Source organism: Mirounga leonina, unplaced genomic scaffold, assembly GCF_011800145.1.
Source record: "Mirounga leonina isolate KUSES-001 unplaced genomic scaffold, KU_Mleo_1.0 Mir_204, whole genome shotgun sequence".
NCBI classification, from domain to species: domain Eukaryota; kingdom Metazoa; phylum Chordata; class Mammalia; order Carnivora; family Phocidae; genus Mirounga; species Mirounga leonina.
In genome coordinates this window covers 13380195-13452283 of record NW_023270513.1, presented here as the reverse complement: position 1 = coordinate 13452283, position 72089 = coordinate 13380195, and positions in this window count along the sequence as shown.

Genomic DNA, 72089 nt, shown 5'->3' with positions numbered 1-72089 from the left:
TCTATTACCCAAATTAAGATGGTAACTGGGGGGGCGCCTGGGTGGCTCAGTCGTTAGGCGTCTGCCTTTGGCTCAGGTCATGGTCCTGGGGTCCTGGGATCGGGCCCCAAATGGGGCTCCCTTCTCGGCGGGAAGCCTGCTTCTCCCTTTCCCACTCCCCCTGCTTGTGTTCCTGCTCTCGCGATCTCTCTCTCTGTCAAATAAATAAATAAAATCTTAAAAAAAAAAAAAAGATGGTAACTGGGATGGTGACATTCTTCTCATTGATAGGTGGGTTTGGATCATATACGATAAGTATGATGTTTCTCCCTGGTTGGGTACACAGTATGTGGGGTGGAATCAGATCATTCAGCAGTGTTTCCTAAATTAGTGTCTGCCCACATTAAAAGTTGTGTCTTCTGATTTGCTGTAAGTTTTAAATGCAAAGTATCCACACCTTTCTCTTTCCTGTAAAATAGTTTACACTTTTTGGAGTAAAAAAAGCATCTTTTACTTCAATAACTACTACTTTGGGTGGGTCATCTTTCTCTTCTTCATCTCTACCTTTGTATTTGCTACTGCTGCCTTCAGCTTGTATCTCCAATGTTTTTGTGGGAAATGATGAAGAAATTGGTTTATTTTGGGTAATATCTTTGCTAAATAAACTGGAGTTTCCAGAAGAAAATGAAAATCCAGATAAGGGCCATGGTTTAATGAACCCAAGATAAAAATATTGAAATGGCCTTTCTTACCCATTCCAGTGTAGCTATTCTCAGATTTGTGCTTTCCTGAAGTACAGCAACTTCTAATTTGGGTTCTGGAATTCTCACATAGGTTTCTTTTTTTCTTTTTCTTTTTTTTGGCCTGTATTTTGTTGCTTTATTGATGTTTCTGTGGGAGAATTACATCTCAGACTTTCTGTTCTACCATCTTGCTGATATTATTATGCTCTTTTTGACATTTTGCTATCAATGATATGGTAGCCTCATACATAAATTTTGAAACATATCTTTTTTAAAATTTATTTATTTATTTTTATTCCTTGAAAGAGCTTGTGTAAGACTGAAGTTAATTCTTTTTTTAATTTAATTTAATTTTATTATATTATGTTAGTCACCATATAGACTGTTCCATGATTCATTGTTTTTAATGTTTTTCATATAGCACCCAGTACTCCATGCAATACGTGCCCTCCTTAATACCCATCACTGGTCTAACTCATCCCCTCACCCCCCTCCCCTCTAAAACCCTCAGTTTGTTTCTCAGAGTCCATAGTGTCTCATGGTTTGTCTCCCCCTCCAATTCCCTCCCTTCATTTTTCCCTTCCTTCTCTTAATGTCCTCCATGCTATTCCTTATGTTCCACAAATAAGTGAAATGATAATTGACTTTTGCTGCTTGACTTCTTTCACTTAGCATAATCTCCTCCAGTCCCAACTATGTTGATGTAAAAGTTGGGTATTCATCCTTTCTGATGGCTGAGTAATATTCCATTGTATATATGGACCACATCTTCTTTATCCATTCATCTGTTGAAGGGCATCTTGGCTCTTTCCGCAGTTTGGCTATTGAGGACGTTGCTGCTATGAACATTGGTGTGCATATGGCCTAAAGCTACTTCTTTCAATGGTGAAGTTATCTGGGTATGAATTTCCTTAGTGAGAATGTTAGCATGTGAATTAAATGTCTTTATTCATTATAAAACTAATCAGTCTTCCTTTTTTTTTGGTGTTTTGATAACCTGCATTTTTCTAGAAATATGTTCATCTCAACTAAATTTTCTACTTGGAGTGTCATGCTTTTAATCACAATAATCTCTTATCTTTATAATTACTGAAGGATTTTTGGTTTTGTCCCTTTTTAATTTTTGATCCTGGTTACTTGTGTTTACTTTTTTTTTCTTGATCATTTGTAAGAGGGGTGTGTATTATAAATCTTTTTGAGAACTAACTGTTAGCTTTTCCAATCTTTATGGTAAGATTGTTTCTTTATTAATCTCTTAATTTATCCTATTTTCTCTTCTACTTTATTTGGGTTTATTTTGATATCCATTTAATTTCTTAAGATGAATTATAAGCTAATTTCTATATTTTTTCTAATATAAGATTTTAAGACTACTCATTTTCTGACCCCCACAGGTTCTGATACTTAGTATTCTCATTATTATTTAGTTAAAATATTTTCTTTTTTTTCCCATTATTTCTTTTTTGTCTAATAAATTATTTAAAAGTGTATTCTTAATTTTAAAAGTTATGGAGATGTTTCTGGTTATCTTTTTTTTTCTCCTTTGACCATATTTACATTGTGACACATTCTGCATTATTCCAGTTATTTGGTATATGTTGATATCTCCTTTTAGGGCACATATATGGTCTTTTTTAAAAAGAAATAATCTATGTGTTCTTGAAAAGAATGTGTGTTCTGCACTTTTGGGTACATTGATGTAAACATATCTGCATGAAGTCTAGTTTTTTAGTAATAATATTTATATTATATATAATATATATTATGTATAATATATTATATATAATTATTATATATAACAATCTATATTTATAATGATTTTTTTCTCTCCATGTTCTATCAATTGCACATACAGGTGTGTTAAAACCTTTAATATGATTGTGGATTTGTCTAATTATCCTATATGTTTAGTCAGTTTTGCTTATGGTATTAGGCATGTATTCATTTAGTACATTCATTTACTTTATCCTGATGAAATAAACATTCATCATTACATACTGACCTTTTTGTTTTGTTTTGACAATTAATTGTTTTTTTTTCTATCCTTTTAAGTTTTTGTCTACCATTATAAGGAGCATGTCTTCAAAGGATATTTTTATTTTTACTTTTTTTTCTGTTTTTTGACTGTGCTCTGGAAGGGAGGGTAAGTCTTAGCAGTTAATTGACTTTCACATAAATACTTTTTTAAAAAAATATGTTGGTTTGCTAATTTGGGCACTTTAGTATCATACATTATATTTTTGTTTTCTTAACAACTGGCACAGAACTAATATTCAACGTATGTTTGTGTAATGAATGAATCAGTTAACAAAAACAGCATAGCATGCAACTTTCAAATAATGAAAATTCTACTACTATTACAATAATCATATTTTATTTTGTGCTTGGTCTAATATAGGTACAGATAATTTTCCTTAAAAGATTGATGTAGAAAAAAGGGTGATTCCATAGTGAAAACAAGCATCCACCAGAATCTTCTCATGACTGTAATTATATTTTTTGGATGTAAATCAAGTTCTACTTCAAGTTTCTAGATTAATGATAGTATTTTTATTTAAGAAAACCCTTGTTTCAACTCTTTTATATATTTTGATATTAATTTAAATTTAAGAGATTATTTTCTCATTCATAGCAGCTATCTTTCCAAGGAGGATTTTGATAGTTGCAATATTATAGTAATTGTATTCAGCAGTGATTCATATATGAGATGGGATAATCTTTTCAGAATGTACAGTGGGTGCTGTATAGAATAGTTAGTGGTAACATTTTGGACAATAAATAAGGAGTGGGGGTAAAGGACAAAAAAATAAAGCAGTACTTATTGATAAATAATTGAAAACAATGTATTCATTAAGCATCTGTGTTTTGTGAGATGTATTTGTAAACCACGTAATTTTTATTATAGTTTATAGTTAACAATACATATACAAATATATGCTTTTCACTCAAAAACTACTTTTACATTTTCCTATATGTGCAACTGAGAAAAAGAAGTAGTTTTTGTATGTAAAGATCAAGTAAGGGTAAAACCCAGTCATAGGTCCAAGTAGGGTAGGCCTAGGTAAGGATTTCATGGGGGTAGAAGATAATTGATACAGAAGGGAGAGGAATACTGAAATGAAGGAATAGCCAGATAGTTAACAGCTGGAGCAACAGGGGTTCCATCATCAAAGATACAAGGATGAACAACCCAAACCATGCTCCCAGGTGATTCATCTTCTAATAAGAAGATAAGCAGAAACCGTGTTCAGATATTAACAATCAGAATAACATTGGCACTGATGGATCATATTAAATGCAAGCCTTACCTAGAGCAGAGTTCCAGAGTTCAAGTATTAATCCTTTAATTGCTTGGTCATTGGAGGTTTGAAGGGGGTGTCCTAGGTGAAGAACTGAGATGACAAGAGGCAAAAGGGATTTGGTTTGAGACACTGGATCTTAACCACATTTTATACAGTATTGCAATATTATAACAATTAATAGGGTTATATTGGAACTTACCCAGTCCTAGATACAGGAAACACAGAGTGACAACATATGATAGAGTTTGTATATCACAAAGTGAGCTCAAAGAGATGAGACTATCAAGCTCTGCCTGAGGTTAGACTTAAAAGAGAAAGTAATACTTCAACTGGCTCTGGAAATATGAAAGGGTTTGACAGGAAAGTAGTGGTATAAAAGCATTCCAGAAACATGGACTGGCTTGTTTGAATATGGTATGAAATAGTGTGAAATGTTTATAAAGCCTCTAATTGCTCATCTCAACTTAAGTGTAACTTGCAAGGAGGTTAAGTGGCAAGTGATGATATTAGAGAAGTAGGTAGAAGAATTGATTTGCCCAAAGCCATACATCTAGTAAGTGGAAAAGTAATTATTTAAAACTTAGTGCTCTCTGCCTCCAAAGGTTATGTTTTTTTCCACTACACTTGTGTTTTATGATGCCTCTTTCCTTGAGACATAACATTTGTTGAAATAAGATCTTTACCAGAATGAATAATGTATATAAAATATAAAATTTAATGTGTTTTGGTTAAAGTAGGGGCTACAGTTGGCAGCCTCTTAGGTACATTTTTTATGAAATCCATTGTTCTACAATTACTCCTTTTCCCTCTCATGCCCTTTCCACTCTGCATATTGCATGGGTTAAGTTTTATAGGAACTCAGAGGAGAAATTGACTAATTCATTTGGGGGAAGTCATAGGAAGATTCATAAGAGAGGTGACATTCAACCTCGGCCTTGAATGACAAACAGACATTTACCAGATATAGAAGAGAGGAGTAAGACTGCAGAAGGGATGGGGGATGGAAATGATTGAAGAAAAGTAGTTTTGACCTACTTTTAGCTAAGGCACTTGGACATTAACCTGTGAGCAATAGGGTGTCATTAAAAAAATTTCAGCAGGAGCATGCCACAAGCAAACTGGCATTTTACAAAGATGATTCTGACATCAGAATGGAATGGGGCATCAGAAAAGCCAGGAGAAGAAGGTCATTTAGGAGGTTGTTATTTCAACAAGAAATGAGGTAGTTCTGAATTTATACCCTGGTAGCAAAATGGCTCTCCACTCTGAATTAAGGTAAGATAATGGAAGTGATTTATTATTATCTGATTATTCAGTATTTAGGTCTGGATACCCTAATTCTCAGCAAAATAGATTAACTGAAGGAGTTTATCACAAGGAAAAGTTAAACCTTGATTTGACATTTTGTCTGATAATTTGGTGGTCCATTCTTGGTTGCATTTGCAAGTATAATTCATAAATTTTAAAAAGCTCCCAGTTGCTCTGTGATTTTTTTCCTTTGCTTTGGAATGAGTTTCTTAAAAACAGCAATTCAGCAAAACCATACAGAGGTTCTATGACCCACACTTTTTCTGTATTTCTCAAAAGTGTTCCACAGCTTGACTAGATACAATGTGGATGGTTTCTTGTGTGCAAAAGCACTCTTTAGGCTTACTTGTTTCCTCTAATGTAGGGGATGTATCTGAGGATCAGTGAAAAAAAATCCATTTGAATATATGATTTAATAAAAATTTTCATAAATAAAATAACATAATTTATATATTATATATTATTTTCTTTGAAATCCATGTTAACTACTGTTATTTTAGGCTATTTTACATGCTATATTGGCAGAACCCTCTACTTGGCTAAACATATATGCTTATAACTATTTTTGAAGTCTTTTAAGTTTTTATTCATGTCAAAAAGGCTTGATGCAGAGAGAAGGCATCGAACATGAAAGCTTCTTTGCTTTGCTGATGAATGTGGTTTAAAATATTCAACAATAGAGACATTTGTACCAGACATAAAGCCAAGGGTTGTTCTTATTTTCCAAATTGAGTTGTGAAGAAAACAGAAGAAATTTAAATATTTGCCAATAAGGCTGATTTGGTGAAAATCAGTACCCTTATACGTTCATATGTCCAAGTCAGTCTTAGGTAACTGAAACATATGGCAGTGCTGCATACGAAAACAAAAGGAATTTCTAGCAAGGCCCCTTTACAATTTAAGATTGTTCTCTCTACACCCTGTGGTGTAAGTTTTGACTTCCCTACAGCATCTGACTTCACAATTAATGGTGCTCTTTCTTCCCTGCCCACTTCCCTTCACCTCATTATGATCTACTCAAGTTTGGACCAACACAATTTAGCTATCACCTCTTATTTCTTACCTTCTCTCATTTTTTGTTCTTTAATACAATGATTGCAAACCTCTCAAAAAATTCATTACTCTTCCTCACATAAACTTTGCAAGGAAAACATGAATGTCTTGTAATAAGCAGAAATATTAAAGTTGTAAATCTACAGATGCTAGGGAAAAGGGAGACTTAATTAACCTATCCAAAGTTCCAATGCACAGCAACAACTCAAAAGGAAGGGTCATGCTGTGGGAGTTTTTATATCACTATGTAAGGGTGGGCAGCCATTTACCAGCATCTCCATAGCTAAAGGCTTAAAAGAGCTGTCTCTATCATTTGAGAAGAATGATACATATGCTTAAATTGGAATTTAATTTATACATTTCTGTTTACACATTTCTAATACGTTTTCCATATACTGGAGAATAATCAGGTATCCACTAAATTTCAAATTCCTTTTAATTTTTTTAATTTCAAATTTCAAGCTTAATACAACTTCTTGGAGAAAAACACTACTATATATTAATGTCTATCTTTGAATTGTGCAGTAAACTTAAAATATTTCGATAGATTTGTTTTCAGCAAACCTTTGAGCTAGTGGAGTTCATATTCATATGTTGATCTTTATTGTATAGGGAAAAATCAAAACAGTTTATGTGCTTGCTCATTAATTCTTCTATTTTTTTAATACCAAATCAAATTGGACTACCGTTCCTCTTAATATATCGTTCTGTAACAGATGAAAAATGCATAATATAAATTTTGTTATATACAATAACTTCATGTCTTTCAACACACACAATGATGAATATTTTCAGTTTAGACCAGAAAGTCAATATATTGTTTTTTTATGTCGTTTTTCCAAGACTACCTCCTTGTTTGAATTGACTTTCTGCATATTAGCTGATGATCTTATGAGAGCAAAAATAAACTTTTGAATATTTTTTCTGCCATTGGAATAAAGGTTCATATATGCCTAAATGTGTCCTATAGGCCAATTTCCCTGGAGAGCCATTATCATGCAGCTCACATTGTCACTCACCTACACTGTTGAACTTGCTATCAAATAACCTGCAGAACAGTACAAGTTATTATGTGTCATAGGACAGATTTCTGATAAACTAAGATTGAAACAAAGTAATGAATTCTTGACATTTATCCTGTCTCTAATAACATGACTACTAATTCTATCAGATTTAATTTTAAATAAGGAAGTTACATTTCCTCTCTTTATATTATATAGAATCCCTCATATATTCCCTTGTTGAATATGGTTTATGACTATATGCTTTTTCTTATAAAAAATAAAAGATGACATTTTTCTTTAAGCCATCAAACTAGTTACCAGAGGTCATCATGACTCTCCTTTCAGATTAAACTTTGGAATCACCTTTCAGTCTGTGCAAATTAAAATAACTATATTTTTTTCAGTGAAATCATGTAGTACTATATTTGAACTGGAAATATCAGCATAAACTCATGAGATGAGTTATATTTAAAAATTAAAAAAATAAAATAACTATCTTTTAACAACTTTCGGAGACAATAATTCTCTGTAAAATATGAGAGACGTTTTACATTATTGCATAATGATGATGTTGCACATTATGAAAATGTACTCTGCAATAGTGAAACTCAACAAATTGTAAGCAAATATAGTATTTTTAAAATTTTTTGTCTGTTGAGCCCTTTGTGAACTTTATTAGAGTGGAATACATCTGTATGTTCATGTTGGTGGGGGGTTAGGGGGAGTGCAGAAAGGGAATATAGAGGGATTTGTGGCTTATAGAAATAGCTTATGTAATACACTGCTCAGAGGAATTAATCCTTTAGGTTTGGTCACTGAGCCCTTTTGACTGCTGCCATAATGAAGCTCCAGGATGTGAAGCCACAAACAGGGAAGGAAGTGAGGATGCAGGGAAAGAAATAAGTTCTTATCATAGTTTAGTTACTCAGCACTTGGAATGGTATACCACTCTTTAAAGTCACTTAAAATCCAAGAGAACTGTACCACAGTGTGTATTTGAATATACATTGAATTATATATATATATAATATGTTTGAGAATAGCTTATATCATTAGGATAGAAAAAAAAGTAATGTTTGATGAAGGAAAACACTGGTATTTACAAGAATGTTAATAATTCAGTCTATTTGAATTCACTGATTTAACTAGTTGTTTTGATATTTTAATGTTAAAAATGATAAGGTTATAATTCCATTTAGATTTCTAATTATTATTTTTTTTTTGTTTTTAAGCTCCATTGAGGTACAACTGTTATATACACAGTACACATTTTTTATTTATACATTTTGATAATTTAGCACATATGCATACTCCCATGATATCATCACCATATTCAAAGTACTAAATATACTCATCACCTCCAAAATTTTTATTTTGTTCTTTTTTTGTGATAAGAACAGAGTCTGATTTTTTGTCATCACTTTTAAGAGAACATGGCAATAGCAAAATCAGTATGCTATAAAGTTTACAAAGTGTTTTCATTCATTCATCAAATATTTATACATTGACTACTTTGTGTAGTGTACTCCATTCTTTGTCAGAAATAAGACAGTATGTATACAAGATAGTAAGCATTCCCAACTCTCAAGGAGTTTAGTCTGAAAGGAATTATAGACATTAAAAACAATAACATAAATTATTAATTTAAATTTAAAAATAATACCATAAAAAAGAAATACAAGGTGCTTCTTACAAGACTGTGTAGTCTGAAAGCCTTATATTGCTTGGAGGATCATTAGGAAAGGCATCCTGTATCTCCTTTGAAATTCACAAACTCTGTGATGTAGTAAAAGCCAGTATTATCATTTTCTCTATTTTGAACATGTACTAACTGAGGTCTAAGGAAATGGAAAAATAGAGATTCAAATCTAGATCTTTTAAGAGTTTTACTGTGCCATGCTCCCTTCTTGGCAGCAACAATTTGACAATTGAATATTATGACACATTTCCTCTAAAATTACTCTTGAAAGATTTGTACACTACCAGAAGCTGTTTTTTGTTTGCCTTCTCCAAATCATCTCTCTTCACCTTAAAATCTCATGTTATAAGTAAGCTATCTTCCTTTATTTTATTAAATTATTAACAGTGAAACATATTGAGTGAGTGAATGAATGTTTGGAACTTTAAATTCTCATATCAGGTTTTATGAGAGAAATTAAGTTCAGAATCAGAAAATAATTAAAATACTTGCATAAATGGAGTATATCTTTTCTTCCTGTCCTTAACCTTTCTTATACACTCTATTAAATACACCCTATTAAAATACACTCTATTAAATACACTCTATTAAAAGCAGTACATGAAATAAAACAGAACAAATAAATGGTATGATTTTTGTATGTTTTCAAAAAGAGGAAGAAAAACAAAGCAAAATAAAACATATAAACAAACCCAAAGAAGTAGGATTTGTTTTTCTCTGCAGAGTTTAGAGTAATAGAAGACAGAGGTAGGATGAAGAAAAGTAGAAAGGTTTTTTCCTTTTCTTTTTTTTATTCACTGCAAACTCTGCTGAAAAGTCAAAAGAGAAACCTACTCAATGAAACAATAGTTCCTTCCACACCAAAGTGTTCATGTTGAGGGAAAATCAGCAGCAGGCCTGGAGGTAAAATAAAAGACTATGCTGATAAGAGATAAAGTTGAAAAGAAAATGTTATTCTTTTTAATAGCTAACTTTATAAAGTTGATTAAGATGAGTTTTTCAACATGGGCAAGGAGTGAAACCATAGAGAAGACTACTACTGTGTCTTACATATGTTACAACTGGAAGAGTCTGTGGATTCAAACAATTTAGTAAAGAATTACTCAATTAAGTTATTTGACAGAGTTTACTATTCTGTTGATTGGATTAGCTAGTTAAGGAAACAATTTGTGGTTGCTCCCTGTAATCAAGACCTTGTGTCTAAGGGAAGTAATAACTTTTTTTGTTCCATGCATATCAAACTACACCTTGAGTACTGAGCTCAGTTCCGGTGCCACCATTATGTGCTTAGTAATATTTAAATTTCAGTCCTCATTTAATTTTGTGTTATTTTTTTAAAAATCATATTTTTATCTGATCTTTAGTTCTGCTTTATTTTTTAATTAATTAATTAATTAATTTTTAGTTCTGTTTTATTTTATATGACATTGGGAGGTGCAGAGAAATGAAACCATATCTCCTTTTTTTGTTTGCTTGTTTTTTTTTAAAGATTTATTTATTTGAGAGAGAGAGAATGAGAGAGAGCAAGCACATGAGAGGGGGGAGGGTCAGAGGGAGAAGCAGACTCCCTGCCGAGCAGGGAGCCCGATGCGAGACTCGATCCAGGGACTCCAGGATCATGACCTGAGCCGAAGGCAGTCGCTCAACCAACTGAGCCACCCAGGCGCCCTCTTTTTTTTTTGAAACCCACATCTTCTTGATATGTGGGGCCTCTAAAGATCTAATCCAGCTATTAGTGCCACACTTGAAGAGGGTAATTGATAAACTGAATTCTATTCTGAGAGGTATAAACATTCATTCAATCAGTCATGTCAGTCATAGAAAAGACTTGAAGTGGTAAGATTGACCAAGGTGATGAAAATGAAGCGAGGCCACATCACATGAAGAGCAGCTAAAGAAAATGGAGGATATTTAGCTTGTTAAAAGATTATTTTGTGTAATGAAGGCTTGGAGGTGGAGGTGGAGAACAGAGGTCTTCAAATGTCTAAAGAAATACTCTATAGAAGAAGGATTCAACTTGATTAAGACTCCAAGAAGCAGAATTAAATCAATTGATGGGAGTAAAAAGGAGACAAACTTTGTCTAAATACAAAGCAAAACTTTCTAACAGTCACAACTGACCAAAAATGGAATAGATTGTCTCAGGACATAACAGATTCTCTGTCATGTGAGATGTTCAAATATCTGGGCAAGTGCATGTAGGGCTATTAGACAGAATAATCAAGTGTTGGCATAACGAGAAAAACAAATAAAATGTATAAAATGTGAATTTTTATGCAGCTAAATTTATTCACCTTTTTCGTTTTAAAATGTCTTTTCCTTTTTGAAATGATGATGTTAGAAAAAAATTTAAATATTCTTACTTAGCAAAACAAGTTGGTAACTTATAGACATTTACAAAATAAAAGGAAATTTACTGATTTGGGGAATTTAAATTTTTGGAAGTACTGAACTAGATGACCCTTAAGATTCTTTCCTATGTTGAGTGTCTATGATTAAAATTTTGAAAGGGTGACAAAAAAGGTGGAAGTGTCTTTATAATCATTAAGAAATTTTCATGAATAAATTTATCAGATTATTTTTTTCTACCTCAGGGTAGGCCTGATTTGCCCAAAGGCCCTGTACCTCTAGCAAGGGAAGGAGGATTTACAAAGAGACACAAAGGATGTAGGTCATATCTGTTAAACACATCTTGCTTCACAGTTTTGCTATTGCTAGCTGTATTCTGTGTTCTTCTCCACTGTCTATGTCTCTTTGAACTTCTCTGTGAAGTATTTTTCTGCTTAATGTCTCTACTATTTTAAATAATTATTCAATTGGAAGGCATATTAGAAAATGGATCCAAGTAACTAGTGAATGAATAATTTCATGCATAAAAAGGAGTAATTTAGGGAGTTATACTTGTAGTATTAGAGTCTTACAAAGGTTATTTCACTCAGTTTTACTTAAAACTTTATGTTCTTGTTTGACAGTGCATTGTGTTGAATGCATTCTGGTGCTGATGAGATCATAATAATTTTCCAGAAAAGAGCCGTATCTGTGGTCTGCATGTAAAAATGGTTGAAAATTTCATACCTGGACAAAGATACTTTACTTCTCTTGTTAGTTTTCACATACGGCAATAAGAGGTTTTAAATATCTGAAATATATGCACTATTATATGCAGATTTGACTGAAGATACAAAAGTAAGAATTTTTACTGTTTCTGATATTTGTCTTGAGTAAATGTTACCTAAGATTTCAATAAAACTTTATTTTCTTTTCTTTTTTTTTTTTCTTAAGATTTTATTTATTTATTTTGAGACAGAGAGAATGAGAGAGACAGAGAGCACATGAGACGGGGGAGGGTCAGAGGGAGGAGCAGGGAGCCCAATGCGGGACTCGATCCCGGGACGCCAGGATCATGACCTGAGCCAAAGGCAGTCGCCTAACCAACTGAGCCACCCAGGCGCCCAATAAAACTTTATTTTCTTAATCAAAATTTATTTAACTTAGAATCTGAGATTATATGGTATGTTTGTGATAGAAGCTCTGTATTTTTTTATTTTTTAAAATCCAGTTAATTAACCTAGAGTGTAATGTTATTTTCAGGTGTACAATTTAGTTATTCAGCACTTATATACAACACCTGGTGCTCATCACATGTGCACTCCTTAATCCACATCACCTATTTAACTCCATTTTTGGAAGTTTAGGGTTTTTTTTCCTTAAAAGATGAAAGAAAATATTTCAACATTCATGTCTATTAAAATATTATTATAAAGACAGTTTGAGGAAAATTATGTAATATACGTTAAATGCTTCAAATGTTAAAATTCTCATCTCTCATTTAACAAAACCTACGTTCAAGACTATCTTTATTAAATAATGACTAAATATATATTTTTATATATTTATATATATAAATATAGATATTAAGTAAATTCAGTTTGATTTGACACATTTTATTTAATTCAATTATTTGGCCAGCATCACTAAAAGTTCTATGTGTTGAGTTTGCCATAAATAAATGAAAGGAAAATTGGTAACCCAAGCTGGAGAGTCTAGATGCATAAAAACTTCATGACTAAATTTACTACCTTGAGATGCTTTCCAAAAGCATCTTTCCAAAATCCTTTTCAACTATTTTGAAGTTGTCCATTTACATTGTATTCTTTACAAAATGGTTAACAAAAGCATTTAAAAGTTAAAGTGGAAATTTTATTTTACTTACTAAAGATAACCCAACAATCATATTTGTCAAAATGTGACACACTGAAGTTTTTTTTTTTTTTCAGATTATGTTCCAGCAGCTGGTATCACCACAAAGTAGTGGAAAAGCTGATTGAGTATTTAGAACCAGAGTGAAATCTACCCAGTGACATTGCTGCTTTCCTAAACATGTAATTCTTTTTTTAATTAATGCAGTTAAAACCTCATGAGATGTCTTTCTTAAATAATTATACTTTCAGTTCTCGCCTGCAAGTATCAGATGCACAAGTAGAAACTGTATGTATTGTAGTGTGGTGAATTCAATATTCTGTCAATTCTCCAATAAGTATTGAGCACACAGTCCATACTATGCTCTGGTCTATAAACTGGGGAATCAAAGATGATTAGGAAACGGTCCTTCCCTCAAGGAGTTCATAGTTTAGTGATGAGATAACAGACATATTGAGAAAAGAAGTACTTACATTTAATCTTTTATTTATTCATCAACTCTCCTTTAGAATTCTCAGAATTGTAATTGATGAGAATCAACTGTGTAAGCCAACTAGAGAGCAATTTTTCTTTTTCAGCCTTCCACAAATTTATTGTATTTGGTGTTTCTCAGTAACTGATTGTCAAAGCTAGGGAAACGAGCAGATTATTTTATTTTTTCAGAAAGGGAGAGAGAGAAATGCAGGGAAAGGGGCAGAGGGAGAGGGAGAGAGATAATCTTAAGCAGACTCCCCACTGAGTTCAGAGCCCCACATGGGGCTCAATCTCATGACCCTGAGATGAAGACCTGAGCTGAAATCAAGAGTTGGAGGTGTAACTGACTGAGCCACCCAGGCGCCCCAAGAGCAGTTTATTTTAATAGCCTTCTTACTTCTTGTACCATGGCTTGCAAATAACTATCTTTTCAAATTTAATTCTGAATGTGAACTATGGGCACCTTAGGGCTGCTGAAAGAAGTTTTCACCATGCATTCATGCAACATTAGGGCTGGGAGCATGTCTGTTTTGCTTGATTGTATCAGTAGTGCTCAGCATAATGCCTAGGTCATAATAGGCTTTAAAGGAAAAACATTTAAGCTTGTTTATATAATTAATTTACAATTGTTTGGAAAAAATGGGGAGCTATTTAAATGCAAGTATCTTCCTGGAGTTCTTTGTTCATACCACCTGTCTCTGCAATGCATAAGAGAAGGACAGAGGTCAGCAATTAGGCATCTCACTCCGGAAATATTACTGACACCCGATTTAGAGAATTAAAATAATCAAAATGAGCAGATTACTACTTCAGGTGTGTATGTTTATATATATATATATAATTTCTAATACTTTTGCTTTCAGAATATTTCTATGGACCTTGAAATCCATCTGAAAAAGGATTTATACATAGTAATTGGGAATAATTACAATGAGAAATCAGAAAAAATATTAACAGCAAGCCTAAAAATATTAATTTCCAAGAGAATTTATCAGGGATCTCATTCTCCTTGCTTAGAGCCCTATGATAAAAATATTTCACGTATAATTTCACAGTGCAACTGTAAATCCCCGTGATAGATCATTTAGAATCAATCCTCCCCCTTCCTTTCCTTTTTGTCCTCCCTTTCTTATTTTATTCTTTCCTTCAAAAGACACTCCTCCTATCACTTTTAGCTCCCAAATACTTATCTCATTGTTGCTTTATCTTTTAATCTTTACAGGACTAGGGGACACTAGTTTCTTAAATCAAATGATTTTTTTCTAATAAAGTGCTCATTTAGCCCTTCTCATGTGACTTTTGGTAACATTAGACAACTAAGCTCAGGGTTTTCTTGTTCAGAGCTAACTTGTAGCTTTACTTAAGATATAGAAATACTGTTGTGTTAATTACTCATATTTCTTCTACTACTCAAAATTCTGATTGCTCCATCAAACTGCTTTATCTTTAGAGACCTTCAGGCCCTCCTTGTTTTCTTTGTTATTTGATTCAATTTTTATTTAAATTCTATTTAGTTAACATATAGGGTAATATTGGTTCCAGGAGTAGAGTTCAGTGATTCATCACTTACATATAATACCAAGTGCTCATCACAAGTGCCCTCCTTAATACCCATCACCCATTTAATCCATCACCCCCCTCCATCAAGCCTTGTTCTCTATAGCTAAGAGTCTCTCATGGTTTGCTTCCTTCTCTTATTTTTTTTCCATCATGTATATTCATCTCTTTTGTTTCTTAAATTCCACATATAAGTGAAATAAAATATCCCTTTTTTCGCTTAGCATAATACACTCTAGCTCTATCCATGATGTTGTAAATGGCAAGATTTCATTATTAATTACTAAGTAATATTCCATTACACACACACACACACACACACACACCATTCTTTATCCAGTTGATGGACGTTTGAACTCTCCATAATTTGGCCATTGCTGATAATGCTGCTATAAACATCGGGGTGTATGTGACCTTCAAATCAGTATTTTTGTATCCTTTGGGTAAATACCTAGTAGTGCAATTGCTGGGTTGTAAGGTAGTTCTATTTTAAGTTTTTGAGGAACTTCCATACTGTTTTCCAGAGTGGCTGTAGCAGTTTGCATTCCCGCTAACAGTGCAAGAGGGTTTCCCTTTCTCTGCATCCGTATCAACATCTGTTGTTTCCTGTGTTGTTAATTTTAGCCATTCTGACATATGTGAGTTGGTATCTCATTATGGTTTTGATTTGTATTTCCCTGATGATGAGTGATGTTGAGCATCTTTTCATGTGTCTGTTAGCCATCTGGAAGTCTTCTTTGGAAAAATGTCTGTTCATGTCTTCTTCCCATTTCTTAACTGGATTATTTGTTTTTTGGGTGTTGAGTTTGATAAGTTCTTTATAGATTTTGGATACTAACCATTTATTAGAAATGTCATTTGCAAATATTTTCTCCCATTCCAAATGTTGTTTTTTTTTAGTTTTGTTGATTGTTTCCTTCACTGTGCAAAAGCTTTTAATCTTGATGAAGTCCCAATAGTTCAGTTGTGTTTTTGTTTCCCTTGGCTCCAGAAATTTGTCTAGTAAGAAGTTGCTATGGCCGATGTAAAGAAGTGGGCCGCCTGTGTTCTCATTCAGGATTTTGATGGTGTCCGGTCTCATATTTAGGTGTTTCTAATATTTTGAATTTATTTTTGTGTATAGTATAATAAATTTGTCCAGATTTATTCTTCTGAATGTTGCTGTCCAGTTTTCCCAAACCTATTTGTTGAAGAGACTATCTTTTTTCCGTTGGATATTCTTTCCTGCTTCGTCAAAGATTAGTTGACCATAGAGTTGTGGGTCCATTTCTGGGTTTTCTATTCTGTTCCTTTGATCTATGTGTCTGTTTTTGTGCCAGTACCATACTGTCTTGATCACTGAAGCTTTTTGATATCGCTTGAAGTCTGGAATTATGATGCTTACAGCTTTGTTCTTCTTTTTCAAAATTGCTTTGGCTCTTTGGCCCCTTTTGTGGTTCCATACAAATGTTAGGATTCTTTGTTCTAACTCTGTGAAAAATGCTGGTGGAATTTGATAGGGATTGCATTAAGTGTGTAGACTGCTTTGGGTAGAATAGAATTTAACAATATTTGTTCTTCCAATCCATGAGCATGGAAAGTTTTTCCAAATCCTTTTGTCATTCTCAATTTCTTTCATAAGTGTTCTATAGTTTTCAGAGTACAGATCTTTTACCTCTTTGCTTAAATTTATTCCTAGGTATGTTATGGTTTTTGATGCATTTGGAAATGGGATCAATTCCTTGTTTTCTCTTTCTGCTGCTTCATTACTGGTGTATAGAAATGCAACAGACTTCTGTATATTGATATTTTCTCCTGCAACTTTGCTGAATTCATGTATCACTTTTAGCAAATTTTTTGGTGGAGTGTTTTGGAATTTGTACATAGACTATGATTTCATCTGTGAATAATGCAAGTTTTACTTCTTCCTTGGATACCTTTTATTTCTTTTTGTTGTCTGATTGCTGAGGCTAGGACTTCCAGGACTATGTTAAACAGAAATGGTGAGAGTGGATATACCTGTCTTGTTCCTGACCATAGAGGAAAATCTCTCAGTTTTTCCCCATTGAGGATGATATGAGATGTGTGTATTTCCTATATGGCCTTTATGATGTTGAGTATGTTCCCTCTATCCCTACTTTGTTGAGGGTTTTTATCAAGAATGAATGCTGTAAGTTGTCTAATGCTTTTTCTGCATCTGTTGGGAGGATCATATGGTTCTTATGCTTTCTTTTATTAATGTGGTGAATCATGTTGATTGATTTGGAAATATTCAGCAACCCCTTTAGTCCAGGAATAATTCCCACTTGATCATGGTGAATAATTCTTTGACTGTCCTGTTTGATTCAATTTGCTAGTACCTTAGAATTTTTGCATCCCTGTTCATCAGGGGTATTGGCCTGTAATTCTCCTTTTCAGTGGGGTCTTTGTCTGGTTTGGGAATCAAGGTAATGCTGGCCTAGAATGAATTTGGAAGTTTTCCTTCCATTTCCATTTTTTGGAACAGTATGAGAAGAATAAGTATTAATTCTTTTTAAATGTTTGGGAGAATTCCCCTGTGAAGCCATCTGGCTCTGGACTTTGGTTTGTTGGGAGATATTTGATTTCTGATTTAATTTCTTTGCTGGCTATGGGTCTGTTCAAACTTTCTATTTCTCCCTGTTTCAGTTTTGGTAGTTTATATGTTTGTTGGAATTTATCCATATCTTCCAGATTGCCTAATTTGTTGGCATATAATTTTTCATAATATTCTCTTATAATTGTTTGTATTTCTGTGTTGTTGGTTGTGATGTCTACTCTTTCACTTGTGATTATATCATTTGGGTCCTCTTTTCTTTTTGATTAAGTCTGGCTAGGGTTTTATCAATTTTATTAATTCTTTCAAAGAACCAGCTCCTAGTTTCATTGATGTATTCTATTGATTTTTTGTTTCTATACCATTTATTTCTGCTCTAATCTTTATTATTTCCCTCCTTCTACTGGTTGAGGCTTTATTTGTTTTCCTTTTCTAGCTCCTATAGGTGTAATTTTAGGCTGTGTATTTAAGACTTTTCTTGCTTCCTAATGTAGGCCAGTATTGCTATACTCTTATGATTGCTTTTGCTGCATCCTAAAGGTTTTGGACTGTTGAGTTTTCATTATCATTTATTTCTATATATTTTTTATTTCTTTTTTTTTCTTTATTTTCCTGGTTGACCCATTCATTCCTTAGTAGGATGTTCTTTAACCTCAATGTATTTATGTCCTTTCCAAATTTTTTCTTGTGGTTGGCTTCAACTTTCATAGCACTCTGGTTGGAAAATATGAATCATATGATCTCAATATTTTTGTACTTGTTGAGGGTTGATTTGTGACCCAGTATATGATCTATGCTAGAGAATGTTCCATGTGCACTCAAAAAGAATGTGTATTCTGCTGCTTTAGGATGAAATATTCTGAATATATCTGTTAAGTCCATCCAGTCCAGTGTGTCATTCAAACCCATTGTTTCCTTGTTGATTTTCTGCTTAGATAATCTATCCATTGCTGTCAGTGAAATGTTAACATCCTCTACTATTATTGCATCATTATCAATGAGTTTCTTTACGTTTATATATATATTTATTTATATATTCCCAATTTGGGAGCATAAATATTTACAATTGTTAAATCTTCTTGTTTGATAGACCCCTTTATTATGGTCTAGTGCTTCTTCTCTCTTGTTACAGTCTTTGTTTTAAATCTAGTTTGTCTGATATAAGTATGGCTACTCCAGTTTTCTTTTGATGTCCATTAGCATGATAAATGTTTCTCTGTCCCCTCACTTTCAGTCTGTTGGTGTCTTTAGGTCCATAGTGAGTCTCTTGTAGGCAGCATATAAATGGGTCTTGTTTTTTTATGTATTCTGATACCTTATATCTTTTGATGGGAGCATTTAGTCCATTTATACTCAGAGTGATTGTTGATAGATATGAATTTAATTCCGTTGTATTACCTGTGAAGTCGTTGTTTATGGGGATATTCTATGCGCCTTTCTAGCTTTTGTTGCTTTTGGCCATTCTTTCCCACTCAAAGAGACTCGTTTAATATTTCTTGCATGGCTGGTTTAGTGGTCCCAAACTCCTTTAGTTTTTATTTGTCTGCAAAACTCCTTACCCCTCCTTCTATTCTGAATGATAGCCTTGCTCGATAAAGTAATCTCGGCTGCATATTTTTCCCATTCAGCATGTTGAATATATCATGTTGCTCTCTTCTGGTCTGCCAAGTTTCTGTGTAGAGAACTGCTGCTGACCTTATTTGTCTTCCCTTGTAGTTTAGGGAGTTCTTTTCCCTTGCTGCTTTCAGGATTTTTTCCTTATCTCTGTATTTTGCAGATTTTACTAACATATGTCTTAGTGTTGGCCTGCTTCTGTTGATTTTGATAGGAGTTCTCTGTGCCTCCTGGGTTTGGATGTCTGTCTCCTTCCCCAGATTAGGGGAATTTTCAGCTATAATTTCTGCAATTTAAGTTTCTGCCCCCTTTTCTCTTTCTTTTTCTAGGACTCCTATGGTACCAATGTTATTATGCTTTTTTGGATTTGCTGAGTTCCCTAAGTCTACATTCATGATCCAATATTTTTCTTTGCTTCTTCTTTTCAGATTCATTATTTTCCATAATTTTATCTTCTATATCACTTATTCATTCCTGTACTTCTTCTTTCCTTATACTCATTACATCCAGTCAGTTTTGCATCTCAGTTATGACACTTTTTATTTTGGGCTGACTGGTTTTTAGGTCTTTTATCTCTGTGGTAAGAGTCTCCCTGGTGTCTTCTCTGCTTTTCTCAAGCCCAGCTAGTATCCTTATGATTGTTGCTTTAAATTCTGGATCAGGCATGATACTTATATCTGTTTTGATTAGATTCCTGACCATGATCTTTTCTTTTATTTTTTTTAGGGGTGGGGGAGGAGCTGAATCATACTGTCTTGGCACTTTTTTCTCTGCCTCTGTCTTCTGTGTGTTAGGAAAGTCTGTTATGTCTCCTGCTCTTGCTCTTAATAGCTTTATTAATAAGAGGACATATAGTGTCCTAGGCCTGATACTTTAGGAAGTAGTTCTGGTGTATGCTATGTACACTCTTCTGTTGTGTTTTTACTGCTTTTTCCTTCAGGTCAGTCCTCTGCAGTTTCTCCTTGACTGCTTGGGGAAATTTTGGGTCCTGCTCTGTGTGTGGCAAGCTTTAACTAGGTGTGTTTTGGTCTCCTTGTTCATTGAGGCTAGATCCCATTTTACTAGAGTTGAAGGCTTGAGGAACTCTGTGGTCAGTAGACTCAGTGCATGCATGAGGTTTGTGCTGATCTTGGCAGAGGGACCTGTTGCTGCTCTGGCTCTCAGGTCCACCTGCCCTAGTAAAAAAGCACCTGTAGATTGCTGGGGCCAGGGGGTGGGATCACAGGGTTTGTTGTAGGCTGTTGAAGCCTCCACCATGGGTGCTGTGCTGTTCACTGAAGTCTGTCTTTGCTGATGCACAGGGGGAAAAATGTATCAGCCTGCTCTCTTGTCCCTAGAAAGGGGAGTTCACTCTTGCCGCTGTTCAGGAAGCCCTCACAAAAGAGCAAACAATCTCCCTTCACGTGACCCAGGCATCACTTATATCCTGTCTCCACTTTGTCCGTGTCCAAGAGGTCTGCCCACGTGGCAGTGCAGTGCTCCTGTGTTTTATCTCAGATGTGCTGGCTGGGTTTCAAAACTCCAAATTTTAGGGACTCAGCATGGCACAGACCCTTGCTAATCCTCTGTGGGAGGGTCTCATTGAGCTGTGCCTAGTGCTGGTTTGTCCCAGAAGGGCAGTCACAAACTCACAGGGTCTTAGAGTTTAGGGTTAAGTGTAGCAAAAAGCAGCTGTCCAGGTTAGCTGTCCTCATCAGGTGTCTCTGCTACTATGCTAATGAACTGGGCTGTTCAATAGTGTCTTTTTTCCCCAGAGAGGCAATGCCACATCTCCCAAATGCACTCCAAGAAGGGGAACTGTCTTTCCCAATGTGACCCAAGGGACCCTCAGACCACGCTGTCTGCTCCTAGTCCTCTGCACTCCTTCTCCATAGGAGCACGACTATGCCCACCATGCTCCACCCTGGTGATGGTGCAGACTTCTAAAACTTCAGACCTTGAGCTCTGCTGCTTGTTAAACTTGCAATTATTAGCCCCTCTCTTTTCCCAGTCAATGGTTTTGGGGAAAGTATTCTTCTTGTGCAATTCCCTGCATGCTGTTCTTTCTCTCTCACTCTCTCCCGCACCCCTTCTTTTCATCTCTCTAATCAGTGTTCCCTCCCGTCTGCAGCATCTGTGGTTCTTTTCTCCCCAGATCATGTCTCCACACCTCCTACCTCACATTATGTGGCCTGTTTTCTCCCTCTAGTTGTGTAGTTTTTTTCTCTCAGTTCTAAGATCTATTTCTTGGGTTTTCAGAATGATTTGATATATATCTAGCTGTGTTTGAGGTACAGGGCAAACAAAAGGTCCCCCTACTTAACTGCTCTCCCCTTTTTGTTCTTTAATTTTTTTTTCAAGCTTGTCAAATGTATAAATGATCTTTGTTAAGTTTGGTTTATGCTTAAGTCTTTAAGAAAACTAGTTTAACAAATGTCAGAACCACATGTGAATACTTTGGGAGTTGAGCATTTATATGAAAGATAATATATTTCAATTACAGAGTAGATGAATGGCTAATTCATGTAATGCATTCTAATCACTAATGGTTTTTCTATATAGACATTTTTCTATGTAGACATCCATAAAGTGATTTTTTTTAAAGATTTTATTTATTTATTTGAGAGAGAGAGAATGAGAGACAGAGAGCACGAGAGGGAAGAGGGTCAGAGGGAGAAGCAGACCCCCTGCCGAGCAGGGAGCCTGATGCGGGACTCGATCCCGGGACTCCAGGATCATGACCTGAGCCGAAGGCAGTCGCTTAACCAACTGAGCCACCCAGGCGCCCCATAAAGTGATTTTTTTTGTGTCTTACTTGGTTTTAAACTTTTAATGGAAATCATGTAATCTACTTTCTACTTGCAAGTTTTATCTTGATGATTTTTTTCTCATTTCATTTACTCATTTTAATTTGCTTTAAAATAGACCCTGAAATTTTATCTCACTTTAGATAAAGTCCAAGACAGTTCTTCAGTAGTCTAGATACAGTCGTTTGGGACTTTAGGTTTTCTATTTACTAATATATACCATTACTATTATCTGAGTTAATTAACTAACTAGTCATTTTGCTGATGCAATGTGAGCACCCCAGAGCAAATTGAATGCATAATGTCTCACTTATAAGCACTGCAGTTTAAATAATTTTAACACGGATATGCTTTGTCCATTTTCAATTAAATTTCTTTTATTAACTGATTTATTCCACCAGAAAGAATTCAGAAGTGGAATGTTCATTTTTGTTTTTAATGCAGTCATTTTTATTTTATTCATGGGTATGCCTTTTATTTATTCATTAGTACCTTTTGTTTCTGTAGTCATCAAAATAAAAAAAAAGTAATCAAGAATAAAGCAGTCCTTTTTAACTGCACACAAGGGACAGAGAACAGCGTCAAAGAACAAAGTATTGGGAATACCTCTTGGCTAAGCAAGGTGTGTCATTCCCAGAGAGATCTGAGAATTTGTAAGCAGACAAGGTATGTATCCCTTTGCCATTATCAGTTACCCTCCTAAAAGCAGCAGTTCTCAATAATGGAAAACAGCTTCTGCTTTTTATCATAGTCACCAAATATTTTAGCTTATCTACCATTTTGTTCACAGATTAATTTTACTCCAAGGGAAGTTAAGGGACTGAGTTGGATAGATGAAATTCACCAGTCTATACTTTGTCAAAGAAGCAAACATATGAAGCTGATACCCAGGTAGGTAATGACAAGCAGATTATGAATATGTCATTTAGGGTGACCATTTCCCATCCAATACCCTTACAAGGACAATATGTAACCTGTGACTATTTTAGGAAAATCAGGACTATAGTTACCTGGAAATTGAAGAATGTATAAACCAACATACAACTGTAAGGTAGATTTCCAAACAGAAGATTCAATAATAAGTAAAAAGGAAAATAATATATCAACATCAAGGAAAGATGATGGTCAGTCTGTAAAAAATCACAATTACAAATGCCCAATTCAAAAGACACACTGGCTTTATAAATATACATTTCATGCTCCTTGAAAAACAGTAGACAGGCCAAGCCAAAAAAAGTTGACTGCCACAAAGTTATGACATTTTATTTGTATCTATTTCAGATTTAAAATTATTGATAATTTTATATTCCACACAACGTGGATAGAAAGACCAAGAATAGTGAAATTATTTGTCCATGCCCAATGTTCTTTCTTGTTGTATGGCCCACAATCCAGCAGAGGGAGCACATGTTAGTAAATGATGACATACTAAGTGGACTAGACCTTTAGGAATATCCATAATAATGTGAGTAAACCTGTAACTTAAATGTTGGCTTATACTTCATGAAGAAATTACAATGGAGATCAGTTGCTTTTTTTAAACAACTTCTGTCTCCTCTATCTTCTTGCAGTAAAATCCTTCCTATTTGTTCATATTGTTTCACCGAATGGAGAGTTTCTGATATCTCTATTAGAAGTCTCTTGAAAGGCTCCTGGAGGAGGAAATAATGGTTTTATGTGTTCTTCTCTATCAGGAATAACAGTATTTTTTATGACATAATTTCCTTTTTATAATTTTCAAGACAGTATTTTTTATGAAATATTCTATCATTTGAGCCTTTCTTTATAGTGAACAACTAATATACACGTACTAAAGACTCTATATATTAATCTTGAGGAAGGATGGGAAATAACACAAATATCCATTTATTTTGGAGGGCTTATATTTGGTTTTATGGATTTGGGGTACATATTTATACTGCAAAAGATGTTCCAAATCAAGAAGATCAGGCCAAATCAATAGTTTGTTATTGATTTCTAGCTTCACAAAAATAATGAACACAGTACAAAAATATTTTTTGTAAATATAAACATCTTTGATCTTTGGTTCATTAATGCAAACATATACTGCTTGAAAAAGGAAAAACATCACCAATGTACAAAATATATTTACTTACAGAACTTTGTTTTTCAAAATAGAAACAGCTTTCCTGCTAACTTATACAAAAGTTACAAATTAATAAAATTATAAAGAAGGAAATAAAATTGTACATATTCAAAGATAAGTGTTACTATTATTTTGATGTACAGCCTTTTACATTTGTTCTAGCTACAAGTATACATTTATGTATATATTATTTTTATGAAAAGTGTTATACCATACCTATTATTTGGAGCTTTTTTTTATTATATTAATGTATTTTAAAATAGATTTTATTTTTTGGAGGAGTTTTAGTTTCACAATATAATTGAGCAAGAGGTACAGGAAATTTCCATATAATGCCCTGCCCCAACACATAAATAACCTTCTCAATTATCAACATCTCTTACTAGAGTGGTACATTTGTTACACTAATGAACCTACCTTGACACAACATTATCACCCATAGCCTATAGTTTAAATTAGGTCTCACTCTTGGTTTTGTACATTCTATGGGTGTGGACAAATGTATAATAACACCATGTATAGTAAACACCATTATAGTAACATACGGAGTAATTTCACTGCCCTACAAATCCCCTGTGCTCTGTCTATTCATAACTCCCTCCTCCCTGACCCCTGGCAATCGTTGATCTTTTTACTACTTATGCAGCTTTGCCTTTTCTAGAATGCCATGCATTTAGAATCATACAATATGTAGGCATTTCAGATTGACTGATTTTACTTAGTAGTATGTCTTTTCATGGTGTCATATCTCATTTCTTTTTAGCATTAAATACTATTCTATTGTCTAGGTATGCCACAGTTTATCCATTCACCTACCAAAAAGAGATCTTGGTTACTTCCAATTTTAGCTAATTATGAATAAAGCTGCTATAAACATCCATGTGTAGGTTTTTGTGTGGAGGTAAGTTTTCTAATCCTTTGGGTAAACATAAGGAAGCACAATCGCTAGGTCATATGGAAAAACCATGTTTAGTTTTATAGGAAACTGCCAAACTGTCTTCTAAATTGGCTGTACCTTTTATATTCCCAGCAATGAATGAGACTTTCTGTTGCTTGACATCCTGACCAACATTTGGTGTTGGATGTAGCTTTTCTAATAAGTGTGCAGTAGTGTCTTACTGTTTTGATTGTTATTTCCCTGATGACATATTATTGGAACATCTTTTCTTTTTTTTTTCATGTATTTAATAATGTATCATATACTAACAAAGTTTTTATTTACTTTTTTCATTTTTTCTTTTTTTTAATTTAAATTCAATTAGCCAACATATAGTACACCATTAGTTTTGATGTAATGTTCAAAGATTCATTAGTTGCATATAACACCCAGAGTTTTTATTTAAACTCGAGTTACTTAGCATACAGTGTAATATTAGTTTCAGGTTAAAATATAGTGATTCAACACTTACATACAACACCTAGTGCTTGGGATGCCTGGGTGGTTGAGTTCGTTAAGCATCCTACCCTTGGTTTCGGCTCAGGTCATGAGCTCAGTAGTCTGCTCAGGATTCTCTGTTTCTCCCTCTCCATCTGCCCCTCCCCCTGCTCTCTCTCTCTCAAATAAAAAAAATTAAAATATTTTACAAAATTAAAAAAAGAGGGGTGCCTGGGTGGCTCAGTCAGTTAAATGTCTGCCTTCAGCTTAGGTCATGATCTTGGGGTCCTGGGATAGAGCCCCATATTGGGCTCCCTGCTCAGTGGGCAGTTTGCTTCTCCCTCTCCCTTTGCTCCCCCCACTCATGCTCTCTCTCTTTCTCAAATAAATAAAATCTTTAAAAATATTGAAAAAAAAAAAGAAAATAAAAGAAAACAAACAAACAAAACCACCCAGTTCTCATCACAGCAAATGCACTCCTTAATCCCCATCACCTATTTAACCAATCCTCCATACCCACCTCCCATCTGGTAACCATCAGATTGTTCTCTATAGTTGAGTCTGTTTCTTGGTTTGTCATTCTCTCTCTCTCTTTTTGTCCCTTTGCTTTATTTCTTAATGTTTGTTTTATTTCTTAAATTCCACATAAGAGTGAAATCCTATGGTATTTGTCCTTCTCAAACTGATTTCGCTGAGCATTATACTCTCTAGCTCCATCCATGTCCTTGCGAATGGCAAGATTTCATTATTTTTTATGACTGAGAAATATTATATATATAGATATTTATATGCATATATATGTATATATACACACATCAGGGTGCATGTATCCCTTTGAATTAATATTTTTGTATTGTTTGGTAATACCTAGTAGTGCAATTGATGGGTCATAGGATAGTTCTATTTTTAATTTTTTGAAGAACCTCCATACTGTTTTACAGAGTGGCTGCACCAGTTTGCATTCCCACTAATAGTGCAAGAGAGTTCCCCTTTCTCCACATCCTTGCCAACACCTATTGTTTCTTATGTTGTTGATTTTAGCCATTCTGACAGGTGTGAGGTGATATCTCTTTGTAGTTTTTTTTTTTGAACAACAAATATTTATTGTCTTACAGATACAGAGGTTAGAACCAAGATCAAGGTGTCAACAGGGTTGGTTTTCTCTGAGCTCCCTCTCTTTGGCTTGCAGAGGGGCATCCTTCTTGCTGGGTCCTCACATGGTCTTCCTTCCGTGTATGTACATCCTTGGTGTTTTAATTTGTGTCCAAATTTCCTCTTATAAGGACAGAAGTCATACTGGATGAGGGCCCATTCTACAGGCCTCAGTTTAAATTAGTCTCCTCTTTAAAGGCCCTAGGTCAAATGCAGTCACATTCTGAGATACTGGGGTTAGGGCTGCAGCATATGTATTTTAGGGGAAAACAATATATCCCACAGCAAAGTATTTCCACTCTGCTTGGTGGGACCACTATCTAGTCTTTTTTTTTTTTTAATTTTATTTTATTATGTTATGTTAATCACCATACATTACATCATTAGTTTTTGATGTAGTGATCCACGATTCATTGTTTTTGTATAACACCCAGTGCTCCATGCAGTACGTGCCCTCTTTAATACCCATCACCAGGCTAACACATCCCCCACCCCCATGCCCTCTAGAATCCTCAGTTTGTTTCTCAGAGTCCATAGTCTCTCATGGATTGTCTCCCTGACTGATTTCCCACCCTTCATTTTTCCCTTCCTACTATCTTCTTTTTTTAACATATAATGTATTATTTGTTTCAGAGGTACAGATCCGTGATTCAACAGTCTTACACAATTCACAGCGCTCACCATAGCACATACCCTCCCTAATGTCTATCACCCAGCCTCCCCATCCCTCCCACCCCCCACCACTCCAGCAACCCTCAGTTTGTTTCCTGAGATTAAGAATTCCTCATATCAGTGAGGTCATATGATACACTTCTTTCTCTGATTTGTATTTCCCTGATGATCAGTGATGTTGAGCATTTTTTGGTGTGCTGTTAGCCATCTGTATGTTTTTGGAAAAGTATCTATTCATGTTTTCTGCCCACTTTTTAACTGGGTTATTCATTTTTTAGGTGTTGGTTTTATAAGATCTTTATATATTTGGGATACTAATCCTTTAGCAGATATGTCATTTGCAAATACCTTCTCCCTTCCATACGTTGCCTTTTAGGTTTGTTGATTGTCTCTTTTGCTGTGCAGAAGCTTTTTATTTTGATGAAGTCCTGATAGTTTATTTTTGATTTTATTTCTCTTACCTCAGGAGACATATCTAATAAGAAGTTGCTAAGGGTGATGTCAAAGAGGTTACTACCTGTGTTTTCCTCTAGGATTTTTATGGTTACAGGTCTCACATTTAGGCCTTTGATCCATTTTGAATTAATTTTTTTTTGGTTTGGTTAAGAAAGTGGTCCAGTTTCATTCTTTTGCCATATTGCTGCCCAGTTTTCTCAACAACATTTATTGAAGTGACTGTCTTTTGTCCCATGGGATATTTTCCCCTGCTTTGTTGAAGATTAATTGACCATACAGTTGAGGGTTCATTTCTGGTTCATTCTGGGTTTTTTATTCTAATCCATTAATCTATATGTCTACTACTGTGCCAGTACCACACTGTTTTGATTACTATGCTTTGTAATGTAACTTGAATCTAGAATTGTGATACCTCAAGCTTTGCTTTGCTTTTTCAAGGTTGCTTTGGCTATTCGGGGTCTTTTGTGATTCCATACAAATTCTAGGATTGTTTTTCCTAGCTCTGTGAAAAATGACATTTGTATTTTGATAAGGATTGCAATAAATATGTAGATTGCTTTGGACATATTTGTGTCTTTATATGACATATAGACATTTTAACAATAATTCTTCTTCTAATTCTTGAGCATGGCTGTCTTTCCATTTCTTTGGACCTGGACATTCAGAGGCTCCTTACCCTTTTCCCTGTCCTCAGAGTATGGGTTCCACTTTCCTTTCCTGCTCCCAGAGGGTGTTCCAAGGACAGAGCTTTGAAATTATGTGGTGTTGAGGACATTTGAATGGTATATGTGATTAAACCTAGTTCTGTGAGTGTGGGGATTCATTTGTCTTGCTGCCACCCAGAATAAGCCACATATGTAAGTCCCTTTGTTTATTAAAACTGCCAAGTATCAACCTGGAGTGGCCCGACTTTTTCTTTGATCTCTCCCTGACTTACATATATGGAGGCTGATTTCAGATCACACCTGGGAAGCTCCTGAGAGGGTTGTAAAGCAACAATTGGAGAGGCCAGCCAAGAGAGTGAAGAAATGGGCCTTGGGAATGAGGCATCTGTGTGGGAAATCACAAGTTGGCCATCAACCTCTATGTGTAGAGGGGTGGTCTGTATGTTAGATGCTTGAAAACCACCACATGAGTACAGACACCCCAAAATGCCAGCCTGTATAATGTGCTTGTTGGAGAAACTGCATAGCACACTGTGCCAAAAAAGGGAAACAAGCCCTCCTGCAGTGGGCTTGCTTCTAATGTGCACAATCCAGCTGGCCACTGATGCTCAACCAGAGGCTAAAGTTCAAGTTAGAAAGTTAGAAGAAGAGCTGAGGTTAGAGAAGGATGTGGGGATGTCCCCTACTCTGCTAGCTTCAGGATTGGCAGACAAGGCCTTAGTGTACTGTTCTGCAAAGCTAGGAGGGCCCAAGCTGCCTCAGATTAAGGCCTGGGCACTTGTGACAAGGCCTGATTAAGATGCTAAAAGTTAAAATCTATGAGAAAGTGATGGAAATGAAGAGGAAGATGTTGTGGTAATTGATGAAGAAACAGATTTAATGCCCCATGCCTTCTGAACCCTAATACAAAGAAAAAATTTAAATAACAATTATCCCCAAACCTCTATGATAAAGCTTGCATTCTTTCTCTGTCCTTTGAAGTTGCAATTCTTACCATGTCTTTGAAATGTAAACACCTCAGGAGAAAACCCAAATATTGCCCACAAAGACTGAGGAGAAAAGGGGGGGAGGCTTTCCAAAATCTAGATTGCTGTAGAAGATCCCCTGTCAGTTGCATTATAATAAAGTCTTATCAGATCTTTAACAATGACCATTTTTAAGTCTTAAGTCTTTTGCAGATAGTTACTGTTTTACTCTGGTGCTTTGGCAAAAAAGCAATAAAAATAAAAAAAAAAATAAAAAGTTCTTGCATAAGTGCTTCATCTTCAAAGAGATTCATGGGAAAGACTTGACAAGCATAGGTTTCTGATAAGTAAGGTCAATTTGCCTTCATGTGAGAAGGACAATGATAAACTTTTCAAATGCTCCCCCAAGGCTACCTGCCTAGCTCTAATATGTCATGGGACAGTAGCTGGGGACCTGTCCCTGCTGTCCTTTCCTACATCAGTAAAATTGACCTATCACATTGATGATATTATGTCTTGCTGGACACCTTGCCAGCAATGCCAAAGCATTTGTGAGGGAAAGGATGGGCCATGAACCACAAAATATTCCAGCCCAAGCCACTGCTGGAAGGTTTTGGGTATCATGGTTGGGTAAGACTCATGTTGTCCCAAAAGTTCTGATTAATAAGGTACAAACCTTTGTAGGGATTTTTGGGATTTTGAGGACTTTTATTCCCTACTTGGCACAATACAATACTTGGCATATGTCCCTTATGCTACCTGGTAAAGGAAGGCCATGTGTGGGACTGGGGATCAGAGCAGCAAGCTGCCTTTGAAAGGCAAAAAATATTAGTAAGACAGATATAATCTCTGGAAATTTCCTAAGCAGGGCTACTACTTGAGTTAGATGTGTCTGTGACTCAAAGGTATGAGTCAGATGCTGTAGCAGAGACAACAAAGGGGAGGATGCCCCTAGAATTTTGATCCCAGTTCTGGAAAAACCCAATATATCCCCAGAGAGCAATAGCTTTTATCAGTGTACATAGCACTCCTCCAGGTAGAGCCTCTCACACAGCAGCCAGTCCAGCAGCCAGTGGGCTGAACTCAGAACAGATCTTGCTGGTGCACACTCATGAGCATTGGCTGTTAATCCTTTGCACTGACAGTTAAGCTCTAAAGAGATTAACCATATGGCTTGGACAATGGGAAGCCACAGGGTGGATAATCATAAATAAGCCTTTGTAGGAGGCAGGATATATGAAAAGGTATTTGGGTCTATTTGCAAAAATCTGAGGCAATCCTCAGTGTTTTTCATGTCCCAGCTCATAAGATACTGACACCCCCTGGCAGTTAGGAAGCTGATGGCCTAGCTTGGGTACAAATTCTATCTATTGACCCTTCAGTAGATACAGCAGATTTGGCACATAGAAAGCCTGGCCACTGCAGTGTCCAAATACAATGGCATATTGCCAAAGATGCCAGATTGCCTTTGAAGTATAGTGACTTGGTTAATACTGTAACAGCATGTTCTTTTCTCTTTTCTTTTCTTTTTCTTCTTTCTTTTCTTTTCTTTTTATTATGTTCCGTTAGCCAACATATAGTATATCATTAGTCCTTTGTTTTCTAAACAACAGCCAAGACAACTTCCAAAAAAATCTGGGGCTAACCACCAGAGTTCCCATCCACTGAGGGATTGGCAAATTGAGTTTATTGGCCCCCTCCCTCTGAATGAGGGTTCTAAATATATTTTGGTTTGTGTGGGCACTGTGTCTGGCCTGACCCAAGTTTCCCTGTCATCATACAAACCAGGTTGCTACCATTATGGGATTAGAGAAGCTGAGTACCATGAATGGATACCCTCATTGAATAGATTGTGACTGGGGGTCACATTTCAAAGGACATGATGTGTAAGACTGGGAAAAAAGAATATGACACTGAATGGAAGTTCCATCTCCCCTATAACCCACAAGCGGCAGAGCTGGTAAAAAGGAAATATGAGATCTTAAAGAAGCAAATTAAATTGTAAACAGAGAAAACCACCTTGGCTGGGTGGATTAAGGTATTGTTCCAGGCTTTAATACATTTAAATGATCAACCAGCAAGGATTATTGCCCCATATGCCAGAATGGGGACTGCTGCCAAAGCACTCAATACCATAAAGATATGAAAGTCATGAGAAACAGCCATTGCTCCAACTCTCACCATGGATCAACATGCTATGCTGCTGAGAACACCAAATCCCATCACACATGGGGCAGGAATTATTTAATGGAATTTGCAGTGGGACATTACACCAGGATAAGTGGATTACTTCACACCTCTGAGTGATATAGAACTACTTAATCTCCACTGGGATCCTATTATTCTGCTGCAAGCTGGACCTGTTGAAATGCACTACAACTACAAGCTATATCAAAAGAGGGGAGAAGGCAGGAGTTCTGGTCTGGCATATTTTGCCCCTCTCCACCCAGTACATTGCCTCATGCCTGATACTGCTTCTTCCCCTGGCCAATATGTATGATATGTACAACCAGGTCCAGTTTCTAAAGCTGTCAATCGTCTTCTCTTCAAGATCGGGGGCAACATTCTGTTTTTCCACAAGTATGACCATTTGGTCACCATCTTTTTTCCCTCTGTTGTCCTGGAGGACATTATAGCACACATAACATCCCTTACAAATTTACCCAACAAGCCTTAAATGATAGTCAACAAAACTTGTCCTTACTGAATAGTGAAATGGCTCTAATGAGAAAAGCTAACCTCCAAAATAGTGGACATTGGACATTATTACTACCTCACAAGGAGACATCTGTACTATTATCCAAAAAAGAATGTTGTGTGTTCATATCTGATGCATCTGTTAATGTATCATCTTTATTAAATCACATGAGGATGCAAGTGAATGTCCTGAGTGATCTGTCCCCCAGCTTAGGGGACTTGAAAAGGCAAAGGTTCAGAACATGAGGGTCTTAGTGGAAAAAAATTTCACTAATTTTGGGAATTATTATTTTAATCTGTGCTTTCTCTTGCATGTGTCTGTATTGTTGCTGTGGCTTTTGATTTCAGTGCAGCCAGATAGTAGCCAAAGGAGCCACCTCCACACTAATGAAATCTTTTGTTGACTGTTCATAGTTTGTTGTAGAAAAAATGAGCGTATGAAATTTTAAGAGCTGGTCATGAAGGATGGAGTGTTGGGAAAGGTCATCAAAAAAGATGTGACTACTGGTTGGCCCATGAGCTCTACCTTGGCCCTTGGGATCCTCACCCCTACCTTGTTCTTGTAATATGGGTTTCATTTGCCTTTCCTACTCCCAGAGGCTGCTCCAAGGACATAGTCGAAATAATGATGTGGTATTGCATGGTATATGCTACTGAAGCTAATTAAAGCCTCTATATAAACTGTTAATATATGGCAGGTGGGTGTGGGGATACACTCACCTTGCTGCCACCCAAGACAAGCCTTGTATATAAGTTCCCTAGGCTTATTAAAACTGCCACCTACAAACCTGGATGGCCTGCCTCTTTCTTTGGTCTCTCCCTGCCCTCTTCATATGGGGACTAGTTTAAGATAACACCTGGGAATAGAGCTACCATACGACCCAGCAATTGCATTACTGGGTATTTACCCCAAAGATACAAATGTAGGGATCCGAAGGGGTACATGCACCCCGATGTTTATAGCAGCAATGTCCACAATAGCCAAACTATGGAAAGAGCCAAGATGTCCATCCACAGATGAATGGATAAAGAAGATGTGGTATATATATACAATGGAATATTATGCAGCCATCAAAAGGAATGAAATCTTGCCATTTGCAATGACGTGGATGGAACTGGAGGGTATTAGGCTGAGCAAAATAAGTCAATCAGAGAAAGACATGTATCATATGATCTCACTGATATGAGGAATTCTTAATCTCAGGAAACAAACAAATCCAGGGTTGCTGGATTGGTGGGGGGTGGGAGGGATGGGATGGCTGGGTGATAGACATTGGGGAGGGTATGTGCTATGCTGAGTGCTGTGAATTGTGTAAGACTGTTGAATCACAGACCTGTACCTCTGAAACAAATAATACGTTATTATGTTAAAAAAAAGAAGATAGTAGGAAGGGAAAAATGAAGGGAGGGAAATCGGTAGGGGAGACAAACCATGAGAGACTATGGACTCTGAGAAACAAACTGAGTTCTAGAGGGGAGGGGGTGGGGGGATGGGTCAGCCTGGTGATGGGTATTAAAGAGGGCATGTACTGAATGGAACACTAGGTGTTATACGCAAACAATGAATCATGGAACACTACATCAAAAACTAATGATGTAATGTATGGTGATTAACATAACATAATAAAAAAATAACATAATAAAATAAAATTAAAAAAAGATAACACCTGGGAAGCTCCTGAGAAGGTTGTAAATCAACACTTAATGATAAACAATGTTGAGCCCATTTTCATATACCTATGGGTCATTTGTTTGTCTTCTTTGAAGAAAATGTATTCAGATCCTCTACCTGTTTATTGATTGGATTATTTCCTTGCTATTTAGTTGCATGAGATTTTAAGATATGTTGTGGATAGTAACCCCAGATATGGTTTCCAAATATTTTCTGCCATAGCATAAGTTGCCTTTTCAATTTATTGATTACTTTGCTGTGCAGAAGCTCTTCAGTTTGATGTAGTCTCACTTGTTTAATTTAGCTTTTATTGTGCTTTTGGTGTCTTACCAAAAAAATTTTTTTTTCTAAGACTGATATCAATGATTTTCCCCATGTTTTCATCTAGGAGTTTTATGAATTCAGCACTTATATTTAGGTCTTTTTTTTTTAAGATTTTATTTATTTATTTGAGACAGAGAGAATGAGAGAGAGAGCACATGAGAGGGGGGAGGGTCAAAGGGAGAAGCAGACTCCCTGCAGAGCAGGGAGCCCGATGCGGGACTCGATCCCGGGACTCCAGGATCATGACCTGAGCTGAAGGCAGTCGCTTAACCAACTGAGCCACCCAGGCGCCCTATTTAGGTCTTTGATCATTCAATATCTGTGAGTGGTATAAGGTACGGGTTCATTTTACTCCTTTTTTTTTTTTTTAAGATTTTATTTATTTATTTGAGAGAGAGAATGAGAGAGAGCATGAGAGGGGGGAGGGTCAGAGAGAGAGGCAGACTCCCTGCTGAGCAGGGAGCCCGACGTGGGACTCGATCCCGGGACTCCAGGATCATGACCTGAGCCGAAGGCAGTCGCTTAACCAACTGAGCCACCCAGGCGCCCCATTTTACTCCTTTGCATGTTTCCCAGTTTCCCAACACCATTTATTGAAGAGACTATCTTCTCCCCATTGTGTGGTTGTGGTGCTCTTATGAAAAATTAGCTGACCATATATGTGTGGCTTTATGTCTGGTCTATCTATTCTGATCATCTGGTATAGAGACGTGTTTTTACACCGGTACTCTACTATTTTGATTACCATAGCTTTGTAATATAACTTGAAATCAGGAAGTGTGATAGTTCCAACTCTGTTCTTTCTCAAGATTACTTTGACTCTCCAGGGTCTTTTGTGGTTCCATACAAATTTTTGAATAGTTTTTTTTTTCTATTTCCTGGAAAATGTAATCATAATTTTGATTAGGATTGCATTAAATCTGTAGATTACTTGGGTAGTATAGACTTTTTCACAATATTAATTCTTCCAATCCAAGAACACAGGATACCTTTCCATTTATCTGTGTCTTTAATTTCCTTCACCAACATCTTATAATTTTCAGTGAAAAGTAATTCACCTCCCTGGTTATATTTATGCCTAAGTATTTTATTGTTTTTGATGCTATTGTAAATAGGATTGCTTTATTAATTTCTCTTGCAGATAATTTGTCATGGTATATATAAATGCAACTAATTATTTATGTTTATTTTGTATCCTACAACTTTACTAAATTCTTTTATTAGTTCTAAAAATTATTTGATGGAGTCTTTAAGTTTCCCTCTATTTAATATCAGGTCATCTGCAAAGAGATAATCTTACATCTTTTTCTGATTTGATGCATTTATTACTTTTTTTTCCTAATTACTAAGGCCAGGACTTCCTATACTATAGGAAGATATGGCAAGAAATGGACAAGAGTGGACACAATTTTCTTGTTCCTGATCTAAGAGGAAAGGCTTTTAACTTTTTATTAAGTGTGATGTTAGCTGTGGGCTTGTCCTATGTGGCCTTTACTGTTCTGAGGTATGTTTCTTCTATATCCAATCTGTTGAGAATTTGTATCATGAAAGGGTTTTGCATTTTGTCAAATTCTTTTTCTGCATGCACTGAAATGATCATATGATTTTTATCCTTCCTTCGGTTAATGTGATATATCACATGTATGAATATGTGTATGATGAACCATCCTGTATTCTGGGAATTAATGACACATGATCAAATTGTGCTCTTGAATTGGGTTTGCTAGTATTTTTTGAGGACTTTTGCATGCGTGTTCATTAGGGATATTGGCCAGTAATTTTCTATTCTTTGTTTAAATTGAATTAGAATTGACAATATACCATATTAGTTTCAGGTGTACAACATAGTGATTCAATATTTTTATACATTATGAAATGATCATGTCATTAGTTACCCTTGTCACTATATAAAGTTATAATATTATTGACTGTTCCCTATGCTATATTTTATGTCCCTGTGACTTACTTTGGGGACAACTGGAAATTTGTACCTCTTAATTCCCTTCACTTATTTCACCCACACTCCACCCTCACAATATGTTTGTTTTCTGAATCTATGAGTCTGTTTCTGCTTTTGTTGTTGTTCAGATTCTACATATAAGTGAAATCACATGGTATTTGTCTTTCTCTATCTGGCTTATTTCATTTAGCACAATACACTCTGAGTCCATCCATTGTCATTAATGGCAAGATTTCATTCATTTTCATGGCTAAGTAATATCCCATTAGGGTATATATATCAAATTGTTTTTATTCATTCATCTATTGATGGGAACTTACATTACTTTTATATCTTGGCTATTATGAATAATGCTGCAATAAACATAGATATATATATATATATATATATATATATATATATCTTTTCAAATTAAATTTTTTTCAGAAAAATATCCAAAAGTGGAATTGCTGGATTATATAGTACTTCTATTTTAATGAAACTTCCACACTGTTTTCCACAGTGATAGCACCAATTTACATTCCCACCAACAGTGTACAAGGGTTCCCTTTTTTCTGCATCCTTGCCAACACTTGATATTTCTTGTATTTTTGATAATAGCCATTCTGACAGGTGTGAGGTGGTATCTAATTGTGGTTTTGATTTGTATTTCCTTGATGATTAGTGATATTGAGCATCATTTAAGCTTGAAGAATTACCTTTAGAATTCCTTGTAAGTCAGATCTAGTGGTGATAAATTCCCTCACATTTTGTTTTTTTCAGGAAAATATTTATCCCTCCTTTATTTTAATGTACAACTTTGCTGCATAAAGTGTTCTTGGCTGACAGGTCTTTTTCCTTTGAATAATTTGAATACATCATCCTACTCTCTTCTTCCATGCAAAGTTTCTGCTGAGAAATATGTCCATAGCCCTTTTGGGGATCCCTTCTATGTGAGTTATTTTTTCTCTTGCTCCTTTCAAAATTCTTTATTTGTCCTTGATTTTTGAGAATTTGATTAAAATGTGTCTTGGTGGAAATCTCTTTGGGTTGAATCTGTGTGTAGATTTTTTAACTTAAAAAAAAAAAGATTTTTTAACTTTATGTACCTGGAAGGCCATATGTCTCCTCAGATTTTGGAAGTTTTCAGTCATTATTTTAAAATAATTCCTGTCCTATTTTCTCTCTCTTATCCTTTGATACTGCTTAATGTGAATATTATGTCACTTGATGTCCCATAATTAATGCAGGGATTTTCCACTCTTTTTCAATCATTTCTCTTTTCTCCTCTGACTGGATAATATCAAGGCATCTGTCTTCAAGTTTGCTGATTCTACCTTCTGTTTGATTGACCTCTCTTCTGAAGCTCTTTATTGCATTTTTGAATTTCCTTTACCATATTTTTCAGTTTCAGAATTTCTGTTTGTTCTTTTTTATGATTTTTCTTTGTTGAGCTTCTCATTTTGTTCTTACATTGTTTTCCTAAGATTATTTAGTTGTCTACATGTGTTTTCTTGAATCTCACTGAGCTTCCTTAAAGCAATTATTTTTAATACTTTCCAGATAACTTGCAGATTTTCATTTCTTTGTGGACAGTTAGTGGAAAATTATTGTGTTACTTTGCAGATATCATGTTTATTTGATTTTTCACATTTCTCATGTCTTTGTCTTGATATCTGTGCATTTGAGGAAGTAGTTTTATTCAGGTTTTTGGACTGGCTTTGATGTAGAAAGGCTTTCATCTGAAGGTGACTGCTAGGGCATTGTCTGGATGGGTGCAGTATCTCTGGATCCTAGAAGCACACAGTGGTATAGTCACTATACAGTTTGATCACCTGAGGGCAACACTGGTGAAACATATGGGGGTCTTCTGTAGCCAAGACTGTAGAGATCCCATGGGTAGCAGTTGTGACAAGGGCTATTGCGGTTCCCAGAGGTTATGACTACTAGGGTCTTTCTGTTTTCCTTTTTTTCTTTTTGTCCATGGGAAAAAATTATAGCCAAGGGGATCACTTTTGGTGCCTGGTCTGGAACAGTGGCAGTCAGATTGACAGAGGTGCTGGGGTTCAGAAATCAGGCACATGAAGAACTCTCACAGTGCCTGGGTCCTAGTGCACCACTACATTTTTTGTTAGTGGTGTTGGTATCTAAGGTGCAAGCTTGTGCCAATTTCTTGTATAATTAGGTCTGGGCCTCTGGGGCTCACTGCTGTGACTCAAGCCTGGGGAGGAGGTGGATGCAGCAGTGGCATGAGAACAGAGATAACAGGTTACAACGGTGGCTTGGGCCAGGCTACAGTAGAAGCATAGCCTGAGAATGATGGGTCAAAATCTCCACTCTGGCCTTAGGGGGAAGTTTCAGAAAAGCAGCAAAACATTCCCAGTAATGGCCTAGTAATGCTGCATGTCAGGACCCAGGAGGAAGGATACAGAGCTTGTCCTTGGAGACAGCAGACCAAAGCCATAACATATGGAATCCAGTGATGGGGCTCAGAGTAGCAATGTAATGGCAGGACAAAGTATAACCTGGGGCCCAGAAGGTGGAGTGCGGATCAGTAGCTTTGAGGTCCAAGTAATGTTTGGTCAAAGCATGATCTGCACCCCAGGGCACGTTTGTCTACTCTCCCTACTTTTATTCATAATAACATTGGAAAATCTTGCCAGAGCAATTAGGCAAGAAAAATAAATAAAAGGCACCCAAATTGGAAGAGAAGTAAAGCAGTCATTATTTGCAGATGACATGCTACTACATATAGAAAACCTTAAAGAGGGTGCCTGGGTGGCTCAGTTGTTAAGCATCTGCCTTTGGCTCAGGTCATGATCCCAGGGTCCTTGGATCGAGCCCCACATCGGGCTCCCTGCTCGGCGGGAAGCCTGCTTCTCCCTCTCCCACTCCCCCTGCTTGTGTTCCTGCTCTCGCTATCTCTCTCTCTGTCAAATAAATAAATAAAATCTTAAAAAAAAAAAAAAGAAAACCTTAAAGATTCCACCAAAAAACTACTAGAACTAATGAATGAATTCAGTGAGGTCACATGATACAAAATTAATATACAGAAACCTGGTGTATTTGTATAAATGTATAATAATGTATAATATGTTATGTTGTATTATACAAATGTATAATAATGTAAAATATGTACATTGTATATATTATGCAAATGTATAATAATGTATAAATGTATAATAATGAAGTTGCAGAAAGAGAAATTAAGAAAATAGCACCATTGACAATTACACCAAAAATAATAAAATTCCCAGGAACAAACTTAACAAATGAGGTGAAAGATCCATACCCTGAAAACTATAAAACATTGAAGAAATGGAAGATGACACAAATGAATGGAAAGATATCCCATGTTCATGGATTGGGAAAAAATATTGTTAAAATATCTATACTACCCAAAGCAATCTACACATTTAAAGCAATCCTTATCAAAGTCAAAGTGTTGAATAGGAGCAGGAAAAGGAGGCATCTTTATCTAGTATCAGACTTTGAGGAAAATCTTTGAAACTTTCATCACTGAGTATGATGTTGGCTGTGGGTTTTTTATATGTGGTCTCTATTATCTTATGTTCCTACCATGCACATTTGTTGAACTTTTTTATCATGAAATGCTGTTTATTATCAAATTATTTTTCTGCATCTATTGAAATATATTGTTTTTATTTTTTATTCTATTAATGTGGTATATCACATTTACTTACTTGCATATGTTGAATAAACTTTGCATCACAGGGATTAATCCCACTTGATCATGGTGAATAATCCTTTTAGTAATCCTTTTAATTTGATATGCTAATATTTTGTTGAGAATTTTCTGAACTACATTTATCAGTGATATTGGTCTGTAATTTTTTTTTTTTTTTTTTTTTGGTAATATCCTTATGTGGATTTGGTATTCTGGCCCTGTAAAATGAGTTTGGGAGTTTTCCATCTTCTTCAATTTTTTGGAGAGTTTGAGAAAAATTGGCATTTGTTTTTACATAGATGGAATTTTACCACTTTTTTTATTGGAAGGTTTTTCAGTATTAAATCAATATCCTTAATCATTATTGGTCTATTCAGATTTTCTATTTTTTCATGATTCAGTTTTGGTAGAGTATATGTTTTTAAAAATGTATCCCTTTTTTTCTATCATCCACTATGTTGATGTGGAATTTTTCATAGTAGTCTCATGATTCCTTTTATTTTTGTGGTGACAGCTGAAATGCCACTTTCTCATTTCAAATTATATTTATTTGAGTCTTCTCTTTTTTTTATCTTATTCTTTCTAAAAGTTTGTCAATATTCTTCATCTTTTCAAAAAACTTACTATTAGTTTAATTGATTTTTCCATTGTTTTTATGATCTCTAGTTCATTTATTTCTGCCCTGGTATTTGTTATTTCCTTCCTTCTGCTAGCTTTTGGCTGACTTTGTTTTGTTCTTCTTTCCTAGTTGCTTATGCTGTAAATTTAGATTGTTTATTTGAAATCTTTCCTTTTCTTAGTGTAGGTATTAATTGATAGAAGCTTCTTTCTTATAACTTTTTTGTAACATCTCATTTTTTAATTTGAATATAGTTGACACCCAGTGTTATGTAAGTTTTAGGTGTACAAATTAGTGATTTGACATCTCACATATTTTTTATATGTTGTCCTTCCAATTTCATTTATTTCAATTTATTTTTTTTTATTTCACCTTTGATTTCTTCTCTGACCCATCTGTTTGTTCTCTGTAGTTTGAGTCTCTTATGGCTTGCCTCCCTCTATATTTTTCCTTCCCCTAGGTTCACCACTTTCTTATAGAAATTCTATGGAATTCAAAATTCCATATATAAGTGAAATCATATAATATTTGTCCTTTTCTGACTGAGTTCATTCACATAGCATAATACACTCCACCTCCATTCACGTTGTTGCAAATGGCAAGATTTCATTTTTTTTGATGGCTGAGTAATATTCCAGTATTACTATCTATCTATCTATCTATCATCATCATCTATCTATCATCTATATCTGATCATCTTCTTTATCTGATCATCAGTTAATGGATATTTGAGTCCCTTCAATAATTTGGCTATTGTTTACAATGCTGCTATAAACATTGGGATGTATGTGCCCCTTCAAATCAGAATTTCGGATCCTTTGCCAAAATACCTATTAGTGAAATTGCTGAGTTGTAGGGTATTTCTATTTTTAACTTTTTGAGGAACCTCCATACTGTATTCCAGGTTTGCCCCATCAGTTTGTATTCCTACCAAGACTATAAGAGTGTTTCCCTTTCTCAACATCCTTGCCAACACATTGTCTCCTGTATCGTTAATTTTAGCCATTCTGACAGGTGTGAGGTGGTGTCTCATCATGGTTGAGATTTGTATTTCCCTGATGATGAGTGATATTGAGCATCTTTCATGAGTCTGTTAGCCATCTGTATGTCTTCATTAGAAAAAAATGTCTATTCATGCCTTCTGCCCATTTCTTAACTGGATTATTTGGTTTTTGGGGTGTTGAGTTTGATAAGTTCTTTGTAGATTTTGGACACTAACCCTTTATCAGAAATGTCATTTGCAAATATCTTCTCCCATTCCATAGGTTCCCTTTTAGTTTCATCGATTGCTTCCTTCACTGTGCAGAAGCTTTTTATCTTGATGAAGTCTCAATAGTTATTTTTTGCTTTTGTATCCCTTGCCTCTGGCAATATGTCTAATAAGAAGTTGCTAAGCCCTATGTCAAAGAAGTTGTTGCCTGTGTTCTTCTCTAAGATTTTTATGGTTTCCTGTTTCACATTTAGGTCTTTCATCCATTTTTAATTTATTTTTGTGTATGGCATAAAAAAGTGGTCCAGTTTCATTCTTCTACATGGTGCTGTCCAGTTTTCCCAACACCATTTATTGAAGAGACTGTTGACTGTTTTTCTCAACTGGATATTCTTTCCCTCTTTGTGGAAGATTAGTTGACCATATAGTTGTGGGTGCATTCCTGGGTTTTCTATTCTATTTCATTGATCTGTATGTCTATTTTTCATGCCAGTACCATACTTTCTTGATGATTACAGCTTTGTAATACAGCTTGAAGTCCGAAATTGTGATTCCTCCACATTTGCTCTTCATTTTCAAGATTGTTTAGCTATTCAGGGTCTTCCGTGGTTCCATACAAACTTTAGGATTGTTTGTTCTAAGTCTGTGAGAAATTCTGGTGGTATTTTGATAGGGATTGCATTAAGAGTGTAGGTTGTTTTGGGTAGTATAGACATTTTAACAATATTTATTTTTCCAATCCATAAGCATGGAAAGTTTTTCCATTTCTTTGTGTCATCTTCAATTTCATTCATAAGCATTCTATAGTTTTCAGAATACAGATCTTTTACCTCTTTTGTTAGGTTTCTTCCTAGGTATCTTATAGTTTGTGGTACATTTGGAAATGGGATCAATTCCTTGATTTCTCTTTCTGCTTCATTATTGGTGTATAGAAATGCAACTGCAACTTTGCTGAATTTATGTATCAGTTCTAGCAATTTTTGGTGGATTCTTTTGGGTTTTGTGCATACAGTATCATTTCATCTGTGAATAATGAAAATTTGACTTCTTCCTTGTCAAAATTGGATGCTTTTATTTCTTTCTGTTTTCTGATTGTGGAGGCTAGGACTTTCAGCACTATATTAACTAAAAATTTTGAGAGTGGACATCCCTGTCTTGTTCCTGACCATAAAGGAGAAGCTCTCAGTTTTTCCCCATTGAGGATGATATGAGATGTGGAGCCTTCCTATAGGGCTTTTATGATGTCGCATTATGTTCCCTCTATCCCTACTTCATTGAGGGATTTTATCAAGCAGGGATGCTGTATTTTGTCAAATGTTTTTTCTGCATCTATTGATAGAATCCTATGGTTCTTATCTTTTCTTTTATTAATATGGTGTATCACAATAATTGATTTGGAAATATTGAACCAACCTTGCACCCCAGGAATTAATCCCACAGGATCATGGTGAATAATCCTTTTAATGTACTGTTGGACTCAATTTCCTCAGTACCTTATTGAGAATTTTTGCATCCACGTTCACCAAGGTTATTGGCCTGTAATTCTAATTTCATTGGGGTGTTTGCCTGGGTTTGGAATCAAGGGTTTGTAACATGAGTTTGATAGTTTACTTCCATTTCTGTTTTTTTGCAACAGTATGAGAAGAATAGATACTAACTCTTCTTTAAATGTTAGGTAGAATTCCCCCAGGAAGCCATCTAGCCCTGGACTTTTTTATTGTTCTTGGGAGATTTTTGATTACTGATTCAATTTCTTTACTGGTTATGGGTCTATTCAAACTTTCTATTTCTATTTCTCCCTGTTTCAATATTGGTAGTTTATATGTTTGTTGGAATTTATCCATTTCTTACAGATAGCATAATGTGTTGGCATATAATTTTTCATAACATTTTCTTATAATTGTATTTCTGTGTTGTTGGTTGTGATGTCTCCTCTTTATTTTTTTTTTTAATATTTTATTTATTTGACAGAGAAAGATACAGCGAGAGAGGGAACACAAGCAGGGGGAGTGGGAGAGGGAGAAGCAGGCTCCCCATTGAGCAGGGAGCTTGATGTGGGGCTCAATCCCAGGACCCTGGGATCATGACCTGAGTTGAAGGCAGACAATTAAAGACTGAGCCACCCAGGTGCCCCTGATGTCCCCTCTTTCATTTGTGATTTTATTTATTTGGGTCCTTTCTCTCTTATTTTTGATAAGTCTGGCTAAGGGTTTATCAATTTTATTAATTCTTTCAAAGAACCAGCTCCTAGTTTCATTGATTTATTCTATTGGTTTTTTGTTTCTATACCATCTATTTCTGCTCTAATCTTTATTATTTCCCTCCTTCTACTGGTTGAGGCTTTATTTGCTTTTCCTTTCCTAGCTCCTAGAGGTGTAATTTTAGGCTGTGTATTTAAGACTTTTCTTGCTTCCTAATGTAGGCCTGTATTGCTATATACATCCCTCTTATGATGCTTTTGCTGCATCCTAGAGGTTCTGGACTGTTAAATTTTCATTATCATTTGTTTCTATGTATTTTTTATTTCTTTTCTTTTTTTTCCTGGTTGAGAGTTTTCATTATAATTTGTTTCTATGTATTTTTTTAAAAGATTATTTTTTTATTTATTTGAGAGAGAGAATGCGAGACAGAGAGCATGAGAGGGGAGAGGGTCAGAGGGAGAAGCAGACCCCCCACTGAGCAGGGAGCCCAATGTGGGACTCGATCCCGGGACTCCAGGATCATGACCTGAGCCAAAGGCAGTCGCTTAACCAACTGAGCCACCCAGGCGTCCTCTATGTATTTTTTTTTTTAATTTTTTTTTTTTTTTATTTTGCTGGTTGACCCATTCATTCTTTAGTAGGATGTTCTTTTTTTTTTTTAATTTTTTTTTTAAGATTTTATTTATTTGCGAGAGAGACAATGAGAGACAGAGAGCATGAGAGGGAGGAGGGTCAGAGGGAGAAGCAGACTCCCTGCTGAGCAGGGAGCCTGATGTGGGACTCAATCCCGGGACTCCAGGATCATGACCTGAGCCGAAGGCAGTCGCTCAACCAACTGAGCCACCCAGGCGCCCCCGATGTTCTTTATCCTCAATGAATTTATGTCCTTTCCAAATTTTTTCTTGTGGTTAACTTCAACTTTCATAGCACTCTGGTTGGAAAATATGAATCATATGATCTCAATCTTTTTGTACTTGTTGAGGGTTGATTTGTGACCTAGTATGTGATCTATGCTGGAGAATGTTCCACGTGCACTCAAAAAGAATGTGTATTCTGCTGCTTTAGGATGAAATATTCTGAATATATTTGTTAAGTCCATGCAGTCCAGTGCATCATTCAAACCGATTGTTTCCTTGTTGATTTTCTGCTTAGATGGTCTACCCATTGCTGTCAGTGAAATATTAACATCTTCTAATATCATTGCATCATTATCAATGAGTTTCTTTATTCCCGATTTGGGAGCATAAATATTTACAATTGTTAAATCTTCTTGTTTGATAGACCCCTTTATTATGATATAGTGCCCTTCTTAATCTCTTGTTACAGTCTTTGTTTTAAAATCTAGTTTGTCTGATATAAGTATGGCTACTCCAGTTTTCTTTTGATGTCCATTAGCATGATAAATGTTTCTCTGTCCCCTCACTTTTATTCTTTTGGTGTCTTTAGGTCCATAGTGAGTCTCTTGTAGGCAGCATATAGATGGGTCTTGTTTTTTTATGCATTCTGGTAATTTATATCTTTTTTTTAAATTTTATTTTATTATGTTATGTTAATCCCCATACATTACATCATTAGTTTTTGATGTAGGGTTCCATGATTCATCCTTTGTGTATAACACCCAGTGTTCCATTCAGTACATGCCCTTTTTAGTACCCATCACCAGGCTAACACATCTTCTCACCCCCTCCCCTCTAGAACCCTCAGTTTGTTTCTCAGAGTCCAGTCTCTCATGGTTCATCTCCCCCTCCAATTTCTTCCCTTCATTTTTCCACTATCTTTTTTTTTTTTTTAACATATAATGTATTATTTGTTTCCGAGGTACAGGTCTGTGATTCATCCGTCTTACACAATTCACAGCGCTCACCATAGCACATACCCTCCCCAGTGTCTATCACCCAGCCACACCATCCCTCCCATCCCCCCACCACTCCAGCAACCCTCAGTTTGTTTCCTGAGATTAAGAATTCCTCATAACAGTGAGGTCATATGATACATGTCTTTCTCTGATTGACTTATTTCACTTAGGATAATACCCTCTAGCTCCATCCATGTCATTGCAAATGGCAAGATTTTTTTTTGATGGCTGCATAATATTCCATTGTATATATATACTGCATCTTTTTTATCCATTCATCTGTTGATGGACATCTTGGCTCTTTCCATAGTTTGGCTATTGTGGACATTGCTGCTATAAACGTTGGGGTCAATGTACCCCTTATATCTTTTGATTGGAGCATTTAGTCCATTTATACTCAGAGTAATTGTTGATAGATGTGAATTTAATTCCATTGTATTACCTGTGAAGTCGCTGTTTATGGGGATATTCTATGCTCCTTTCTAGTCTTTGTTGCTTTTGGTCATTCTTTCCCACTCAAAGAGTCCCTTTTAATATTTCTTGCATGGCTGGTTTAGTGGTCCCAAACTCCTTTAGTTTTTGTTTGTCTGCAAAACTCCTTACCCCTCCTTCTATTCTGAATGATAACCTTGCTCAATAAAGTAATCAGCTGCATATTTTTCCCATTCAGCATGTTGAATAAGTTCTTTATATTTTGGATACTAAATCTTCTGGTCTGCCAAGTTTCTGTGTAGAGAACTGTTGCTAACCTTATTTGTCTTCCCTTGTAGTTTAGGGAGTTCTTTTCCCTTGCTGCTTTCAGGATTTTTTTCTTATCTCTGTATTTTGCAGATTTTACTAAGTTATGTCTTAGTGTTGGCCTGCTTCTGTTGATTTTGATAGGAGTTCTCTGTGCCTCCTGGGTTTGGATGTCTGTTCTCCTTCCCCAGTTTAGGGGAATTTTCAGCAGTAATTTCTGCAATTTAAGTTTCTGCCCCCTTTTTCTTTTTCTAGAACTCCTATGGTACCAATGTTTTTCTGCTTTTTTGGATTTGCTGAGTTCCCTAAGTCTACATTCATGATCCAATATTTTTCTTTGCTTCTTCTTTTCAGATTCATTATTTTCCATAATTTTATCTTCTATATCACTTATTCATTCCTGTACTTCTTCTTTCCTTATACTCATTACATCCAGTCAGTTTTGCATCTCAGTTATAGCACTTTTTATTTTGGGCTGACTGGTTTTTAGGTCTTTTATCTCTGTGGTAAGAGACTCCCTGGTGTCTTCTCTGCTTTTCTCAAGCCCAGCTAGTATCCTTATGATTGTTGCTTTAAATTCTGGATCAGGAATGATACTTACATCTGTTTTGATTAGGTTCCTGGCCATGTTTTTTTTTTTTTGTTTTGTTTTGTTTTGGGGGGGGTGGAATGAATTATATTGTCTTGGCCCTTTTTTCTATGTCTCAGTATTCTATGCATTAGGGAAGTCTGTTATTTTTCCTCCTCCCGAGAGTAATGGCTTTATTAAGAAGAGGTCATATGTTGTCCAGAGCCTGGTACTTCAGGAAGTAGTCCTGGTTTATGCTGTGTGCACTCTGTTGGTGTGTTTGGCTCCTCTTTCTTCTGGGTCAGTCATCTGTAGAGTTTCTCCTTACCTGCAGTAAGGAGGTTTTGGATCTTCTTCAGTGTGTGGTGAGTTTTAACTAGGTGTGTTTTCGTCTGCTTGTTCATAGAGGCTACATTGTATTTCCACTTGCTCTAAGGTTTTGCAGAACTCTATGGTAGCAGGCTGAGTGCATGACTGGTGTTTGTGCTGGTCTTGGCAGAGGGACCCATTGCTGCTCTGGTTCTCAGGCACACTTGCCCTGATTAAAAAGCATCTGCAGAGCACAGGGGTGTGGGGTTGGTTTAAGCAGCTTAAGTCACTGTGGGTCCTTTGCTGCTCTCTGAAGTTCAACTATGCTGATGGGCAGGGTGAAAATGACGTCAGCCTGCTCTCTTGTCCTTGAAGAGGGGAATTTGCATCCAATGCTGTTCAGGAATTCCTCACAGAAGAGCTAACAATCTCCCCTCCTGTTTCCCAGGCATCTCTCATATCCCTGTCTTCACCCCGTCTGTGTCTGAGCCATCTGTCCACCTGGCTGTGCAAGGTTCCCGTGTTTTATCTCAGGCTCACTGGCTGGGTTTCAAAACTCCAAAATTTAGGGACTTAGCATGACATGGACCCATGTTGATCCTCTGTGGGAGGGTCTCACTAAGCTGTGACTGGTGCTGATTTGTCCCATAATGGCAGTCACACAAACTTACAGGGACTTAAAGTTTATGGTGAAGTTCAGCAAAAAGCAGGTGTCCGGGTTAGCTGCCCTCAGCAGGTGTCTCTGCTCCCATGCTAATGAGGAGGGCAGCACAATGGCACTGCCAGTATTTTTGTCCCCTGAGAGACAATGCCACCACTCCTAATTGCACTGCATAAAGGGGAACTGTCTCTCCCAGTGTGGTCCAGGGTATCCTCAGACCACACTGTCCATTCCTGTGCCTCAGCCTTCCTTCTCCACAGAAGCATCACTATGCCTGTCGGGCTTGACCCCAGCAATGTGTGAATATCTGAAACTTCACTCACTGGTTGTAAAATCTTGCAATAATTAGCCCCTCTCGTTTTCACAGTAAGTGGATTTGGGGAAATGTTTTTCTCTTGCTACCACCTGCATGCTGTTCTCTCTCTCTCTCTCTCTCTCTCTCTCTCTCTCTCTCTCTCCTCTCTCTGTGATCAGTGCTTCTTCCCCTCTGCAGCACCCAGGATTCTTTTCTTCCCAAATCATACCTCTGCACCACCTATCTTCCACAATGTGATCTCTTTTCTCCCTCTAATTATGCAGTTTGTTCTCTCAGTCCTCTCATCAATATCTTGGGTGGTCAGAATGATTTGATATTTATCTAGCTATGTTCAAGTGATTAGGCAACCATAGGGTCCCCCTACTACTCTGCGATCTTAACTCCTGATCCCTTTACTTTAAATCCATATGTGTCCTTAAAGCTTAAGTGATCCCCTTGTGGACAGTACATAGTTTAGTTTTTGTCTTTTGATTGGAGAATTCAATCCATCTATATATTTTTAACTTTTTTATATTAACAAATTATTTGTAGCTATAACTATTTTTAGTGTTTTAGTTGTCTGGTGTTTATACTAATGCTAAGTTGTTAAACACCACCTCCTTACAGTATTAGAGTATTCTGAATCTGACTATATGTTTACCTTTATCAGTGTATTATATAATTTAATGTGTTTTAATGTTACTAATTAGCATCATTTTAAGTTTAAGAACTCATTTCAACATTTATTTCAAGGCATATCTATTGGTAATGAAATTTGTCAGCTTTTGTTTGTTAAAGAACATTTTATTTTGTCTTCATTTTTTTTAAAGTTTTTATTTATTTATTTGAGAGAGAATGAGAGAGAGAGAGAGTACAAGCATGGAGGGAGAGGGAGAAGCAGACTCCCTTGCTGAGCAGGGAGCCTGATGCAAGGCTAAATCCCAGGACCCTAGGATCATGACCTGAACCAAAGGCAGATGCTTAACTGACTGAGCCACCTAAGTGCCCCTTTTGCTTTCATTTCTGAAGAGCACCTTTGCTGGGTAAAATATTCTTCATTTGCAATTTCTTTCAGCATGTTGAATATAGCATTCCATTGTCTCATTGCTTGCCAAATCTCTGCTGAGGAATCCACTGATGGCTTTATGTGGGTTCCCTTGTATAAGAGTATTTTTTTTTCTCTTGCTGCTTTTAACATTCCTTTCTTGTCTTTGATTCTAGACCATTTTAGAATAATTTGTTGTAGAAAAAATCATTTTGCATTAAAAGGTTTCTGACCTATTAACTTCATGAAGTTGGATGTCCAAATTTCTCCTTATGGCTGGGATTTTCTCTTGCCTTCTTTCTTTTTTTTTTTTTTTTAAAGATTTTATTTATTTATTTGAGACAGAGAGAATGAGAGACAGAGAGCATGAGAGGGAGGAGGGTCAGAGGGAGAAGCAGACTCCCTGCCGAGCAGGGAGCCCAATGCGGGACTCGATCCAGGGACTCCAGGATCATGACCTGAGCCGAAGGCAGTCGCTTAACCAACTGAGCCACCCAGGCGCCCCTTGCCTTATTTCTTTAAATAAACTTTCTATCCCTTTCTCCATCTCTTCTTCTGAGACTCCAAGAATATGTATATTGATTCTCTTTATGGAGTCACATAAATGTCACTAACTTTCCTTTCATTCTTTTTTTTTTTTTCTTTGTTTTCTTTCTTTCTTTGATTAGATAGTTTCAATTGATCTGTTTTACAGCACCCTGATTTGTTTCTTTTGCTTTGTCATTCTGGTCTTGAAATTCTCTATTTAATTCTTTAGTTCAATCATTTTATGTTAAGCTCCATAATTTTTGTTTGGTTTATTGACTCATTCATTTTTTTAAATTAAGGTGTAATTTACATAACCTTATATTACTTTCAGATGTACAGTGTAATGATTTAATACTTGTATTATTGCAATGATCACCACGATAAGGCCAGTTACCATTTATCACTATCATAGTTACTTTTTTTGTGATGAGGGCTTTTATGATCCATTTTCCTAACTATTTTTAAATATGCAATGCAGTAAAATATCATGCTGTACATTACATTCCCTTGACTTATGTATTTTACTACTGGAAATTTATATTTTTTGACCCTCTTCACTCATTTCATCATATCCTTCCCATGAATTGGGCAGCCCTCAATTTGTTCTTTATATCCATGAGCATGGTTTGTTTTGTTTTGTTTTGTTATTGTTGTTGATTTTAGATTTCTCATGTGAAATCATATGGTACTTTCCTTTTCCTGTGTGATTTATTTCACTTAACATAATGTCTCCATGATTGATCCTTGTTGTCACATTCTTATTCTTTTTCTTATGATTGAATATGTATATACGTATCATATGTTTTTAATCCATCTATCAGTGGACATTTAGGTTTTATTCATGTCTTGACTATTATAAATTATGCTGCAATAAACGTGAGAATTCATATAACTTTTGAATTAATATTTTCGTTTTCCCTGGATAAAAACTCAGGAGTGAAATTGCTTTATCATATAACAGTTTTAGTTTTAGTTATTTAAGAACCTCCATAATTTTTGCCATGGTGATTGAACATGTTTACATTCCCACCAACAATGCAAAAGGGTTCCTTTCTTTGCACATCCTCACCAACACTTGTTATTTTTTTCTTTTTCATAATAGCCACTCTAACATGTGTGAGATGATATCTCATTGTGGTTTTGAATTTCATTTCCCTGATTGCCTGTTGTCTATCTGTATATCTTCTTTGGAAAAATATCAACTCAGATCCATTTTTTATTTGATTGTTTTATTATTATTATTATTAATTTGCCATTGAGTTATATGAGTTTTTTGTATATTTTGAATATTAGCCTCTTTTTCAGATGTGATTTCCAAATATTTTCTCCCATTCGGTAGAATGCTTTTCATTTTGTTGATGTTTTCCCTTTTTGTGCAGAACCTTTTTAGTTGATGTATTCCACTCATTTATTTTTAATTATGCTGCATTTGCTTTTGGTGTCAAATCCAAAAAAAAAAAAATTGTCAAGACTTATGTCAGGAACCTTATTGTCAATGTTTTCTTGTAGGGGTTTTGTTTCAGGTCTTACATTCAAGTCTTGAATACACTTTGAGGTAATTTTTGTGTATAATGTAAAATAGTGGTCCAGTTTCATTCTTTTGCATTTCTTGAAGAGACTGTTCTTTCCCCATTGTATTTTTTGGCCCCTTGTTTGTAAATTAATTGGTCACATATATGTTTGATTCTTTTTTAATTTTTGTATCTCTTAATTTAATTCATTTTGTTCTTGTATTGTTTTCCTGACATTGTTAAATTATTTATCTTTGTTCTCTTATACCTCTCTGAATATCTTTAGAATAATTTATAATAATTCTGAATTTTTTTGTTGGGAAATTTCTGGGTCTTTATTAGTTTGGGACCATTTACAGAGGTTTATTGTATCTCTTTGGTGGAGTCATGTCTCTGTGATTTTTTGTAACGTCTGTAGTCTTGTGTAGGCTTTTGCACTTGACAAAGTAGTCACCTTTTGTAGAGTTTATGAATGATTTTTCTAAGGAAAGAGTTTACTTTTGGGGTGGGGCATACTAGAGTGTGCTGTTACCCCAGTTCTAGTGATGCAAGTTCACAACTGCAGGGCATGTGGCAGCAGTGGGTCCAGGGAGGCATTATTATTGTCAGCTCAATCGACTGGAGTCCACTTTATTGAAAACTGTGTTGTCCTTGAATAGCACTGTGGGTAGTCTGCAGTTGCTGCAAGGCTTGTTTCATCTCGAGTTTCACTGGCTAGGAATCAGTTCAGGTGGTGGTGGCTGGAGCTGGTGGTGTGCACAATCTACTGTGGGTGCCAGCTGCAAGTGCCTGTGTAGTGGCAGGTCCCATTTGTGGATACATATATAGTGGTGGGCGCCAGTGCATGCAGTAAGAACTGAGCCTAAATACAGTTACACTAGCAACTATAGGGACCCTAGTTGTTGACACATTATCCTATGGCTGCACAGTCTCTCCCTGGACTTGTGCACTGCAGTGGAGGACATTGCCAGGGATCAAGCAAGTGGTATGGAAATGCATAGCTGTTGGGACTAGCCCAATGTGCATGTTAGCCATCGGAGTCTAGGCTAGTATCCTGACTTTACTCTGCTACAAAGTCATAGGCTGGATGATAGTGTAGTTCTTGGTCTCTGGAAGAGCTGAAGATGGCAGCATCTGGGGAGGCACTCAGGTAGCCAGCATAAGCAAACAAATACCTTTGGGCTGAAAACTGATGAAATCTGCAGGATATCTGTAGTATCTATAGTGATCATTAGTTTCTTCAGTTATGAAATCACCTAAGTTTGACTGCAGAGTAGGTCACTGTAAACAGTGATTGCTTCCACTCCATGTCTGCTGTTGGCAATGCCTGCTTTTCTTCCTTGTCCCTAGCCATCTGTATACTTCTCAGCTTTACAGGTTTGGTGGACATAAAACCAATGTTATCTTCATGTGGTACCCAGAAGGGCTGGGAAAGCTGGCCACTAATCCTGCTCTTTCTTTCCTGATGAGGAGATCTCTTCCTAGCTGGGGAATTTCCTCTTGATGCTGAGTAATGCTGGTTTGGGTAATGGGATGATGGAAGCAAAATGAAATTATTTCCCTTTCTTTCTTGCATGATTATATTCTGTTTTTTTGTTCCAACATGTTGCTAAAGTTTTAAAGTATACTGAAGAACTCTCCCAGAGCTGTTTTGTTCATGGATAGCTGCCTAATTGTTGGTCTTTGTAGGGGAATGAAGATTGGGATCTCTAATGTCACCATTTTGGTGACATTACTCTCATATTTTTGATTTTCAAAATTACATGATACTTTGGAAAATATACCTTAGAAATATTTCAAATTTATACTGTTTTGTAGAGTATTATATAAGGTATTATTACATTTCATTAAAGATAAACTCTGAAAAAAGCATAGTAGAAATTTATTTTCCCCCTCACAAAAAAATTGAAATTCACTATGAACAGAGTGATCCAAGGACATAAGTTCTTTACATTTTGTGGCTTAGCCATTTTTAATACATTGTTTTGAGACTTCATACAGCTAGCAGATGGGCAAAAATGAAGAAGATTGTGTATGAAGGTCTTTTTCTTCACTTTTCATTTGCAATAGTTCTAAATATAACACAAGTTGGAAAATAGTGCATAAATATTCCATATACCCTTCCCTCAGTTTCTTCCAATGGTTACATCTTACAAAATTATAATATAAAACCATGAAATTATTGTACTGTATGTGTAGTTCTTTGTCATTTTATCACACATGCAGATTCACCTTGCTATTCAATTGCCATATGGGCATGCAGATATATAGCACACTTAATAACAAATATAAATGAACTAATCAATAATAATACAATAATAGTAAGGATTGAACACCCCATTTACATCAATGGACAGATCATTTAAACAGAAAATCAAAAAAGAAAGCCTGGCTTTGAATGATACACTGAAACAGATGGATTTAACAGATATATTTAGAACATTCTATCCTAAAACATCAGAATATACATTCTTTTCTAGTGCACATGTGACATCTTCCAGAATAGATCACATATTAGCCCACAAAACAGACTCCAACAATTTTTTTTTAAGATTTTATTTATTTATTTGACAGAGAGAGACACAGCGAGAGAGGGAACACAAGCAGGGGGAGTGGGAGAGGGAGAAGCAGGCTTCCCGCGGAGTGGGGAACCCGATGTGGGGCTCGATCTCAGGACCCTGGGATCATGACCTGAGCCGAAGGCAGACACTTAACAACTGAGCCACCCAGGCGCCCCAGACTTCAACAAATTTAATAAGATTGGAGTCATAAAAGACACCATTAAAAAAGAGAACTGCAAGCCAATATCTCTGATGAGCATAGATGAAAAATCTTCAAAAACACACTAGCTGATGGAACCCAACAATACGTTAAAACAGTCACCCACCACGGGCAAGTGGGATTCTTTTTCCAGGTTTTAAGTGTGGTTCAATATTTACAAATCAGTCAGAGTAGTACATCACATCATGAGAGAATGGATAAGAAGCATATGATCATTTCAATAGATACATAAAAACATTTTACAAAGTATAGCATCCATTCATGATAAAAACCCTCAACAAAGTGGGGATAGAGGGAACATACCTCAAAATAATAAAAGCCATCTATGAGAAATCTACAGCTAACATCATCATTAATGTGGAAAACATGCAAGCCTTCCTCCTAAGGTCAGGTACAAGGCAAGGATGTCCACTCTAACCACTTTTACTCAACACAGTCCTGGAAGTCCTAGCCATGGCAATCAGACAACATAAAGAAATAAAAGGAATCAAAATTGGTAAGGAAGAAGTAAAATTTCCCTTATTTGCACATGACATCATACTCTATAGAGAACCCAACAGACCACCAAAAACCTACTAGAACAGGAAGATGAATTCAGGAAAGTTGCAAGATACAAAATCAATATGCAGAAATCTGTTGCATTTCTATACATAATGAAGAAGTAGAAAGAGAAATTAAGAAATCAATCCCATTTATAATTGCATCCAAAAAAATGAGATACCTAGGAATAAACCTAACCAAAGTGGTGAAAGACCTGTATTCTGAAAACTATAAAGCATTGATGAAGAAACTGAAGGTGACACAAAGAAATGGAAAGACATTCCATGCTTATGGATTGGAAGAACAAATATTGTTAAAATGTCTATACTCCCCAAAGCAGCCTACACATTTACTACAATCCTTATAAAAATACCAACAGCATTTTTCACAGAACTATAATAAACAATTCTAAAATTCATATGGAACTGCAGAAGACCCCAAATAACCAAAGCAATCTTGAAAAAGAAAAGCAAAGCTAGAGGAATCACAATTCCAGACTTTAAGGTCTAAGCTGTAATAATTAAAGACTATGGTATTGACACAAAAATAGATGCATAGATCAATAGAACAGAGCATAAAACCCAGAAAGGAATCCATAATTATATGGCCAATTAATCGTTGAGAAATAAGGAAAGAATATCCACTAGGAAAAACAGTCTCTTTAACAAATTGTATTGGGAAAACTGGACAGCAACATGCAAAAGAAAGAAATTGGATCACTTTCTTACACCATACACAAAAAATCCTCAAAATGGATGAAAGACCTAAATGTGAGACTGGAAACCTTAAAAATCCTAGAAGAGAACATAGGCAGTGAAGCAATTTTTTTCTAGATATGTTTCCAGAGGCAAGGGAAACAAAAGCAAAAATTAACTATTGGGACTATATCAACATAAAACTCTTCTACACACAAAGGAAACAATCAACAATACTAAAAGCCAACCTACAAAATGGTAGAAGATATTTGCAAATGACATATCTGATCAAGGGTTAGTATCCAAAATATAAAGAACTTATAAATTTCAACACCCAAAAAACAAATAATCTAACTAAAAATGGGCAGAAGGCATGAATAGACATTTCTCCAAAGAATACATACGGATGGCCAACACACACATGAAAAGATGTTCATCGTCACTCATCATCAGGGAATTGCAAATGAAAAATACAATGAGATACCACTTAACCCTTGTCAGAAAGGCTAAAATCAAAAACACAAGAAACAACAAGTGTTGGCTATCATGTTGAGAAAAAGGAACCCTCCTGCACTGTTGTTGGGAATGCAAATGCAAAATGCTGCCATTCTGGAAAACAGTATGGAGGTTACTCAAAAAGTTAAAAATAAAACTATCCTATGATCCAGCAATTGCACTACTGAATATTTACCCAAAGAATACAAAAACACTAATTCAAATGGATACATGCACCCCTTTGCTTATAGCAGCATTATTTACAATAACCAAGTCATGAAAGCAGCCCAGATATCCATCAATTGATGAATGTATAAAGAAGATGTGAGATAGATAGATGATAGATGATAGATTAGATAGATAGATAGATAGATAATAGAATATTACGCATCCATAAAGGAATGAAAATTTGCCATTTTCAATGACATGGATGGAGCTAGAGGGTATAATGGTAAGTGGAATAAGTCAACACAAGACAAATACCATATGATTTCACTTATATGGGGAATTTAAGAAAGAATAGATGAACAAAGGAAATAAAAATAGAGAATAAACCAAGAATCACTCTTAATTATAGAGAACAATCTGATGGTTACCAGAGGGGAGGATAGTGGATGGATGGGTTAAATAGTTGATGTGGATTAAAGGGTGCACTTGTGATGAGCAGGAGGTGACATATAGAATTGTTGAATCACTATACTGTACACCTGAAACTAGTATAACAGTGTATATTAACTAATGAATTAAAATAAAGACAAAAAAGGAATGTATTTCTTAATTTCCTTTTTGGATTTTTCATTGTTAGTACATAGAAAGGTAACTGATTTGTGTGTTATATTGTATCTTACAAGTTTGCTGTTTGATTATTCAGAACCATTTGTGTGTGTATGTTTGTGTGTGTGCGCATAAAGATTTCTCGGGTTTTTCTACATATTATGTCTTCTGTGAATGGAGATAATTTTACTTCTGCCTTTCCAATTTTGATGCCATATATATGCTTGTGTGTGTGTGTGTGCCTTTGTGTTTGTGCATGTGTATAATGGGTCTGGTTAGAACTTCCAGTACAATGTTGACTAGAAATAGCCACAGAGGAAATTCTTGTCTTGTTCCTGATCTTAAAGGAAAACATTTCAGTCTTTTACTATTGAATATGATGTTGGCTATAAGCTCTTTATTTATAAACCTTATTATGTTAAAATATTTTTCTTCTGTTCCTAAATTATTATTTTTATCATAAAAGTGTGTTGAATTTAGTCTCACTTTTTTTGCCAATTAAGATAATCATGTGTTTTATTTCTCTTCATTTTGTTAATGTGGTGTAGCACATTGATTGATTTTCACATAGTAAACTATTCTTGCATTCCAGGAATAAACCTCATTTGGTCATGGTATATAATATTTTTTAAAAGATTTTATTTATTTATTTGTCCTAGAGAGAGAGAGAGAGCACGAGTAGGGGAACGACAGGTAGAGGGAGAAGTAGGCTCCCCATTGAGCAAGGAGCCCAATGTGGGACTCGATCCCAGGACCCTGGGATCATGACCTGAGCCAAAGGCAGATGCTTAACTGACTGAACCACCCAGGCATCCTGGTATATAATACTGTTTATGTGCTGCTGAGTTCTGTATGTATTATTTTGAGGATTTTTGCATCCATAGTTATTATACATATTGGTTTATAATTTTCTTTACCTGTGGTGTTTCTGTTTGGCTTTGGTATCAGAGTAATGCTGGCTTCATAGAATGGATTTGGAAATGTTTGCTTATCTTCACAGTTTTCTAATAATTTGAAGAGGATTGGCTAAATTATTTTTTAAAGTTTGGTAGAATTCTCCAGTGAAGCCATCTGGTCCTGGACTTTTTTTTGTTATGCTAATTCTACATGTTATTCCCAAAGGCATATCATTACCTGTTAAAATGTTTAAAAAGGAAAACTTCCAAGATCATTAGAAAGAACCATATTCTATGATCCTGGAGATCTTTTTTCTATTTTAGCCACCTCCCACAGACTGTGGAATATAGATGAACCACATCGCTTTTCTGGGCTTTGGGCTTTCTAATATGTGAAATGAAAAGTTGGGCTATTGTATCTCAAAATTTCTTTTGATTCTAATGGTTTATGACTGTGCGCAGAAAGGCTAATATGTGATGCTCTGACTTAAATCGTTCATCTGATTTACCATTTGTAAAATATTTGCGATGAACAGATGCACATTGTAAAGGATCATATATCTCATGTTACATTTTTGTCACTACTCAGTCTAAAATTGCTTATGTTAAATGAACATATTTTAACATTGTGTCTACATTATACTACAATAAATAGAAGTGAATAATTTAATAAACCAATTGCTTCTTTAATTTTACTTAATAACCAGTTTTACACATTTTTACTGATTTGACTTGTTTTGGTATGAGGTAGTATCTTAATCAGCTCAGGCTGCTATAACAAGTTACCAGAGACTGGATGGCTTAAACAACATTTATTTTTCACAGTTCTGGGGGCTGGGAAGTACAAGATGAAGGTTTTGGCAGATTTGGTGTCTGGTGAGGACCCTTCCTTTTTGCAAATGGACACCTTCTTGTTATATCTTCATATAGTGGAAACAGAGAGTTCTGGTCTCTTTTATCTCCTTATAAGGTCGCCAATCCCATCATGGGGGCTTCACCTTCATGACCTCATTAAAACCCAATTTCCTCCCGAAAGCCCCAATCTTCAAATACTATAACATTGGAGATTGGGATTTCAACATAAATTTTTAGGGTACACAAACATTCAACCCAGAGCAAGTAGATAGATACTCTTTTTCATCTGTTCAGAATCAGCACTCTAGGGGGAATCAAGACTTTCCCTCAGAAAAGGTATCACAAGCTACAGGCACCAGTTATTGTCCCCACCCCTTTTGTGGGCAAAAAACATCCCTAGTAATGACTCTAGTAATAACCCTAACCCTGGTCCCACAAGAGAACAAGGCAAGAATGTATGGCTACATCAGCAAAACTCAACCTTAACTCCTGGAGAGAAATACCAACTCCTGATTGAATCCACTGTCATATACAAACTGACAAATAAATGAAAGTACCAGCTTTGTGCCATTAAACATACATATACATACACACACACACACACTTAATTCTTTATTACAAGTGTTTCAACAATATAAACTCATTTTCCTGGTACTATTCTAGTCACTGTAAGAAATATATATTAGCCTGAAAGACTGTCTCTGCCCTCAAGCAACTTCTTGTCTATTGGAGAAGAGGCAAGTATACATTTAAGTAAATGTATAAAAATATATCAATTTTCAGTATTATGTTTTTATTCCAAATTTAGCTTTGGGCATACAAAAAATTTTGTTTTTTGAAAATAATGTACCAATTTTAATGATAAACTAAATATGTTTTATTAAGTGACTAGTTTTAGAATTTATTTTAGGTTTCATGTTTGTGGCAATATTGTGAGTCAAGAGATAGAAGTTACAGTCTTAGCCTCGCAGTATGATAAAGAGCAAGTCATATAACTGTTTATTCTTAGTTTGTTTTGTTTCAAGTGTTTATGATTGCTTGTGGAAGCACATTTATGATGGTTGCTTTATAATTCTTGCCAGGTAATTCCAACACTTCTGTCATTCTGTTGTTGGCATTTGTTGATTGTTTTTTTCTCATTCAAGTTGAGATTTTTCTGATTCTTAATATGATGAAAGATTTTCAAGATTTTTTTTATTTATTTGAGATAGGGTGAGCAAGAGAGCAGGAGCAAGGGGAGAGGGAGAAGCAGGCTCCCTGATTGAGCCCCAGGACCCCAGGATCATGACCTGAGCCAAAGGCAGATGCTTAACTGACTGAACCACCCAGATGCCCCAATGAAAGATTTTCAACTGTAACATGGACATTGTGGGCTTTCTGAGGTTATGTACTGTATTTAAAATATATATTTGAAAAAAACTCTTCTCATAGTGCATAAGTGGGAGAAGTGGAGAATGCTGTGAAGCCCAAGCTTTCCACTCAGCCTCCACTTACACTTGATATGATATGGGAGAGGAGAAACTTGATGACCACTCAATGATAGAAGTCTAGACTCTCCACTCATCTTCCACTGACAAAGAGGAGCAAGGAGGCTTCCACACCAGAGAGGGGGAATAGAAGTTCAGGCTCCTCAGTTGGCCTCTGCTGACATTGCAGAGAAGAGAAGGGTGCCTTCTTACTACTAGGTAAGAATGGAGGTCCATATTCACACTTGGCATCCATTAACACTAAGAGGGGAAAGGTGCCCTTGGTATAGTTAGATGGGGGCAGACATTCAGGTTCCCTCTTCTGTCTTTACTGGAGGGAATGTGGAGAGCATGTTTTTCTATGGCATTTGACTGATTTAAGACAGGTATTGTCAAAAATATTTTTTTTTTCTTGGTTGGTTACCCTTTCTTATTTTTTGGCTAGAGAGAGCATGTGTGTCTTGGGACATTTTTTGTCTGTCCTTGTTAGTTTTTCTGGGTTATTAAATACTCCATCACCAATTATGTAATGTGGGAGGAAAAAAGAAAACCCAGAGAACTTAACAGAGTGTTGTTCCTTGTATATCAAAGTCATTGGCCTGTATGACTTCTCTTAACTTTTAAGAGTTTGCATATGTTTATTTTATACATAATATTCAGGGGTTTTAGCAGTATTTAGCTGGAGAAATTTACTCCATCTTTGCTGAAACAAGAAGTCCATATACTTAGCTTCTGAATCTGTAAAATGAGGATAAAGTAACTGTCAGCTTTATTAAGCCCTATTAAGATATTATTTATATACAATAAAAGTCACATTTTTGACTATATAGTTTAATAATTTTTTAAAAAAATATGTAATCATGTAACCATAACCAAAATAATGATATAAATTTCCAAAATATGCTTATTTATTTTTAAAATTTTATTTTATTTAAATTCAATTATTAATGTAAAGTGTATTATTGGTTTCAGAGGTAGAATTCAGTGATTCTTCAGTTGCATATAACACCCAGTGCTCATTACATCAAGTGCCCTCCTTAATGCCCATCACCCAGTTACTCCATCCCCCCACCCACCTCACCTCGAGCAACCCTGTTTGTTTCCTATACTTAAGAGTCTCTTATAGTTTGTCTCCCTCTCTGATTTTGTCTTATTTTATTTTTTCCCTTCCCCTATGATCCTCTGTTTTGTTTCTTAATTCCATATAAAACTGAAATCATATGATAATCATCTCTCTCTGTTTGATTTGCTTTGCTTAGCATAATGCAATCTTGTTCCATCCACGTTGTTGCAAATGGTAAAATTTCTTTTTTTTTTTTTTTTTGATGGCTGAGTAATATTCCACTATATATACCATATCTTCTTTATCCATTCATCTGTCGATGGACATCTGGGCTCTTTCCATAGTTTAGCTATTGTAGACATTGATGCTATAAACATTGGGGTGCAGGTGCCCTTTTGGATCACTATGTTTGTATCCTTTGGGTAAATGTCTCATTAGATAAAAGACTACTATCCAAGATCTATAATGACCTTATCAAACTCAACATCCAAAAAGCAAATAATCCAGTCAAGAAATGGGCAGAAGACATGAACAGACATTTCTCTAAAGAAGACATACAAATGGCCAACAAAAACAAGAAAATGCTCAAAATATACTTTATTTTACAGTCAACATTCCACCCTTATCTATAGTCTTATGCAAACTTTGATAGGCTATTTATCACTGAAGATTAGTTTTTCCTGTCCTAATGGGGGGGTAAGGGACTGGAATGTATTCTTTTGTGTCTGGCTTATTTAACTAAGCAAAATTCTTTTTGATATTTATCCATGCTTTATATCAGGATATAATTCCTTATTATTGTAAAGTAGTATTTCACTGTATGATTATTTCACAATTGGTTTATTCACTTACTGGTTAATAGATATTTGGGCATTTTTGGTGATTATAAAAGCTGCTACCAACATTGCCATCTGAGTTTTTATATGAGCTTAAATTGCCATAACCTTTGGTTAAACAACGGAAGTGGGATTGCTGGACCAATATGGTTAGTGTACATTTAACTTTATAAGAAATTGCTCAAACTTTTTCCTAATATGGTTTTGGAAGTATCATTTATTATAAGAACATACTTTATAAACTCTAATATTATGCAATTGTAAAGTAGTAATAAACACTGGATTTAAAAATCTTTATAAAATAATTTCTCAATAAATTTTTATATACTGACTAGAATAATTCGTTCATTTTTCTAAGCCTCTGCCAAGGCTTCTGGGCAAGTGTTCCAACTAAACTAAAACCTTGATTTGAAAGACTTTGCTACCTTGTCCAATGACTCATGTTTTGTCTACCTAGAAAAAGTAAAAGGACAAAATTTTCCTTGTATTCTCTATTTAAAAATCCATTATTTATGAAACATTTACTCTTTATAATATGGCCTAGTGGGTATCCATATTGACAAATATAAAAGCTTTCTAACAGTTATTTAATTATGACCTGTTTTTACTATGCTATTAGATTTTTTTCTTCCACTTTGTTACATACTACTTGATTTCAAAAGGGTTTGAGGTGCATATAAAGTTAAGGGCTGTGTAATTAGAAAAATCATTATAGAAATAGAATAACTTGATTTGAAAGAAATTATATACTTTGAGAAGTTGAACAATATATCTTATCAGCTCTTTCATTTCAAAAATGTCACCTTAAGTAGTTCTTTCCTCAAATGTAAAGACACCAGTAATACTGGATTAGAGCCCACACTAATGGGCTTATTTTAAATTAATCACCCTTTTAAAGACTCTATGTACACATACATTCACATTCTGAGGTACTGGGTGTTAGAACTTGAACTTATGGATTTGGTGAGGCATAAATCAGCCCATTAACATCAGATTCAATGTGTGTGGACTGAAGAAAGCTAAGATGGTGGTATATTAGGAGGACCCTAGTCTTATCTCATTCTTTGAACACAACTAGAGAGCTATCAAATCATTCTGAATACCCAAGAAATCAACCTGAGGACTGACAGAACAAACTGTACAACTAGATGAAGAAAAGAGGCCCTATCAGGGAAGGTAGGAAGTGTGAAGATGTGGTTTGGGGGGGAAATGGTTCATGGGTACTGTGGTGGGGAGGGAACCCTGGTCACAGAGAACGTGAGAGAGAGTAAAGTGCACAAGGATATGCACAAGGAGAACACTTCTCCAAAGCCATTGGCTGGGAAAGTGAGAAGGGCTGATTTTCATGAGTTTTTGCAACCTATAGGGCTCAAAGTTTGGAGTTTTAAAGGTCAGTGGGCTTGACTGGGATAGAAACCTGAGGGTGCCACCCTACTCCTAGAGAGAAGGCAGGCAAACAACCCCAGGGCAGATGGTGCCATTTGAGGAACCCCTAAGGTGCACAGAGATTGTTCACTCTTCTTAGAGCAAATCTGTGAGAGGTGGCATTGCCTCTCTGGGGACAAAAGAGCCAGTGGGTGCCATTTCACTCTCCTGCCCCTCAGCAAAGGTGCAGAGACATCTGCTTGAGGGCCACTAACCCAGACATTGGCTGTTTAGCCTGCTTTGTTCCAAATTCCATGCTCCTGCATTCTGAAGCAACTGCCCTTCATGGTCAAACCTGCATCAGTCCCAATGCAGTGAGAGCCTCCCGTAGAGAACCAGTGCAGGTCACTGCCACAGCAGGTCTCTAAATTTTGGAGTTTTAAAAGTCAGTAGTCTTGACTGGGATAGAGCTCAAAGTGTACTGCACTGCTCCAAGCAGGCAAGCAACCCAGAGACAGTGTGAAAACTGATCTGAAAAAGACTTGGGATGCAGAGGAGGAAATGGTTTGCTCTTCTGGGAGTGCTTCCAAGTGCAGCAATGATGGAGACACCTCTCAGGGGATGAATGAGCTGGCTTGCACCATTTCCCTCCCCAGCTCTTTAGCATATACCAACTTCAGTAAATAGCACAGTGCCAACAATGGTTGCCTAACCTGCTTACATCAACTCCTGCCTTGATGCACCCTGCTGGTACTGCTATTCTTGGGCAAGTGTGCCTAAGGCCCAGCATAGCAAACCCATTGCCCAGAAGACCAGTAGGAACCCCCACCCCCCAACACACAAACACACCACATCTACTGACCAGAGGATTCTGCAAGGCTTCAGTTTTAGTGGAAGCAAAATCAGGTCTTATTTAACAAGCAGACCAGAGCACACGTAGTTAAAACTCACCACACTTTGGACAAAGTCCAAACACTGTCCACAGCAGGCAAGAAGAGCTTGTGCAGACTACTTGCCTGAAGGATGGAGTAGCTGAAACACAGCAGCAGAGTGCACCCAGCACACATCAGAGAAACTCCCTGAACCACCAGCCCCTTGACACTATATTATCTATTCTTCATAAAACCATTATTCTCAGGAGCAGGAAACATAATAGACTTTTCTAACACAGAGAAGATAGAGACTTGGATAAAATGCCAAGACAGAAAAATTCATCCAGAAAGAGAGAATAAGAAAAAGTCATGGCCAGAGATCTAATCAAAAGAGAAGTAAGTAATATGCCTCATGGAGAATTTAAAGCAACGACCATAAGGATACTCACTGGGTTTGAGAAAATCAGGAAGACCCTTACCACAGACATAAAAGAGGTAAAAAAAAATAATCAGTAGTGAAAAATGCAACAACTGAGATTCAAAAACAGTCAACTGGAAGTAATGACAACAAGGATAGAAGAAGCAGAGGAATGAATAAGTGATAACAAGATAGAATAATGGAAAATAATGAAGCTGAACAAAAGAGAGAAAGAAGAAATATGGATCATGAAATAGACTTAGGGAAGTCAATGACTTGATCAAATGTAATAACATTCATATCATAGGGGTCCAAGAAGAAGAGAGGAAAAAGGGGGCAGAAGGTTTATTTGAGGAAATAATGCTGAAAACTTCCCTCATTTGGGGAAGGAAATGGATTTCCAGATCCAGGAGGCACAGAGAACTCCCATCAAAATCAAAAGCAGGCCAACACCAAGATATATTATATTTAAATTTGCAAAATATGGTGATAAAGAAAAAAAATCCTAAAAGCAGCAAGACAAAAGAAGTTCCTAACTTAAAATGGAAGACCTATAAGGCTAAGTTCAGATACCTCCATAGAAACAAGGCAAGCCAGAAGAGAGTGGCATGATATATTCAATGTGCTAAATGGGAAAAATCTGCACCTAACAATACACTATCCAGCAAGGTTACCATTCAGAATAGAAGGAGACATAAAATGTTTCCCAAACAAAAACTAAAGGACTTAGTGACCACTAAACTAAGCCTGTAAGAAATATTAAAGGGGACTCTTTGAGTGAGAAAGAAACATCAAAAGTGACAAAGACGAGAAAGGAAGAGAGAAAATCACCAGAAACAATGACAAAACAAGAAATAAACTTGACACTAAATACATATCTATCAACAATTACTTTGAATGTGAATGGACTAAATGTTCCCATCAAAAGACATAGGGTGTCAGAATGGATAAAAAAACAAACAAACAAAAACCCCCACAAGACCCATCAATGTGCTGCACACAGGAGACTCATTTTAGACCTCAACACACCTGTAGGTTGAAAGTGAGGGGATGGAGAAACAATGCTCATGCAAATGGTAGTCAAAAACACACACACAAAAAAGCCAGAGTAGCAATACTTATACCAGACAACCTAGATTTTAAACCAAAGACTGTAACACGAGATGAAGAGTGCTAGATCATAATAAAGGGGACAGTACATCATGAAGACCTAATGATGATAAATATTAATTCCCCCAATGGGGGCACCAAACAAGTACAAAAAGATTAAGATCATACCATGCATCTCTTCTGACCCCAAAGCTATGAAATCTGAAGTCAACCACAAGAAAAAAAAATTGGGAGGGGCGCCTGGGTGGCTCAGTCATTAAGCGTCTGCCTTCTGCTCGGGTCATGATCCCAGAGTCCTGGGATCGAGCCCCACATCGGGCTCCCTGCTCTGCGGGAAGCCTGTTTCTCCCTCTCCCACTCCCCCTGCTTGTGTTTCCTCTCTCGCTGTGCCTCTCTCTGTCAAATAAATAAAATCTTTAAAAATAAATTTAAAAAAAAGAAAAAAAAGAAAAAAAAATTGGGAAATGCCACAAATACATGGAGGATAAAGAACATCCTACTAAAGAATGATGAGTCAACCAGGAAATCAAGAGGAAGAAATAAAAAAAAATACACTGAAGCAAATGAAAATGAAAACATGATGGTCCAAAAATTTGGGGATGCAGCAAAATGGTCATAAGAGCGAAGTATATAGCAATAAAGGCCTTCCTCAAGAAACAAGAAAAGTGGGCGCCTGGGTGGCTCAGATGGTTAAGCATCTGCCTTCGGCTCAGGTCATGATCCCAGGGTCCTGGGATCGAGTCCCACATCGGGCTCCCGGCTCAGCGGGGAGCCTGCTTCTCCCTCTGACCCTCTCCCCTCTCACACTGTTTCTCTCTCGCTCGCTCTCTAAAAAATAAATAAAATCTTAAAAAAAAAAAAAAAAAAGAAACAAGAAAAGTCTCAAATATACAACCTAACCTTAACAACTAAAGGAGGTAGAAAAAGAACAAAAAACAAAGCCTAAATCCAGGAGAAGGGAAATAATAAAGATTAGAGCAGAAATAAATGATATAGAAAATAAAAAAGCAGAACAGATCAATGAAGCCAGGAGGTAGTTCTTTTAAAAAATTACTAAAATTGATAAAACCCTAGCCAGACTTACTAAAAAGAAAAAAAGACCCAAATTAAAAAAAAATCACAAATGAAAGAGGAGAGGTCACAAACAATAGCACAGAAATACAAACAATTTCAAGAGAACATTATGAAAAACTACATGCCAACAAATTGAACAACCAGAAAGGGATAGATAAATTCCTAGAAACATATAAACTACCAAAACTGAAACAGGAAGAAATAGAAAACTGGAATACACCCATACCAGCAAAGAAATTGAATCAATAATCAAAAATCTCCTAACAAACAAAAGTCCAGGGCCAGATGGCTTCCCAGGGGAATTCTTTTTTAAAGATTTTATTTTATTTATTTATTTATTTATTTATTCATTCATTCATTCATTCATTCATTTGAAAGAGTGACAGAGACAGAGACATAGAGAGAACAAGAGGGGGAGAGGCAGAGGGAGAAGCAGACCTCCCACTGAGTTGGGAGCCCAACATAGGGCTCGATCTCAGGACCTGGAGATCATGACCCAAGCCGAAAGCAGACACAACAATCTGAGCCACCCAGGTGCCCCTCTACCAAACATTTAAAGAAGAGTCAATACCTATTCTGCTCAAAATATTCCAAAAAAATTGAAATGGAAGGAAAATTTCCAAAACCATTCTATGAGGCTAGCATTACCTTCATTTCCAAACCAGACAAAGACCACGTTAATAAAGAATAATACAGGCCAATAATCCCTGATGAACATGGATGTAAAAATTCTTAGCAAAGTAGTAGAAAATGAAATTCAACAGTACATAAAAAATCATTCACCATGATCAAGTTGGATATTTTTCCCAGGATGTTAGGATGGTTCAATACTCACAAATCAAACAACATGAAACATTACATTAACAAGAGAGGATAAGAACCATATGATCCCCTCAACAGATGCAGAAAAATCTTTAAATAAGTACAGCATCCATTTTTGATAAAAACCCTCAACAAAGTAGGGATAGAGGGAACATACCTCAACACCTTAAAGGCCATATACAAAAATCCCACAATTCATATCATCCTCAGTGGGGAAAATCTGAGAGTTTTCCTCCATGGTCAGGGACAAGATGGGATGTCCACTCTCAACATTGTTAGTTAACAAAGTACTGGAAGTCCTAGCCTCAGCAATCAGACAACAAAAAGAAATAAAGGGCATACAAATCAGAAAGGAAGAAGTCAAACTTTCCCTATTTACAGATACATGATACTCTATATAGAAAACTCAAAAGACTCCACCAAAAAATTACTGGAACTGGCACATGGATTCAGTAAAGTCACAGGATACAAAAACAATGTACAGGAATCTGCTGCATTTCTATAAACCGATAATGAAGCAGCAGAAAGAGAAATAAACGATCATCCCAATTACAACTGAACCAACACCATTAAGTACCCAGGAGTAAACCTAACCAAAGAGGAAAAAGATCCCTACTCTGAAAACTATAAAACACTGATGCAAGAAATTGAAGATAACACAAAGAAATGAAAAAAATATACCATGTTCATGGATTGGAAGAACAAATATTGTTAAAATGCATATACTACCCAAAGGAATCTACACACTTAATGCAATCCCTATCAAGATACCACCAGCATTTCTCACAGAGCTAGAACAAATAATCCTAAAACTTGTACAGAACCACAAAAGACCCCAAATACCAAACAACCTTGAAAAAGAAGAGCAAAGATGGAGGCATCACAATTCTGGCTTCAAGTTATATTACAGAGCTGTAGTGATCAAGACAGTATAGTACTGGCACAAAAACAGACACAGAGCTCAATGGAATGGAATAGAAAACCCAGATATGAACCCACACATATATGGTCAACTAATATTTGACAAAGCAGGAAAGAATATCCAATAGAAAAAAAAGACAATCTCTTCAACAAATGGTGTTCGGAAAACTGGACAACAACATGCAAAATAATGAAACTGGAGCACTTCTTATACCATACACAAAAATTAACTCAAAATGGATGAAAAACCTAAATATAAGACAGGACAATGTCAAAATCCTGGAGAAGACCACAGGCAGTAACCTCTTTGCCATTGGCCATAGCAAATTCTTTCTATATAGGTCTCCTGAGGCAAGGGAAACAAAAGCTAAAACAAACTGTTGGAACCTCATCAAAATAAAAATCTTCTGTACATTGAAGGAAAAATTCAACAAAACTAAATGGCAACCTACAGAATGGGACATATCTGATAAAGTGTTAGTATCCAAAAAATATAAATAACTTATAAAATTGAACATCCAAAAAACAAATAACTCAGTAAGAAACGGTCAGAAGACATGAACAGATATTTCTCCAACGAAGACATATAAATGGCTAACAGATACGTGAAAAGATGTCCAATATCATTCATTATCAAGGAAATACAAATCAAAACTACAATGAAATACCATCTCACACTTGTTAGAATGGCTAAAATTAACAACACACAAAACATCAGATATTGGTGAGGATGTGGAGAAAGGCGAACTCTCTTACACCGTTGAGAACGTAAATTGGTTCAGCCCTTCTGGAAAACAGTATGGAGGTTCCTCAAAAATTTTAAAATAGGACTACCTTATGACCCAGGAATCACAGTATTAGGTATTTATGCAAAGTCTACAAAGATACTGATTCAAAGGGCCACAGGCACCCTGATATTTATAACAGCATTATCAACAATAGCCAAAATATGGAAAGAGCCCAAATGCCCATTAACTGATGAATGGACAAAGAAGAATATATATATAATTGTAATATTACTGTAATATTACTGTATATTGTAATATTACTCAGCCATCAAAAAACTGAAATATTGCCATTTGTAAAGACGTGGATGGAGCTAGAGTGCATTATGTTAAAGGAAACAAGTCTATCAGAGAAAGACTGATACCATATGATTTCATTCATATGTGGAATTTAAGAAAGAAAACAAATGAATAAAAGGGGAAAAGTGGCAAACCATAAAACAGACTCCTACTACAGAAAACAAACAGGGTTGCTTGCTGGAGAGTAGGGGTGGATGGTTTAAATAGTGATGGGTATTAAGGAGGGCACTTGTTGTGGAGAGCCCTGGATGATGTATGCAAGTGATGATTCACTAAAGTCTACACATGGAACTAATATTACACTGTATGTTAACTGAAATTTAAATAAAATTGTGAAACAAAAGAAAAAAAGAAAATGAGATAATGCATATAAATCACTCAGCACAGTTTCTGACTCATGGAATATATCTGACAAATACATGTCTCTTATTGTGGACAGAGTTATTGGTAGGTTTATCATTAAACTTCTGGCAGTCCCCTTTTTTTTAAACAGCTTTTAAGGTTTTAGATAAATGCTTGTTTGTTAACATACAGTGTAATATTAGTTTTAGATGTACAATATAATGATTAAAAACTTCCATACAACACCCAGTGCTCATGGCCATGCCCATTTTTAAACCTCCCTGAGGTGTCTTTCTGGAAATGCAATTTCTTCAGTGGTAATTATATTTATATATACTAGCAATGCATTTATAGATATTGCAATTTAAAAAGTTTTATCATTTGTAATGTAAAATATGTAATGTAAAAACAGAAATCTCACAAAAGATATAAGACTATATTCTAAAAAAGCACAAAAGTTTCAGAAGATAAATTAAAGACCTAAATAAATTATTAATATTTCATTTTTAAAGATCCAATGAATCACAATTATTTTTTTAATTTAATTAAATTTTATTGTTATGTTAGTCACCATACAACACATCATTAGGTTTTGATGTAGTGATCCATGATTCATTGTTTGAGTATAACACCCAGTGCTCCATGCAGGACATGCCCTCCTTAATACCCATCACCAGGCTAACCCACCCCCCACTCTCCTCTGCTCTAAAACCCTCAGTTTTTTTCTAGGAGTCCATAGTGTCTCATGGTTCATCTACCCCTCCGACTTCCCCCCCTTCATTTTTTCCCTTCCTTCTCCTAATGTCCTCCATGCTATTCCTTATGTTCCACAAATAAGTGAAACCATATGATAATTGACTTTCTATGCTTGACTTATTTCACTTAGCATAATCTCCTCCAGTCCCATCCATGTGGATATAAAAGTTGGGTATTCATCCTTTCTGATGGCTGAGGAATATTCCATTGTATAAATGGACCACATCTTCTTTATCCATTCATATGTTGAAGGGCATCTTGGCTCTTTCCACAGTTTGGTTATTGCAGACATTGCTGCTAGGAACATTGGGGTGCATATGGCCCCTCTTTTCACTACATCTATCTTTGGCGTAAATACCCAGTAGTGCAATTGCTGGGTCATAGGGTAGCTCTATTTTTAATTTTTTGAGGAACCTCCACACTGTTTTCCAAAGTGGCTGTACCAACTTGCATTCTCACCAACAGTGTAAAAGAGATCCCCCTTCTCCACAACTTCTCCAACATTTGTTGTTTCTTGCCTTGTCAATTTTTGCCATTTTAACTGGTGTAAGGTGGTATCTCAATGTGGTTTTGATTTGAATATCCCTGAGGGTGAATGATGATGAGCATTTTTTCAAGTGTCTGTTAGCCATTTGAATGTCTTCTTTGGAGAAGTGTCTGTTCATGTCTTCTGCCCATTTTTTGACTTGATTATTTGTTTTTTGGGTGTTGAGTTTGAGAAGTTCTTTATAGATTTTGGATACCAGTCCTTTATCTGTAGTGTCGTTTGCAAATATCTTCTCCCATTCTGGGGGTTGCCTCTCTGTTTTGTTGACTGTTTCCTTTGCTGTGCAGAAGCTTTTTATCTTGGTGAAGTCCCAAAAGTTCATTTTTGATTTGGTTTCACTAGTCTTTGGAGATGTCTCTTGAAAGAAGTTGCTGTGGCCGATGTCGAAGAGGTTACTGCCTATGTTCTCCTCTAGGATTTTGATGGATTCCTGTCTCACATTGAGGTCTTTCATTCATTTTGAGTTTATCTTTGTGTATTGTGTTAGAGAATGGTTGACTTTCATTCTTTTGTATATAGCTGTCCAATTTTCCCAGCACCACTTATTGAAGAGACTGTCTTTTATCCATGGCATAATTTTTCCTTCTTTGTCAAAGATTATTTGACCATAGGGTTGAGGGTCTATATCTGAGCTGTCTATTCTGTTCCATTGGTCTAAATGTCTGTTTTTGTGCCAGTACCATGCTGTCTTGGTGATCACTTCTTTGTAATGTAGCTTGAAATCAGGCAACGTGACACCTCCAGCTTTGTTTTTCTTTTTCAACATTTCCTTGGCGATTGGGTGATTTTACTGGTTCCATACAAATTTTAGGATTGTTTGTTCCAGCACTTTGAAAAATGTCACTGGAATT